We start from the raw sequence: 67,755 nt of genomic DNA, 5'->3' as shown, positions 1-67,755 counted from the left end.
ACACACACACTGATGCAATCACACACACACTGATCCCAGGAGACACACACACACACACTGATCCCAGGAGACACACACACACACACACACACACACACTGATCCCAGGAGACACACACACACACACACTGATCCCAGGAGACACACACACACACACACTGATTCCAGGAGACACACACATACACACTGATCCCATGAGACACACACACACACACACACACACACAAACACACTGATCCCAGGAGACACACACATACACTGATCCCAGGAGACACACACACACACACAGTCATCCCAGGAGACACACATACACACACACACACACACTGATCCCAGGAGACACATACACTGATCCCAGGAGAGACACACACACACATCCCAGGAGACACACACACACACACTGATCCCAGGAGACACACACATACACTGATCCCAGGAGACAGACACACACACACACACACACACACACACACTGATCCCAGGAGACAGACACACACACACACACACACACACACACACACACTGATCCCAGGAGACAGACACACACACACACACACACACTGATCCCAGGAGACAGACACACACACACACTGATCCCAGGAGACAGACAGACACACACATACAGATCCCAGGAGACAGACACACACACAAACATACACACAGATCCCAGGAGACAGACAGACACACACACTCATCCCAGGAGACACACACACACACACACACTGATCCCAGGAGGCAGACAGACACACACACACACACTGATCCCAGGAGACATACACATACACTGATCCCAGGAGACACACACACACACACACACACACACACACACTGATCCCATGAGACAGACACACACACACACACTGATCCTAGGAGACACACACACACTGATTCCAGGAGACACAAACACACTGATTCCAGGAGACACACACACACACACACACACACACTGATCCCAGGAGACAGACAGACACACACACACATACACTGATCCCAGGAGATACACACACACACACACACACACACACACTGATCCCAGGAGACAGACAGACACACACACACACACACACACACACACTGATCCCATGAGACACACACACATACACTCATCCTAGGAGACACACACACACACTGATCCCATAAGGCACAAACACACTGATCACAAGAGACACACACACACTGATCCCGGGAGACACACACACACTGATCCCAGGAGACACACACACATACATTGATCCCAGGAGACACACCACACACACACACACACACACACACACACTGATCCCAGGAGACACACACACACACACACACTGATCCCAGGAGACACACACACACACACACACACACACTGATTCCAGGAGACACACACATACACACTGATCCCATGAGACACACACACACACACACAAACACACTGATCCCAGGAGACACACACACACACAGTCATCCCAGGAGACACACATACACACACACACACACACACACTGATCCCAGGAGACACATACACTGATCCCAGGAGAGACACACACACACATCCCAGGAGACACACACACACACTGATCCCAGGAAACACACACATACACTGATCCCAGGAGACAGACACACACACACACACACACACACACACACACACACTGATCCCAGGAGACAGACACACACACACACACACACACAACACACACACACTGATCCCAGGAGACACACACACACACTGATCCCAGGAGACACACACACACACACACACACACTGATCCCAGGAGACACACACACACACTGATCCCAGGAGACACACACACACACACACACACACACTGATCCCAGGAGACACACACACACACACACACACTGATCCCAGGAGACACACACACACAGATCCCAGGAGACACACACACACTGATCCCAGCAGATACACACACACACTGATCCCAGGAGACACACACACACACACTGATCCCAGGAGACACACACACACACACTGATCCCAGGAGACACACACACACACACTGATCCCAGGAGACACACACACACACACTGATCCCAGGAGATACACACATACACACACTGATCCCAGGAGACACACACACACACACACACACACACACACTGATCCCAGGAGATACACACACACACACACTGATCCCAGGAGACACACACACACACACTGATCCCAGGAGATACACACATACACACACTGATCCCAGGAGACACACACACACACACACACACACACACACACACTGATCCCAGGAGATACACACACACACACACACACACTGATCCCAGGAGATACACACACACACACTGATCCCAGGAGACAGACGCACATACACTGATCCCAGGAGACACACACACACACTGATCCCAGGAGACACACACATACACACACTGATCCCAGGAGACAGACGCACATACACTGATCCCAGGAGACACACACACACAGATCCCAGGAGACACACACACACACACTGATCCCAGGAGACACACACACACACACTGATCTTAGGAGACACACACACACACACACACACTGATCCCAGCAGACACACACACACACACACACACAGATCCCAGGAGACACACACACACACACTGATCCCAGGAGACACACACACACACACACACTGATCCCAGGAGACACACACACATACACTGATCCCAGGAGACACATCCATTGATCACAGTAGACACCCCCAGATGGATCCTATAACACACACACTGATCCCAGGAGACACACACATACACACTGATCCCAGCAGATACACACATACACTGATCACACTGGAGGCTACCCAGCTGATCTGGATCTACGTGTTTTCTTTCGGCCTCACTATATGTTACTCAGATCTCGGCTGCTCCTTACCTGGGTGCCATTAGAGCTGTGACCGGTGACTACAGATTAGCAGGGATTGTAGGTAGTCTGGGCCACACCTCCTGCCTCATCATTGGTTTAGGCTCCTGCTTCTCCTCTCATTGGCTGCTATGTATAAATACAATCCTGACACAGACACAATCAGGTGATCAGTATACAGACAGCGATCCAGCTCTGAGAGGATGGAGGCCCAATGACTTCTTTACCTGTGCTAAGGAGGCGGGGGGCAGACTGGGAGCGGTGGCAGTGCCAGGATGGATGTACGGGGTCTTGTCTACTCACTCAATGTGCTGATGATGGGACTGCTAATCCGCCATTGTGTGCGATAAGAGCCGTGCAGCCACCTCCAGAAGGTCTGGGCACTGGCAGGTGAATGGTTAACCCTGCCGCTAAGCCACAAGCCAACCTTTGACCTGTGATACGACATCTTGTCTTCCGGATTCCTCTTGTCCGTACGGGAGGTTCAGATGTGCTCATGACATTATATCTGGGCGCCATTTGCTCCGTTTGTTATATTTCCAGCTCCTGGTGGCATTTACGCCTCGGTCACTAGTTTTACTTCCTGAGCGATGTCGGTGGTGGGGGACGGGCACAACATTCGGAAACCGCACACTACCCACTGGACAGGCTGCCAAAAACTAATAAAGTGGAGCAAGTGATGAACGTCCTCCATTTTATATACAGCAACGTGGTAGGAGTTGGCGCACTGCAAATAATATCAGGTTACCATGGATACGTCCACAAGGCCTTACATCCTCTATAACAAGGCCACCAGGGCCCAGGCTAAACCAATAGGAGCCATTACAATTAACCTCATGACAGATACACAGGAGGAAGAGGAGACAAATACAGAGAAGGAAGAGGAGGCAAAAATTATTGGAGAAGGAGGAAGATACATAGGAGAAGAAAGATACATGGGAGGAGGAGGAGGAGACAAAAATAATCGGAGGAGGAGGAAGATACATGGGAGGGAAAGGAGGAAGAGGAGACAGATACATAGAAGGAGGAGACAAAAATAATTAAAGGAGGAGGAAGATACATAGGAGAAGAAAGATACATGGAAGGAGGAGGAGGAGACAAAAATAATTGGAGAAGGAGGAAGATACATAGGAGAAGAAAGATACATGGGAGGAGGAGACAAAAATAATCGGAGGAGGAGGAAGAGGAGACAGATACATAGAAGGAGGAGACAAAAATAATTGGAGAAGGAGGAAGATACATAGGAGAAGAAAGATACATGGGAGGAGGAGGAGGAGACAAAAATAATCGGAGGAGGAGGAAGATACATGGGAGGGAAAGGAGGAAGAGGAGACAGATACATAGAAGGAGGAGACAAAAATAATTGGAGGAGGAGGAGGAAGATACATGGGAGGGAAAGGAGGAAGAGGAGACAGATACATAGAAGGAGGAGACAAAAATAATTGGAGGAGGAGGAGGAAGATACATGGGAGGGAAAGGAGGAAGAGGAGACAGATACATAGAAGGAGGAGACAAAAATAATTAAAGGAGGGGAAAGATACATAGGAGAAGAAAGATACATGGGAGGAGGAGGAGGAGACAAAAATAATTGGAGGAGGAGGAAGATACGTGGGAGGGAAAGGAGGAAGAGGAGACAGATACATAGAAAGGAGACAAAAATAATTGGAGGAGGAGGAAGATACATAGGAGAAGAAAGATACATGGGAGGAGGAGGAGGATACAGGTACATAGAAGGAGGAGGCAAAAATAATTGGAGAAGGAGGAAGATACATAGGAGAAGAAAGATACATGGGAGGAGGAGACAAAAATAATCGGAGGAGAAGGAAGATACATGGGAGGAAGAGGAGACAGATACATAGAAGGAGGAGACAAAAATAATTGGAGGAGGAGGAAGATACATAGGAGAAGAAAGATACATAGGAGGAGGAGGAGGAGACAGATACATAGAAGGAGGAGACAAAAATAATTGGAGGAGGAGGAGGAAGATACATAGGAGAAGAAAGATACATAGGAGGAGGAGACAGATACATAGAAGGAGGAGGCAAAAATAATTGGAGAAGGAGGAAGATACATAGGAGAAGAAAGATACATAGGAGGAGGAGGAGACAGATACATAGAAGGAGGAGACAAAACTAATTGGAGGAGGAGGAAGATACATAGGAGAAGAAAGATACATAGGAGGAGGAGGAGGAAGAGGAGACAGATACATAGAAGGAGGAGGAAACAGATAAATAGAAGGAGGAGGCAAAAATAATTGGAGAAGGAGGAAGATACATAGGAGAAGAAAGATACATGGGAGGAGGAGGCAAAAATAATTGGAGGAGGAGGAAGATACATAGGAGAAGAAAGATACATGGGAGGAGGAGGAGACAAAAATAATTGGAGGAGGAGGAAGATACATAGGAGAAGAAAGATACATGGGAGGAGGAGGCAAAAATAATTGGAGGAGGAGGAAGATACATAGGAGAAGAAAGATACATGGGAGGAGGAGGAGACAGATACATAGAAGGAGGAGACAAAAATAATTGGAGGAGGAGGAAGATACATAGGAGAAGAAAGATACATGGGAGGAGGAGGAGGAGGAGACAGATACATAGAAGGAGGAGACAAAAATAATTGGAGGAGGAGGAAGATACATAGGAGAAGAAAGATACATGGGAGGAGGAGGAGAAAGCTACATACACAGGAGGAGGAGAAAGCTACATACACAGGAGGAGGAGGAGGAGAAAGCTACATACACAGGAGGAGGAGGAGAAATCTACATACACAGGAGGAGGAGGAGAAATCTACATACACAGGAGGAGGAGGAGAAAGCTACATACACAGGAGGAGGAGGAGAAAGCTACATACACAGGAGGAGGAGGAGAAGAAATCTACATACACAGGAGGAGGAGGAGAAAGCTACATACACAGGAGGAGGAGGAGAAATCTACATACACAGGAGGAGGAGGAGAAATCTACATACACAGGAGGAGGAGGAGAAATCTACATACACAGGAGGAGGAGGAGAAGAAATCTACATACACAGGAGGAGGAGGAGAAAGCTACATACACAGGAGGAGGAGGAGAACTCTACATACACAGGAGGAGGAGGAGAAATCTACATACACAGGAGGAAGAGGAGAAAGCTACATACACAGGAGGAGGAGGAGAAAGCTACATACACAGGAGGAGGAGGAGAAAGCTACATACACAGGAGGAGGAGGAGGAGAAAGCTACATACACAGGAGGAGGAGGAGAAATCTATATACACAGGAGGAGGAGGAGAAAGCTACATACACAGGAGGAGGAGGAGAAAGCTACATACACAGGAGGAGGAGGAGAAAGCTACATACACAGGAGGAGGAGGAGAAATCTACATACACAGGAGGAGGAGGAGAAAGCTACATACACTAGAGGAGGAGGAGAAAGCTACATACACAGGAGGAGGAGGAGAAAGCTACATACACAGGAGGAGGAGGAGAAATCTACATACACAGGAGGAGGAGGAGAAATCTACATACACAGGAGGAGGAGGAGAAAGCTACATACACAGGAGGAGGAGGAGAAAGCTACATACACAGGAGGAGGAGGAGAAAGCTACATACACAGGAGGAGGAGGAGGAGGAGGAGAAAGCTACATACACAGGAGGAGGAGGAGAAAGCTACATACACAGGAGGAGGAGGAGAAAGCTACATACACAGGAGGAGGAGGAGAAAGCTACATACACAGGAGGAGGAGGAGAAAGCTACATACACAGGAGGAGGAGGAGAAAGCTACATACACAGGAGGAGGAGGAGAAAGCTACATACACAGGAGGAGGAGAAGAAAGTTACATACACAGGAGGAGGAGAAGAAAGTTACATACACAGGAGGAGGAGAAGAAAGTTACATACACAGGAGGAGGAGAAGAAAGTTACATACACAGGAGGAGGAGAAGAAAGCTACATACACAGGAGGAGGAGAAGAAAGCTACATACACAGGAGGAGGAGGAGAAAGCTACATACACAGGAGGAGGAGGAGAAAGTTACATACACAGGAGGAGGAGGAGAAAGCTACATACACAGGAGGAGGAGGAGAAAGCTACATACACAGGAGGAGGAGGAGGAGAAAGCTACATACACAGGAGGAGGAGGAGAAAGCTACATACACAGGAGGAGGAGGAGGAGAAAGCTACATACACAGGAGGAGGAGGAGGAGAAAGCTACATACACAGGAGGAGGAGGAGAAATCTACATACACAGGAGGAGGAGGAGAAATCTACATACACAGGAGGAGGAGGAGAAGAAATCTACATACACAGGAGGAGGAGGAGAAAGCTACATACACAGGAGAAGGAGGAGAAATCTACATACACAGGAGGAGGAGGAGAAATCTACATACACAGGAGGAGGAGGAGAAATCTACATACACAGGAGGAGGAGGAGAACTCTACATACACAGGAGGAGGAGGAGAAATCTACATACACAGGAGGAAGAGGAGAAAGCTACATACACAGGAGGAGGAGGAGAAAGCTACATACACAGGAGGAGGAGGAGAAAGCTACATACACAGGAGGAGGAGGAGGAGAAAGCTACATACACAGGAGGAGGAGGAGAAATCTATATACACAGGAGGAGGAGGAGAAAGCTACATACACAGGAGGAGGAGGAGAAAGCTACATACAAAGGAGGAGGAGGAGAAATCTACATACACAGGAGGAGGAGGAGAAAGCTACATACACTAGAGGAGGAGGAGAAAGCTACATACACAGGAGGAGGAGGAGAAAGCTACATACACAGGAGGAGGAGGAGGAGAAATCTACATACACAGGAGGAGGAGGAGAAATCTACATACACAGGAGGAGGAGGAGAAAGCTACATACACAGGAGGAGGAGAAAGCTACATACACAGGAGGAGGAGGAGGAGAAAGCTACATACACAGGAGGAGGAGGAGAAAGCTACATACACAGGAGGAGGAGGAGGAGAAAGCTACATACACAGGAGGAGGAGGAGAAAGCTACATACACAGGAGGAGGAGGAGAAAGCTACATACACAGGAGGAGGAGACGGATACATAGGACCCCTCTATTGCCAGAACTGATCCCAAAGCGTCTTAGCCATGAGCGGGCCCCCAGCCTGGCCTTCATAGTCTGGTCTTACACCTCCAATCACCTGGACTACAGGCAGAGCCTAAACATGAGCGGCCATCATGGAGTAGCCAGTAACCGTAGTATCCAACCACTACACACACAGACACGCCCACTAAGGATAGGTGGGGCCGGCTAGCTGACTCCACCCTACTGCAAACCCCGATAATGAAGGGAGAATACAGCAAGAAGTGCTCCATGATGGGGTATTCCTGGCCTCCTCCCGGGGAACCCCCTATGGTCAGAGCGCCCTGGAAGCAGAGGGACAATGCCCTAATACACTGCATTAATAAAGTTCTATTACTTTGTATGTATAATATAATAAGTGTGTCATGTCCTAGAGATACACACTGAGCAGCAGGGGTGGGATGGGCCTCTCTGCTGCCATCACTGTTCATGTGGGGAACTGCAGGGCTGTCCAAGCCGAGGTGCCCGCTCTGATCCTGTGCTGCTGCACACAGAGCACTGTACACACCAGCCCCTCCCCCCCCCCATGTGGCGGAATATAGTTATAACAATACACGGGGGGAGGCTGCCTGTCACTATCGATGTATGCAGTGATAACAGCCGACACCTTGCCGACCCGAGGCAAAGACACCCGAAGCCTAACCGACCCGAGGCAAAGACACCCGAAGCACAGACACCCGACGCCTAACCGACCCGAGGCAAAGACACCCGACGCCTAACCGACCCGAGGCAAAGACACCCGAAGCCTAACCGACCCGAGGCAAAGACACCCGACGCCTAACCGACCCGACGCCTAACCGACCCGAGGCAAAGACACCCGACGTCTAACCGACCCGAGGCAAAGACACCCGAAGCACAGACACCCGACGCCTAACCGACCCGAGGCAAAGACACCCGACGCCTAACCGACCCGAGGCAAAGACACCCGAAGCCTAACCGACCCGAGGCAAAGACACCCGACGCCTAACCGACCCGACGCCTAACCGACCCGAGGCAAAGACACCCGACGTCTAACCGACCCGAGGCAAAGACACCCGACACCTTGCCGACCCGACGCCTAACCGACCCGACGCCTAACCGACCCGACGCCTAACCGACCCGAGGCAAAGACACCCGACGTCTAACCGACCCGAGGCAAAGACACCCGAAGCCTAACCGACCCGACGCCTAACCGACCCGAGGCAAAGACACCCGACGGCTAACCGACCCGAGGCAAAGACACCCGACGTCTAACCGACCCGAGGCAAAGACACCCGACGTCTAACCGACCCGAGGCAAAGACACCCGACGTCTAACCGACCCGAGGCAAAGACACCCGACGCCTAACCGACCCGACGCCTAACCGACCCGAGGCAAAGACACCCGACGCCTAACCGATCCGAGGCAAAGACACCCGACGCCTAACCGATCCGAGGCAAAGACACCCGACGCCTAACCGACCCGAGGCAAAGACACCCGACGCCTAACCGACCCGAGGCAAAGACACCCGACGCCTAACCGACCCGAGGCAAAGACACCCGACGCCTAACCGACCCGAGGCAAAGACACCCGAAGCCTAACCGACCCGAGGCAAAGACACCCGACGCCTAACCGACCCGAGGCAAAGACACCCGACGCCTAACCGACCCGACGTCTAACCGACCCGAGGCAAAGACACCCGACGCCTAACCGACCCGAGGCAAAGACACCCGAAGCCTAACCGACCCGAGGCAAAGACACCCGAAGCCTAACCGACCCGAGGCAAAGACACCCGACGTCTAACCGACCCGAGGCAAAGACACCCGACGTCTAACCGACCCGAGGCAAAGACACCCGACGTCTAACCGACCCGAGGCAAAGACACCCGACGCCTAACCGACCCGACGCCTAACCGACCCGAGGCAAAGACACCCGAAGCCTAACCGACCCGAGGCAAAGACACCCGACGCCTAACCGACCCGAGGCAAAGACACCCGACGCCTAACCGACCCGACGTCTAACCGACCCGAGGCAAAGACAACCCGACGCCTAACCGACCCGAGGCAAAGACAACCCGAAGCCTAACCGACCCGAGGCAAAGACACCCGAAGCCTAACCGACCCGAGGCAAAGACACCCGAACGTCTAACCGACCCGAGGCAAAGACACCCGACGTCTAACCGACCCGAGGCAAAGACACCCGACGTCTAACCGACCCGAGGCAAAGACACCCGACGCCTAACCGACCCGACGCCTAACCGACCCGAGGCAAAGACACCCGACGCCTAACCGATCCGAGGCAAAGACACCCGACGCCTAACCGATCCGAGGCAAAGACACCCGACGCCTAACCGACCCGAGGCAAAGACACCCGACGTCTAACCGACCCGAGGCAAAGACACCCGACCCTAACCGACCCGAGGCAAAGACACCCGAACGCCTAACCGACCCGAGGCAAAGACACCCGAAGCCTAACCGACCCGAGGCAAAGACACCCGACGCCTAACCGACCCGAGGCAAAGACACCCGACGCCTAACCGACCCGACGTCTAACCGACCCGAGGCAAAGACACCCGACGCCTAACCGACCCGAGGCAAAGACACCCGAAGCCTAACCGACCCGAGGCAAAGACACCCGAAGCCTAACCGACCCGACGCCTAACCGACCCGAGGCAAAGACACCCGACGCCTAACCGACCCGAGGCAAAGACACCCGACGCCTAACCGACCCGACGTCTAACCGACCCGAGGCAAAGACACCCGACGCCTAACCGACCCGACGCCTAACCGACCCGAGGCAAAGACACCCGACGCCTAACCGACCCGAGGCAAAGACACCCGACGCCTAACCGACCCGAGGCAAAGACACCCGACGCCTAACCGACCCGAGGCAAAGACACCCGACGCCTAACCGAGCCCGAGGCAAGACACCCGAAGCCTAACCGACCCGAGGCAAAGACACCCGACGCCTAACCGAACCCGAGGCAAAGACACCCGACGCCTAACCGACCCGACGTCCTAACCGACCCGAGGCAAAGACAAACCCGACGCCTAACCGACCCGAGGCAAAGACACCCGAAGCCTACCGACCCGAGGCAAAGACACCCGAAGCCTAACCGACCCGAACGCCTAACCGACCCGAGGCAAAGACAACCCGACGCCTAACCGATCCGAGGCAAAGAACACCCGAACGCCTAACCGATCCGAGGCAAAGACACCCGACGCCTAACCGACCCGAGGCAAAGACACCCGACGTCTAACCGACCCGAGGCAAAGACAACCCGACGCCTAACCGACCCGAGGCAAAAGACACCCGACGCCTAACCGACCCGAGGCAAAGACACCCGAAGCCTAACCGACCCGAGGCAAAGACACCCGACGCCTAACCGACCCGAGGCAAAGACACCCGACGCCTAACCGACCCGACGTCTAACCGACCCGAGGCAAAGACACCCGACGCCTAACCGACCCGAGGCAAAGACACCCGAAGCCTAACCGACCCGAGGCAAAGACATCCGAAGCCTAACCGACCCGAGGCAAAGACACCCGACGTCTAACCGAACCCGAGGCAAAAGACACCCGACGTCTAACCGACCCGAGGCAAAAGACACCCGACGTCTAAAACCGACCCGAGGGCAAAGACACCCGACGCCTAACCGACCCGACGCCTAACCGACCCGAGGCAAAGACAACCCGACGCCTAACCGATCCGAGGCAAAGACACCCGAACGCCTAACCGATCCGAGGCAAAGACACACCGAACGCCTAACCGACCCGAGGCAAAGACACCCGACGTCTAACCGACCCGAGGCAAAGACACCCGACGCCTAACCGACCCGAGGCAAAGACACCCGACGCCTAACCGACCCGAGGCAAAGACACCCGAAGCCTAACCGACCCGAGGCAAAGACACCCGACGCCTAACCGACCCGAGGCAAAGACACCCGACGCCTAACCGACCCGACGTCTAACCGACCCGAGGCAAAGACACCCGACGCCTAACCGACCCGAGGCAAAGACACCCGAAGCCTAACCGACCCGAGGCAAAGACACCCGAAGCCTAACCGACCCGACGCCTAACCGACCCGAGGCAAAGACACCCGACGCCTAACCGACCCGAGGCAAAGACACCCGACGCCTAACCGACCCGACGCCTAACCGACCCGAGGCAAAGACACCCGACGCCTAACCGACCCGACGCCTAACCGACCCGAGGCAAAGACACCCGAAGCCTAACCGACCCAAGGCGTAACCGACCCGACGCCTAACCGACCCGAGGCAAAGACACCCGAAGCCTAACCGACCCGACGCCTAACCGACCCGAGGCAAAGACACCCGACGCCTAACCGACCCGACGCCTAACCGACCCGAGGCAAAGACACCCGAAGCCTAACCGACCCGACGCCTAACCGACACGAGGCAAAGACACCCGCCTCTTCCTCCCTGCAGACTCTCTCGCCCCCTTCTCCAAATTCTCTCTCCAGACTCTCTCACCTCTTCCTCCATACTCTCCCCGCAGACTCTCTCGCCTCTTCCTCCATACTCTCCCTGCAGACTCTCTCACCTCTTCCTCCATACTCTCCCCGCAGACTCTCTCACCTCTTCCTCCATACTCCCTGCAGACTCTCTCACCTCTTCCTCCATAGTCTCCCTGCAGACTCTCTCACCTCTTCCTCCATAGTCTCCCTGCAGACTCTCACCTCTTCCTCCATAGTCTCCCTGCAGACTCTCACCTCTTCCTCCATAGTCTCCCTGCAGACTCTCTCGCCTCTTCCTCCATAGTCTCCCTGCAGACTCTCTCACCTCTTCCTCCATAGTCTCCCTGCAGACTCTCTCACCTCTTCCTCCATACTCTCTGCAGACTCTCTCACCTCTTCCTCCATACTCTCTGCAGACTCTCTCACCTCTTCCTCCATACTCCCTGCAGACTCTCTCACCTCTTCCTCCATAGTCTCCCTGCAGACTCTCTCACCTCTTCCTCCATAGTCTCCCTGCAGACTCTCACCTCTTCCTCCATAGTCTCCCTGCAGACTCTCTCACCTCTTCCTCCATAGTCCCCCTGCAGACTCTCTCACCTCTTCCTCCATACACTCTACAGACTCTCTCGCCTCTTCCTCCATGCTGTCCCTGCAGACTCTCTCACCTCTTCCTCCATACTCTCTGCAGACTCTCTCGCCTCTTCCTCCATACTCCCTGCAGACTCTCTCACCTCTTCCTCCATAGTCTCCCTGCAGACTCTCTCACCTCTTCCTCCATAGTCTCCCTGCAGACTCTCTCACCTCTTCCTCCATAGTCTCCCTGCAGACTCTCTCACCTCTTCCTCCATACTCCCTGCAGACTCTCTCACCTCTTCCTCCATACTCTCTGCAGACTCTCTCACCTCTTCCTCCATACTCCCTGCAGACTCTCTCACCTCTTCCTCCATAGTCTCCCTGCAGACTCTCTCACCTCTTCCTCCATACTCCCTGCAGACTCTCTCACCTCTTCCTCCATACTCCCTGCAGACTCTCTCACCTCTTCCTCCATAGTCTCCCTGCAGACTCTCACCTCTTCCTCCATAGTCTCCCTGCAGACTCTCTCACCTCTTCCTCCATACACTGCAGACTCTCTCACCTCTTCCTCCATACTCCCTGCAGACTCTCTCACCTCTTCCTCCATAGTCTCCCTGCAGACTCTCTCACCTCTTCCTCCATAGTCTCCCTGCAGACTCTCTCACCTCTTCCTCCATACACTGCAGACTCTCTCACCTCTTCCTCCACAGTCTCCCTGCAGACTCTCTCACCTCTTCCTCCATAGTCTCCCTGCAGACTCTCTCACCTCTTCCTCCATAGTCTCCCTGCAGACTCTCTCACCTCTTCCTCCATGCTGTCCCTGCAGACGGTCGCACACGGTACCGGCTCCTCAGCTACTTCCCGGTAACATTAATATTCATGAGCTCGCGGCTGTTACTGACCAATGCGGAGATGTCTCTAGGTGACAAGGGAAAGGTGGGCGGGAAGATGTGTACGTAATAGCGGCTGGTCACGCCCACTGTCACCTCTGACCAATCAGCAGCCGCGCAGGGCGGTCTCCCGCGACTGATATTTCCAGTTTGCGTTCCAGCTGTCCCGGAAATGTTTTCAGTCTTTGGTTTTGTGGGCGGAGCAGCCGCGGTGCATGATGGGAGCTGGGGAATTCCCAACACGAGGAGGACGGAGGAACGCGCCACGGTGACCGAGAACCGGTGAGTCCCCCGTCCTGTATACCGGAACCGAGAGTCCCCCGTCCTGTATACCGGATCCTAGAGTCCTCCCCCCCCCCGTATACCGGAACCGAGAGTCCCCCGTCCTGTATACCGGATCCTAGAGTCCCCCGTCCTGTGTACCGGAACCGAGAGTCCCCCGTCCTGTGTACCGGAACCGAGAGTCCTCCCCCCTGTGTACCGGAACCGAGAGTCCCCCGTCCTGTATACCGGATCCTAGAGTCCCCCGTCCTGTGTACCGGAACCGAGAGTCCCCCGTCCTGTGTACCGGAACCGAGAGTCCCCCGTCCTGTATACCGGATCCTAGAGTCCTCCCCCCCCCCGTATACCGCAACCGAGAGTCCTCCCCCCCCCCCCCCGTATACCGGAACCGAGAGTCCTCTCCCCCGTATACCGGAACCGAGAGTTTGCCCCCCCCCCTGCCACCCCCCGTATACCGGAACAGAGAGTCCTCGCCGCTCCCCCCCCCCCTTATACCGTAACCGAGAGGCCTCGAAACACCCCCCCCCCCCCCCCCCCGTATACCGGAACCAAGAGTCCTCCTCCCCCCCCCTTTACCGGAACCGAGAGTCCTCCCACCCCCACCCCCCCCGTATACCGCAACCGAGAGTCCTCAAGCCCCGCCCCCCCCCCCCCCCCGTATACCGCAACCGAGAGTCCTCCCCCCGCCCCCCCCCGTATACCGCAACCGAGAGTCCTCCCCCCCGTATACCGCAACCGAGAGTCCTCCCCCCCGTATACCGGAACCGAGAGTCCTCCCCCCCCCCCCCCCCGTATACCGCAACCGAGAGTCCTCCCCCCGCCCCCCCCCCCCCCCCCCCGTATACCGGAACCGAGAGTCCTCCCCCCCCCCCCCCCCCCCCCCCCCCGTATACCGCAACCGAGAGTCCTCCCCCCCGTATACCGGAACCGAGAGTCCTCCCCCCCGTATACCGGAAACCGAGAGTCCTCCCCCCCCGTATACCGGAACCGAGAGTCCTCCCCCCCCGTATACCGGAACCGAGAGTTCCCCCCCCCCCCCTGCCACCCCCCGTATACCGGAACCGAGAGTCCTCCCCCCCCCCCCCCCCCCCCCCCCGTATACCGCAACCGAGAGTCCTCCCCCCGCCCCCCCCCCCCCCGTATACCGGAACCGAGAGTCCTCCCCCCCCCCCCCCCCCCCCCCCCGTATACCGCAACCGAGAGTCCTCCCCCCCCGTATACCGGAACCGAGAGTCCTCCCCCCCGTATACCGGAACCGAGAGTCCTCCCCCCCGTATACCGGAACCGAGAATCCTCCCCCCCCCCCCCCCCCGACACCCCCATACCCCCCCACCGTATACCGGAACCGAGAGTCCCCCCCCCCCAGTCCTGTATACCGTTCTCTTCTCCCTCTCCCCCCACCTCCCGTCCTCTGCTGCGCGCTCTCTCTTCTCCCTCTCCCCCCCGTCTCCCGTCCTCTGCTGCGCTCTCTCTTCTCCCTCTCTCCCCCCACCTCCCGTCCTCTGCTGCGCTCTCTCTTCCCCTCTCCCCCCACCACCCGTCCTCTGCTGCGCGCTCTCTCTTCTCCCTCTCCCTCCACCTCCCGTCCTCTGCTGCGCGCTCTCTCTTCTCCCTCTCCCCCCGTCTCCCGTCCTCTGCTGCGCGCTCTCTCTTCTCCCTCTCCCCCCCGCCTCCCGTCCTCTGCTGCGCGCTCTCTCTTCTCCCTCTCCCCCCCGCCTCCCGTCCTCTGCTGCGCGCTCTCTCTTCTCCCTCTCCCCCCACCTCCCGTCCTCTGCTGCGCGCTCTCTTCTTCCTCTCCCCCCACCTCCCGTCCTCTGCTGCGCGCTCTCTTCTTCCTCTCCCCCCACCTCCCGTCCTCTGCTGCGCGCTCTCTTCTCCCTCTCCCCCCACCTCCCGTCCTCTGCTGCGCGCTCTCTTCTCCCTCTCCCCCCCGTCTCCCGTCCTCTGCTGCGCTCTCTTCTCCCTTTCCCCCCCGTATCCCGTCCTCTGCTGCGCGCTCTCTTCTCCCTCTCCCCCCCCCCCCCCGTCTCCCGTCCTCTGCTGCGCGCTCTCTTCTCCCTCTCCCCCCCCCCCCCGCCCGTCCTCTGCTGCGCTCTCTTCTCCCTCTCCCTTCTCCCTCTCCCCCCCCCCCGTCTCCCGTCCTCTGCTGCGCGCTCTCTCTTCTCCCTCTCCCCCCACCTCCCGTCCTCTGCTGCGCTCTCTCTTCTCCCTCTCCCCCCACCTCCCGTCCTCTGCTGCGCGCTCTCTCTTCTCCCTCTCCCCCCACCTCCCGTCCTCTGCTGCGCGCTCTCTTCTCCCTCTCCCCCCACCTCCCGTCCTCTGCTGCGCGCTCTCTCTTCTCCCTCTCCCCCCACCTCCCGTCCTCTGCTGCGCGCTCTCTCTTCTCCCTCTCCCCCCCACCTCCCGTCCTCTGCTGCGCGCTCTCTCTTCTCCCTCTCCCCCCGTCTCCCGTCCTCTGCTGCGTGCTCTCTCTTCTCCCTCTCCCCCCGTCTCCCGTCCTCTGCTGCGCGCTCTCTCTTCTCCCTCTCCCCCCGTCTCCCGTCCTCTGCTGCGCGCTCTCTCTTCTCCCTCTCCCCCCGTCTCCCGTCCTCTGCTGCGCGCTCTCTTCTCCCTCTCCCCCCCCCCACCTCCAGTCCTCTGCTGCGCGCTCTCTCTTCTCCCTCTCCCCCCACCTCCAGTCCTCTGCTGCGCGCTCTCTCTTCTCCCTCTCCCCCCACCTCCCGTCCTCTGCTGCGCGCTCTCTCTTCTCCCTCTCCCCCCGTCTCCCGTCCTCTGCTGCGCGCTCTCTTCTCCCTCTCCCCCCCCCACCTCCAGTCCTCTGCTGCGCGCTCTCTTCTCCCTCTCCCCCCCCCCCCCACCTCCCGTCCTCTGCTGCGCGCTCTCTTCTCCCTCTCCCCCCGTCTCCAGTCCTCTGCTGCGCGCTCTCTTCTCCCTCTCCCCCCCCCCCCCACCTCCAGTCCTCTGCTGCGCGCTCTTCTCCCTCTCCCCCCCCCCCCCCCCCGTCTCCAGTCCTCTGCTGCGCTCTCTCTTCTCCCTCTCCCCCCACCTCCCGTCCTCTGCTGCGCTCTCTTCTCCCTCTCCCCCCACCTCCCGTCCTCTGCTGCGCGCTCTCTTCTCCCTCTCCCCCCCCCGTCTCCCGTCCTCTGCTGCGCTCTCTTCTCCCTCTTCTCCCTCTCCCCCCCCCCGTCTCCCGTCCTCTGCTGCGCTCTCTCTTCTCCCTCTCCCCCGTCTCCCGTCCGTTTGAGTGAGTCTCCTCAGGGGTCAGGATGGGGCCTGGGTTGCCTGCATGGTGGGCTTCTATACCTCTGCTGCTGCTGCATGCAACCACTGTCATTGTTTGGGGTCACATGGTGCGGCTGCCATCATCGTTCTCCTTGTCACCCACACATGCAGGATGGCCACTAGGTATTTGACATCTTTTCTCTCTTCTGCAGTATCCCGGGCGCCATGAATCCACCCAGTGAGGGCGCCATGGATCCCCCGCTAAGCCAGGAGACCTTCGAGGACCTCTGGAGTCTGTGAGTATTGCTGCTGATCGCCCCCACTCCCTTAGGATTCCTGCCCACCAGCGCCCCCTGTCCCAAGGTGATGAGTGTTATTACTAGGGAGGTCACCATACCAGAATTTTGAGTTTAATACCAGGTTTTTTTTGTTGTTAAATTCGATACTCGATGCCAATTCGATACTTAATAAAGTTTGGGGAAAAAACACGCTAAAAATACAAATGTAATGCCCCCCGCCCAGCCTGCGGATATGATGCTGGGAGTTGTTGTGCAGCAGACCCCCGACCCTTCCCCTCCCAGTCCTGGACTGGACCTACTGCCACTGTACCGGGGGGACATGGCAATGGCTCCTGGTGGGGAGGGGGCTAGATGGAGTGCTGCACACTGGCGGGTCCCAGGCACACCACAGCAGCCCCCGGTGTATAGAGGACTGCTGATCCCACACCACGGCAGCCCCCGGTGTATAGAGGACTGCTGATCCCACACCACGGCAGCCCCCGGTGTATAGAGGACTGCTGATCCCACACCACGGCAGCCCCCGGTGTATAGAGGACTGCTGATCCCACACCACGGCAGCCCCCGGTGTATAGAGGACTGCTGATCCCACACCACGGCAGCCCCCGGTGTATAGAGGACTGCTGATCCCACACCACGGCAGCCCCCGGTGTGTAGGGGACTGCTGATCCCACACCACGGCAGCCCCCTGTGTGTAGAGGACTGCTGATCCCACACCATGGCAGCCCCCGGTGTATAGAGGACTGCTGATCCCACACCATGGCAGCCCCCGGTGTATAGAGGACTGCTGATCCCACACCACGGCAGCCCCCCCCCCCGGTGTGTAGAGGACTGCTGATCCCACACCATGGCAGCCCCTGTGTGTATAGAGGACTGCTGATCCCACACCATGGCAGCCCCCGGTGTATAGAGGACTGCTGATCCCACACCATGGCAGCCCCCGGTGTATAGAGAACTGCTGATCCCACACCACGGCAGCCCCCGGTGTATAGAGGACTGCTGATCCCACACCATGGCAGCCCCCCCCCCCCCGGTGTGTAGAGGACTGCTGATCCCACACCATGGCAGCCCCTGTGTGTATAGAGGACTGCTGATCCCACACCACAGCAGCCCCTGTGTGTATAGAGGACTGCTGATCCCACACCATGGCAGCCCCCCCCCCGGTGTATAGAGGACTGCTGATCCCACACCATGGCAGCCCCCCCCCCCCCCGGTGTATAGAGGACTGCTGATCCCACACCACGGCAGCCCCCGGTGTATAGAGGACTGCTGATCCCACACCACGGCAGCCCCCGGTGTATAGAGGACTGCTGATCCCACACCACGGCAGCCCCCGGTGTATAGAGGACTGCTGATCCCACACCACGGCAGCCCCCGGTGTATAGAGAACTGCTGATCCCACACCATGGCAGCCCCCGGTGTGTAGAGGACTGCTGATCCCACACCACGGCAGCCCCCGGTGTATAGAGGACTGCTGATCCCACACCACGGCAGCCCCTGGTGTATAGAGGACTGCTGATCCCACACCACGGCAGCCCCCGGTGTATAGAGGACTGCTGATCCCGCACCATGGCAGCCCCCGGTGTATAGAGGACTGCTGATCCCACACCACGGCAGCCCCCGGTGTATAGAGGACTGCTGATCCCACACCATGGCAGCCCCCGGTGTGTAGGGGGCTCCAATAGGGCCTGAGGCACAGCTGTGCGCCTGTCACTGTTATGATGCTGCGGTGCAGCAGGCACAGGGGCAGGAGCTATGGGGAGAGTATACGCCCGCCATGGGGTATCTCAGTCTTTCAATATCGCAGAGGGCAGGTCATTCCAGGCCCCCCCCTGCAGCATGCGGTACCGCAGACATGCCTGTGTGGTGCGTACAGCTGCAGCCCTTTTCCTCTCCTCAGTGCTGGTGTCTAAGTGTTCTGTACCAGCGGCTTTCACCTGCCGTTGTTCCCGGGAGGACCGCGTCTCCTGCAGCGCTTCCTGTGTGTCTGCCCTCCTCCGTGCATCTGCTGTCTTTCCCGCCATTTGTCTGTGCCTCCTCCTCAGTCCCAGTTCCCCCTCTCTGCATGCTTCTCGCTCGGCTTTTCTCACCCCTGGAGCTGCTCAGGAGGGGTCAAGGGTCGCTGCTAGTTGTGAGAGCGGCATGTACACAGTAAAATGGCCGGCATAAGTGATCACTTTGTGCCAACTGTTTGAAGTTGGCGCCGATGTAAGAGGTTGCGCGGGTGAGGAGGGGGCGGCGCACAGAGAATATGGCCGGCGCTTAACTAGCAGTCCGCCGTGTTATGTTATAGCTGCACTATTAGGCAGCTTAAAGGGGTAGTGCGGCAGTAAAAAATTATTCACAAAATAACACACATTACAAAGTTATACAACTTTGTAATGTATGTTATGTCTGTGAATGGCCCCCTTCCCCGTGTCCCACCACCCCCACCCGTGTACCCGGAAGTGTAGTGCTTTATACATACCTGATCCGTGCCGACACGCGTCCGCCATCTAGTGCCAAACGTCATCTTTTTGTTCGGGCCGGCCGGAGATGACGTTTGGCACAAGATGGCGGACGCGTGTCGGCACGGATCAGGTATGTATAAAGCACTACACTTCCGGGTACATGGGTGGGGGTGGTGGGACACGGGGAAGGGGGCCATTCACAGACATAACATACATTACAAAGTTGTATAACTTTGTAATGTGTGTTATTGTGTGAATACATTTTTACCGCCGCACTACCCCTTTAACATAAAGTATGGAATACCTGGAAATCCTGGTACCGTACAGTTTTTTTGCCCGGAATATAGACAGAATTATTGGTATTTCGGTGCATCACTAGTTATTACAGTGCCATCCTCTCCATGTGTGCAGTACCAAACATGGGAGTGTAGTTGGCATTACCTTCCTACTTGCCACCCATTAAAGAAGCAGTTCACTTTTTATTTTTTTCGCCCCCCCGGGTTGCCGCTGTCAAGTATACTTACAGAAGATGATCGGTGTCCCGTTCCCGTCGGTCAGTTCCGTCCCGCGGTGCCGTTCACATCGGGCGCGTGCTCACTTCCGCCGGCGCTGTGACTCCTCTTCTCTCCCTTGTCATTTGAACGCCGGAAGTCACGCGCTTCCATAGAGAATGCATGGAAGCGAGTGACTTCCGGCGTATAATCACTGGGCAGAGAAGAGGACTCGCAGCAGCCGGCGGAAGTGAGCGCGCCCCCGATGTGAACGGCACCACGGGACGGAACTGACCGACGGGAACGGGACACCGATCATCTTCTGTAAGTATACTTGACAGCGGCAACCCGGGGGGGCGAAAAAAATAAAAAGTGAATTGCTTCTTTAATAAAGACACAAGACGACTTGTGGATAGAAAGGTCACGAGTTTAAGGGTTAACCTCTTAAGGACATATGACGTACCCGTACGTCATATGTCCTCATTAGCACTTCAAAGCGGGGGCCGCGCGGTGACCCCGTTTTGAAGCGCCGCGGTCCCGGGTGCCGCGTGTAGCCCAGGACCGCTGCTATTAGCGGGCACGGTCTGATCGCCGTGCCCGCTAATTAGCTAATCGGAGGCAGCTGTCAAAGTTGACAGCTGCCTCCGATTACCGGAGGCAACCTTTCCCTGGGGTCTAGTGGGGGAGATCGCTCCTCCGGGACCTTGTCCCGGAGGAGCGATCTCCCTGTCTGAAGCCAGCCGGGGATTTGTCCAAGATGGCGCCGTCCCCGTCTCGGCCCTCGTTTGTATTCGGCTGAAGTCCCCAGGGGGAATAACCCTAACCCCTAGGGGGGGGGGGGAATAACCCTAACCCCTAGGGGGGGGGGGGAAATAACCCTAACCCCTAGGGGGGGGGGGGGGGAAATAACCCTAACCCCTAGGGGGGGGGGAAATAACCCTAATCCCTAGGGGGCTTCTAGTATATGTGTAAAAAAAAAAAAAGAAAAAAAAAAAAGTGTTTATAGTAAAAATCCCCTCCCCTAATAAGTCTGAATCACCCCACTTTTCCCAGGTTTTAAATAAAAGTAAACAAAGAAATAAATAAACATATTTAGTATCGCCGCGTGCGTAATCGCCTGAACTAATAATTAATCACATTCCTGATCTCGCACGGTAAACGGCGTCAGCGCAAAAAAATCCCAAGATGCAAAATTGCGCATTTTTGGTCGCATCAAATCCAGAAAAAATGAAAAAGTGGTATATGCGCAATCAAGGTACCGATAGAAAGATCACATCATGGCGCAAAAAATGACACCTGACACAGCCCCATAGACCAAAGGATAAAAGCGCTATAATGGAGCCATTGTAAGGAACGTATATTTGGTAACAATGGTGTGAATTTTTTACAGGCCATCAGATACAATATAAGTTATACATGTTATATATCGTTTTAATCGTAACGACTTGAGGAACATATATAACGAGTCAGTTTTACCCCAGGGCGAATGGCGTAAAAACACAGTTCCCCCAAATAAAAGAAATGCGTTTGTTTTTGTTTTTTTCAATTTCACCACACATTAAATTTTTTTCTGGTTTCGTAGTGTACCAAATGCAAAAATTCAGCCGTCATTGCCGTCAATTAGTGACTCAAAAAATAAGGGCTCATGTGGGTCTGTAGGTGTAAAAATGCAAGTGCTATGGCCTTTTAAACACAAGGAGGAAAAAACGAAAACGCAAAAACGAAAATGGGCCCCGTCCTTAAGGGGTTAAAGTGTCACTGTCATAAAAAATTTTTTTTGCAGAAATCAATAGTCCAGGTGATTTTATGAAACTTTGTAATTGGGTTTATTAGCCGAAGAATAAATTTTTATCATGAAAAAGCAGTTTGAAGCTCCCCCCTGTCGGCATTGTTCTCCTATAGGGAGAGGGAAATAAAACACCACAACAGGACAAGAGAGAGGAGATAGCCGGATGATGTTGCTGTAGATTCTGACAGTCAGCTCTGACCTCTGAATACAGCTTCACCCAGCTCCGTGTTTGTGTAATCCTGTGTTCTCTGCTCTCTGCTAACGACTAACTCCCTCCTCCCCCCTCCCCTCTCTATAGAACAGACAGGGTTGTGTCTGATGCAACAAGTCACAATTTCCTGATTTTTTTGCAGTGGATGGAAAAGAGGAGGGGGGGGACCTGGGAAAAGTCTTTTTAAATGCAGATAATGGCAGATTTGCCTAATAAACCCAATTACAAAGTTTCTTAAAATCACCTGGACTATTGATTTCTATAAAAATAAAAAAAATACAACCGTGACTCTTTAACCCTTAGGGGACACAGCCAGTTTCCATTTTTGCGTTTTCGTTTTTCCCTCCTCGTGTATATAAGGCCATAGCGCCTGCATTTTTCCACCTAGAGACCCAAATGAGCCCTTATTTTTTGCGCAACTAATTGTACTTTGCTATGGCAGATGTAATTTTTGCCTAAAATGTGCCGGGAAACCAGAAAAAATTATGTGTGGTGAAATTGAAAAAAAAAATGTTTTTTTTTTTATTTGGGGGGGGGGGGGGTTGTTTTTACTCCGTTCGCCCTGGGGTAAAACTGACTTGTTATATATGTTCCTTAAGTTGTTACGATTACAACGATATGTAACATGTATAACTTTTATTTGATTTGATGGCCGGTAAAAAATTAGAACCTTTTAAAGAAAATATATGTTCCTTAAATTCGCTCCATTCCCCGGCTTATAGCGCTTTTATCCTTTGGTCTATGGGGCTGTGCGAGGTGTCATTTTTTGCGCCATGATGTGTTCTTTCTATCGGTACCTTGATTGCCCATATACGACTTTTTGATCGCTTTTTATTACAATTATTCTGGATTTGATGCGACCAAAAATGTGCAATTTTGCATTTTGGGTTTTTTTTTTGCGCTGACGCCGTTTACCGTACGAGATCAGGAATGTGATTAATTAATAGTTCGGGCGATTACGCACGCGGCGATACCAAACATGTTTGTTTATTAATTTATTTATTTTTATTTATAAAATGGGGAAAGGGGGGTGATTTAGACTTTTATTAGGGGAGGGGGCTTTTTACTATTAACAACACTTTTTTTTTTTTTTTGTATTTTTTTTTTACACATATACTAGAAGCCCCCCTGGGGTTAGGGTTATTCCCCCCCTGGGGGACTTCTAGTATATACACTTGGATCTCTCATTGAGATCTCTGCAGCATAGATATGCTGCAGAGATCCATGAGATCGGCACTCGTTTACTTCCGGCTGCTGCAGCCGAAAACGAACGAGTGCCGAGCCGGGGACGGCGCCATCTTGGACGCGTCCCCGGCCGGCATCAGTAACGGAGATCGCTCCTCCGGGACAAGGTCCCGGAGGAGCGATCTCCCCCACTAGACCCCAGGGAAACGTTGCCTCCGGTAATTGGAGGCAGCTGTCAACTTTGACAGCTGCCTCCGATTAGCTAATAAGCGGGCACGGCGATCAGACCGTGCCCGCTAATAGCAGCGGTCCGGGGCTACTCGCGGCACCCGGGATCGCGGCACTTCAAAGCGGGGCCGCCGCGCGGCCCCGCTTTGAAGTGCAAGTGAGGACATATGACGTACGCATACGTCCTATGTCCTTAACCCTTTAAGGACATGGCCCATTTTCGTTTTTACGTTTTCGGTTTTTCCTCCTTGTGTTTAAAAGGCCATAGCACTTGCATTTTTCCACCTAGAAACCCCCATGACCCCTTATTTTTTGCGTCACTAATTGTACTTTGCAATGACGGCTGAATTTTTGCATAAAGTACACTGCGAAACCAGAAAAAAATTCAAAGTGTGGTGAAATTGAAAAAAAAAAACGCATTTCTTTTATTTGGGGGAAATGTGTTTTTACGCCATTCGCCCTGGGGTAAAACTGACTTGTTATGCATGTTCCTCAAGTCGTTACGATTAAAACGATATATAACATGTATAACTTATATTGTATCTGATGGCCTGTAAAAAATTCAAACCGTTGTTAACCAATATACGTTCCTTAAAATCGCTCCATTCCCAGGCTTATAGCGCTTTTATCCTTTGGTCTATGGGGCTGTGTCAAGTGTCATTTTTTGCGCCATGATGTGATCTTTCTATCGGTACCTTGATTGCCCATATACGTCTTTTTGATCGCTTTTTATTACATTTTTTCTGGATTTGATGCGACCAAAAATGCGCAATTTTGCACTTTGGGATTTTTTTGCGCTGACGCCGTTTACCGTACGAGATCAGGAATGTGATTAATTAATAGTTCGGGCGATAACGCACGCGGCGATAGCAAACATGTTTATTTATTTATTTGTTTACTTTTATTTAAAACCTGGGAAAAGGGGGGTGATTCAGACTTTTATTAGGGGAGGGGGATTTTTACTATTAACAACACTTTTTTTTTTTTTTTTTTTTTTACACATATACTAGAAGCCCCCCTGGGGTTAGGGTTATTCCCCCCTCTGGGGTTAGGGTTATTCCCCCCCTGGGGTTAGAGTGATTCCCCCCCTGGAGTTAGGGTTATTCCCCCCCTGGGGTTAGGGTTATGCCCCCATGGGGTTAGGGTTATTCCCCCTGGGGTTAGGGTTATTCCCCCTGGGGGACTTCTAGTATATACACTGTGATCTCTCATTGAGATCTCTGCAGCATAGATATGCTGCAGAGATCCATGAGATCGGCACTCGTTTGCTTTCGGCTGCTGCAGCCGGAAGTAAACGAGTGCCGAGCCGAGGACGGCGCCATCTTGGACGCGTCCCCGGCCGGCATCAGTAACGGAGATCGCTCCTCCGGGACAAGGTCCCGGAGGAGCGATCTCCCCCACTAGACACCAGGGAAATGTTGCCTCCGGTAATCGGAGGCAGCTGTCAACTTTGACAGCTGCCTCCGATTAGCTAATTAGCGGGCACGGCGATCAGACCGTGCCCGCTAATAGCGGCGGTCCCGGGCTACACGCGGCACCCGGGATCGCGGCACTTCAAAGCGGGGCCGCCGCGCGGCCCCGCTTTGGAGTGCAAGTGAGGACATAGGACGTACCGGTACGTCCTATGTCCTTAAGAGGTTAAGAGGTTAAAGTGTAACTGTCATGTTTTTTTTATATTGCAGAAATCAGTAGTATAAGCGATTTTAAGAAACTCTGTAATAGGTTTCATCAGCCAAAAAAGCCTCCTTCTGTCCTCAAGAAGCAATCTCCCAGCCTCCCCCCCTGACTTCTTATCTGTGCATTATCAGGCAAACACGTCTTCATTACAGAGAAGCCAGTGAAGACTGCTCTGCTCTCTCCATTGTAAGCCTATGAAGGGGGGAGGGGCTGAGGGAGATGAGGGAGCAGGAAGAGGTGACATGAAGGTCAGCTGTTTGTAGACTCTCTGGGCACCTAAACCGCAGGATTCTGGTGTCAGAAAGGTCAGTGCTTATCTATGAACTTACTGAGAGAAGATTGCAGGGTGTTGTGCTGTGCAGGACTGCTCCGTGCTCACTCACTCCTCACAGCCCCTCCCCTCTCCATAGCCACATAATGGAGACAGAAATCCTGCTGCTTCTGCAGTGAGGGGGGAGGCTGGGAGATTGCTTTTTCAGTACAGAAGGAAACTCTTTTAGTACATAAAACCTATTACAGAATATTTACTTCTAATAAATACAATAAGCTAACTGTAACGAAATGGACTTTAATGCACATCAACATGTCCACCCCTAAGGAGGGGGGGTGGACATACCCAAATATGCTGGCTAGCCTGAGCATACCCACCAGAAGCTGTGGCCAGTTCCACTATCAAGTGGCCTATGTCCAGAAGGTGGACACCATCTGTCTGATAAAGGCCCTGCTCAAAACTTTCCCGGTCAGTATGGCGGTAAGATAGTCCACCCACTGAGCTAAGAAATCTCAGCATTCCCCTCTTCTATTTGCGTCTAATGTCTGAGAAGCCGTGATGAGACCAGATCAACCTGTGAACAACTTCAGAGACGTAGAATATACATTGTGTAAATAAGCTTATACCATGCAGTACAGAGACGCAGAGAAACAAGCTCATGCCATGCCATGCAGAGACCAAGAGAAACAAGCTCATACCATGCCATGCAGAGACCAAGAGAAACAAGCTCATGCCATGCCATACAGAGACCAAGAGAAACAAGCTCATGCCATGCCATACAGAGACCAAGAGAAACAAGCTCATGCCATACAGAGACCAAGAGAAACAAGCTCATACCATACAGAGACCAAGAGAAACAAGCTCATGCCATGCAGAGACCAAGAGAAACAAGCTCATGCCATGCAGAGACCAAGAGAAACAAGCTCATGCCATGCAGAGACCAAGAGAAACAAGCTCATGCCATGCAGAGACCAAGAGAAACAAGCTCATGCCATACAGAGACCAAGAGAAACAAGCTCATGCCATACAGAGACCAAGAGAAACAAGCTCATACCATGCCATACAGAGACCAAGAGAAACAAGCTCATACCATACAGAGACCAAGAGAAACAAGCTCATACCATGCCATACAGAGACCAAGAGAAACAAGCTCATGCCATACAGAGACCAAGAGAAACAAGCTCATGCCATACAGAGACCAAGAGAAACAAGCTCATGCCATGCCATACAGAGACCAAGAGAAACAAGCTCATGCCATACAGAGACGCAGAGAAACAAGCTCATGCCATGCAGAGACGCAGAGAAACAAGCTCATACCATACAGAGACGCAGAGAAACAAGCTCATACCATACAGAGACCAAGAGAAACAAGCTCATGCCATGCAGAGACGCAGAGAAACAAGCTCATGCCATGCAGAGACGCAGAGAAACAAGCTCATGCCATGCAGAGACGCAGAGAAACAAGCTCATGCCATACAGAGACCAAGAGAAACAAGCTCATGCCATACAGAGACCAAGAGAAACAAGCTCATACCATACAGAGACCAAGAGAAACAAGCTCATGCCATGCAGAGACCAAGAGAAACAAGCTCATGCCATGCAGAGACCAAGAGAAACAAGCTCATGCCATGCAGAGACCAAGAGAAACAAGCTCATGCCATGCAGAGACCAAGAGAAACAAGCTCATGCCATACAGAGACCAAGAGAAACAAGCTCATGCCATACAGAGACCAAGAGAAACAAGCTCATACCATGCCATACAGAGACCAAGAGAAACAAGCTCATACCATACAGAGACCAAGAGAAACAAGCTCATACCATGCCATACAGAGACCAAGAGAAACAAGCTCATGCCATGCAGAGACCAAGAGAAACAAGCTCATGCCATACAGAGACCAAGAGAAACAAGCTCATGCCATGCCATACAGAGACCAAGAGAAACAAGCTCATGCCATGCCATACAGAGACGCAGAGAAACAAGCTCATGCCATGCAGAGACGCAGAGAAACAAGCTCATGCCATACAGAGACGCAGAGAAACAAGCTCATGCCATACAGAGACCAAGAGAAACAAGCTCATGCCATGCAGAGACGCAGAGAAACAAGCTCATGCCATGCAAGAGACGCAGAGAAAACAAGCTCATGCCATGCAGAGACGCAGAGAAACAAGCTCATGCCATGCAGAGACGCAGAGAAACAAGCTCATGCCATGCAGAGACGCAGAGAAACAAGCTCATGCCATGCAGAGACGCAGAGAAACAAAGCTCATGCCATGCAGAGACGCAGAGAAACAAGCTCATGCCATGCAGAGACGCAGAGAAACAAGCTCATGCCATGCAGAGACGCAGAGAAACAAGCCTCATGCCATGCAGAGACGCAGAGAAACAAGCTCATGCCATGCAGAGACGCAGAGAAACAAGCTCATGCCATGCAGAGACGCAGAGAAACAAGCTCATGCCATGCAGAGACGCAGAGAAACAAGCTCATGCCATGCAGAGACGCAGAGAAACAAGCTCATGCCATGCAGAGACGCAGAGAAACAAGCTCATGCCATGCAGAGTACGCAGAGAAACAAGCTCATGCCATGCAGAGACGCAGAGAAACAAGCTCATGCCATGCAGAGACGCAGAGAAACAAGCTCATGCCATGCAGAGACGCAGAGAAACAAGCTCTGCCATGCAGAGACGCAGAGAAACAAGCTCATGCCATGCAGAGACGCAGAGAAACAAGCTCATGCCATGCAGAGACGCAGAGAAACAAGCTCATTGCCATGCAGAGACGCAGAGAGAACAAGCTCATGCCATGCAGAGACGCAGAGAAACAAGCTCATGCCATGCAGAGACGCAGAGAACAAGCTCATGCCATGCAGAGACGCAGAGAAACAAGCTCATGCCATGCAGAGACGCAGAGAAACAAGCTCATGCCATGCAGAGACGCAGAGAAACAAGCTCATGCCATGCAGAGACGCAGAGAAACAAGCTCATGCCATGCAGAGACGCAGAGAAACAAGCTCATGCCATGCAGAGACGCAGAGAAACAAGCTCATGCCATGCAGAGACCAAGAGAAACAAGCTCATGCCATGCAGAGACGCAGAGAAACAAGCTCATGCCATGCAGAGACGCAGAGAAACAAGCTCATGCCATGCAGAGACGCAGAGAAACAAGCTCGTGCCATGCAGAGACGCAGAGAAACAAGCTCGTGCCATGCAGAGACGCAGAGAAACAAGCTCGTGCCATGCAGAGACGCAGAGAAACAAGCTCGTGCCATGCAGAGACGCAGAGAAACAAGCTCGTGCCATGCAGAGACGCAGAGAAACAAGCTCGTGCCATACAGAGACCAAGAGAAACAAGCTCGTGCCATGGCCATACAGAGGACGCAGAGAAACAAGCTCATAGCCATGCAGGAGCGCAGAGAAACAAGCTCATGGCCATGCAGAGACCAAGAGAAACAAGCTCATGCCATACAGAGACCAAGAGAAACAAGCTCATTGCCATACAGAGACCAAGAGAAACAAGCTCATGCCATGCAGAGACGCAGAGAGAAACAAGCTCATGCCATGCAGAGACGCAGAGAAACAAGCTCATTGCCATGCAGAGACGCAGAGAAACAAGTTCATGCCATGCAGAGGACGCTAGAGGAAACCAAAAGCTCATGCCATAACAGAGACCAAGAGAAAACAGCCTCATGCCATGCCATAAACAGAGACCAAGAGAAACAAGGCTCATGCCATGCCATACAGAGAACGCAGAGAAACAAGCTCATGCCATGCAGAGACGCAGAGAAACAAGCTCATGCCATGCAGAGACGCAGAGAAACAAGCTCATGCCATGCAGAGACGCAGAGAAACAAGCTCATGCCATGCAGAGACGCAGAGAAACAAGCTCATGCCATGCAGAGACGCAGAGAAACAAGCTCATGCCATGCAGAGACGCAGAGAAACAAGCTCATGCCATGCAGAGACGCAGAGAAACAAGCTCATGCCATGCAGAGACGCAGAGAAACAAGCTCATGCCATGCAGAGACGCAGAGAAACAAGCTCATGCCATGCAGAGACGCAGAGAAACAAGCTCATGCCATGCAGAGACGCAGAGAAACAAGCTCATGCCATGCAGAGACGCAGAGAAACAAGCTCATGCCATGCAGAGACGCAGAGAAACAAGCTCATGCCATGCAGAGACGCAGAGAAACAAGCTCATGCCATGCAGAGACGCAGAGAAACAAGCTCATGCCATGCAGAGACGCAGAGAAACAAGCTCATGCCATGCAGAGACGCAGAGAAACAAGCTCATGCCATGCAGAGACGCAGAGAAACAAGCTCATGCCATGCAGAGACGCAGAGAAACAAGCTCATGCCATGCAGAGACGCAGAGAAACAAGCTCATGCCATGCAGAGACGCAGAGAAACAAGCTCATGCCATGCAGAGACGCAGAGAAAACAAGCTCATGCCATGCAGAGACGCAGAGAAACAAGCTCATGCCATGCAGAGACGCAGAGAAACAAGCTCATGCCATGCAGAGACGCAGAGAAACAAGCTCATGCCATGCAGAGACGCAGAGAAACAAGCTCATGCCATGCAGAGACGCAGAGAAACAAGCTCATGCCATGCAGAGACGCAGAGAAACAAGCTCATGCCATGCAGAGACGCAGAGAAACAAGCTCATGCCATGCAGAGACGCAGAGAAACAAGCTCATGCCATGCAGAGACGCAGAGAAACAAGCTCATGCCATGCAGAGACGCAGAGAAACAAGCTCATGCCATGCAGAGACGCAGAGAAACAAGCTCATGCCATGCAGAGACGCAGAGAAACAAGCTCATGCCATGCGAGACGCAGAGAAAACAAGCTCATGCCATGCAGAGACGCAGAGAAACAAGCTCATGCCATGCAGAGACGCAGAGAAACAAGCTCATGCCATGCAGAGACGCAGAGAAACAAGCTCATGCCCATGCAGAGACGCAGAGAAACAAGCTCATGCCATGCAGAGAACTGCAGAGAAACAAGCTCATGCCATGCAGAGACGCAGAGAACAAGCTCATGCCATGCAGAGACGCAGAGAAACAAGCTCATGCCATGCAGAGACGCAGAGAAACAAGCTCATGCCATGCAGAGACGCAGAGAAAACAAGCTCATGCCATGCAGAGAACGCAGAGAAAACAGCTCATGCCATGCAGAGACGCAGAGAAACAAGCTCGATGCCAATGCAGAGACGCAGAGAAACAAGCTCATGCCAGGCAGAGACGCAGAGAAACAAGCTCTGCCATGCAGAGACGCAGAGAAACAAGCTCAGGCCATGCAGAGACGCAGAGAAACAAGCTCATGCCATGCAGAGACGCAGAGAAACAAGCTCATGCCATGCAGAGACGCAGAGAAACAAGCTCATGCCATGCAGAGACGCAGAGAACAGCTCATGCATTGGCAAGACCAGAGAAACAAGCTCATGCCATGCAGAGACGCAGAGAAACAAGCTCATGCATGCAGAGACGCAGAGAAACAAGCTCATGCCATGCAGAGACGCAGAGAAACAAGCTCATGCCATGCAGAGACGCAGAGAAACAAGCTCATGCCATGCAGAGACGCAGAGAAACAAGCTCATGCCATGCAGAGACGCAGAGAAACAAGCTCATGCCATGCAGAGACGCAGAGAAACAAGCTCAGTGCCATGCAGAGACGGCAGAGAAACAAGCTCATGCCATGCAGAGACGCAGAGAAACAAGCTCATGCCATGCAGAGACGCAGAGAAACAAGCTCATGCCATGCAGAGACGCAGAGAAACAAGCTCATGCCATGCAGGAGACGCAGAGAAACAAGCTCATGCCATGCAGAGACGCAGAGAAACAAGCTCATGCCATGCAGAGACGCAGAGAAACAAGCTCATGCCATGCAGAGACGCAGAGAAACAAGCTCATGCCATGCAGAGACGCAGAGAAACAAGCTCATGCCATGCAGAGACGCAGAGAAACAAGCTCATGCCATGCAGAGACGCAGAGAAACAAGCTCATGCCATGCAGAGACGCAGAGAAACAAGCTCATGCCATACAGAGACCAAGAGAAACAAGCTCATGCCATGCCATACAGAGACGCAGAGAAACAAGCTCATGCCATGCAGAGACGCAGAGAAACAAGCTCATGCCATGCAGAGACCAAGAGAAACAAGCTCATGCCATACAGAGACCAAGAGAAACAAGCTCATGCCATGCAGAGACCAAGAGAAACAAGCTCATGCCATGCAGAGACGCAGAGAAACAAGCTCATGCCATGCAGAGACGCAGAGAAACAAGCTCATGCCATGCAGAGACGCAGAGAAACAAGCTCATGCCATGCAGAGACGCAGAGAAACAAGCTCATGCCATGCAGAGACGCAGAGAAACAAGCTCATGCCATGCAGAGACCAAGAGAATCAAGCTCATGCCATGCCATGCAGAGACGCAGAGAAACAAGCTCATGCCATGCAGAGACGCAGAGAAACAAGCTCATGCCATGCAGAGACGCAGAGAAACAAGCTCATGCCATGCAGAGACGCAGAGAAACAAGCTCATGCCATGCAGAGACGCAGAGAAACAAGCTCATGCCATGCAGAGACGCAGAGAAACAAGCTCATGCCATGCAGAGACGCAGAGAAACAAGCTCATGCCATGCAGAGACCAAGAGAAACAAGCTCATGCCATGCAGAGACCAAGAGAAACAAGCTCATGCCATGCAGAGACCAAGAGAAACAAGCTCATGCCATGCAGAGACGCAGAGAAACAAGCTCATGCCATGCAGAGACGCAGAGAAACAAGCTCATGCCAGACAGAGACCAAGACCAATTTGTTTGTGTGTTAGTCAGTGAAGATTTGCAGCCTCAGTAGCTGCAGAAAGAATGAGCCAAAAACTCTCGACTAGCAATTTGCAACGCCTTCAAGGAACGTTTAAAAACTGCTGTAAATTGAAATGACAATGAGGATCCATCCTCGCGTATCAAGAAAGATCACCCCAAATCTGGTCCAGCTACAACCAATACATCTCTTACCAACCATCAATTCAATGCAAACCTCACATATCTGTCTGGAAGAACTAGGGTAAAATACAATGAAGCAGGGAGGCGTTCTAGTCACCCAATCTTCTGTACCACATTATCTAACCACCACGGTTGGGCCCAGGACCGGCACACCGGTGCCCCTTCCAAAAGGCCCCAAAACCCGCGGGCACTGGCTGCATCACGGTGCTGTGGCATCAATGACTGGCGCTCTGCCATTAGAGCTGATAAGTCCAACCACAGAGATGGCTCTTGCTTAAACCCCTCTGCCAATCCAATGTGTGGCATCAAGGGGGTTAAAATCCCCTAAAGCAAATAAAGGCGCCTAGAAAATATTTTCCCCATAGCGATGACATGAATAGCAAAAACCAAATTTCCCAGCAAACCCTGCACTTTAACCCTTTGAGGACCAGGCCCAAAATGACCCAGTGGACCGCACAAATTTTGATCTTAGTGTTTCCGTTTTTCCCTCCTCCCCTTCTAAGAGCTCCAGCACTCTCAGTTTTCTATGTACAGGCCATGTAAGTGCTTGTTTGTTACAGGAATAGTTGTACTGTGTAATGGCGTCTCTTACCATAACATGTATGATGGAACCCCAAATATATTATGTATGATGGAACCCCAAATATATTATGTATGATGGAACCCCAAGTATATTATGTATGATGGAACCCCAAGTATATTATGTATGATGGAACCCCAAATATATTATGTATGATGGAACCCCAAATATATTATGTATGATGGAACCCCAAATATATTATGTATGATGGAACCCCAACTATATTATGTATGATGGAACCCCAACTATATTATGTATGATGGAACCCCAACTATATTATGTATGATGGAACCCCAAATATATTATGTATGATGGAATCCCAACTATATTATGTATGACGGAACCCCAAATATATTATGTATGATGGAACCCCAAATATATTATGTATGACGGAATCCCAACTATATTATGTATGACGGAACCCCAACTATATTATGTATGACGGAACCCCAACTATATTATGTATGATGGAACCCCAACTATATTATGTATGATGGAACCCCAACTATATTATGTATGATGATATAAATAGGGGAAATCGAAAAAAAGACTGCAATATGGTAACGTTTGGGGGGGTTCCTGTGTCTACGTAATGCACTATATGGTAACAGCGACATGATACCTTTATTCTATAAGTCAGTCTGAACACAACCATATACAGTATACGGTACAGGTGACATGATACCATTACTCTATAGGTCTGAACACAACCAGATGCAGGTTACACAGATTCTCTAATGTTATATATATATTTTTTTTTTTTTTTATGAAATCCCTTTTTTTTGGCAATTATAAATAAAATGGGACTATTGTGACGCTTATAACGGTTTTAGTTTTTCACCTATGGGGCTGTATGGGGTGTCATTTTTTCCCGCCATGATCTCTAGTTTTTATTAATACCATATTTGTGAAGATCGGACGTTTTGATCACTTTTTATTTTATTTATTTTTTTTTTTTCTATATAATGTAACATAAAATCGGTAATCTGCGCACTTTTTTCCCTCTTTTCGTGTACGCCTTTCACCGTTCGCAATGACGCTTGTTATATTAATAGATCGGACAATTACGCACGCTACGGTATATTATATGTTTATCTATTTATTTTTATGTTTTATTTATATAATGGGATACGGGGGTGATTTCAACTTTTATTGGGGGAGGGGTTTTGGGGTAGTGTAATAGTGTTTCTTGAACTTTTTTTTTTTACACACATTTGAAGTCCCTTTGGGGGACTTTTACATACACTAGTTTGATTTGTACACTGATCATTGCTATGCCATAGGCCTAGCATTGATCAGTGTTATCGGCGATCTGCTCATTGAGCCTGCCTGCAGGCTCAGTGTAGCAGATCGCCGATCGGACCGCACGGAGGAAGGTGAAAGACCTCCGGCAGTCCGTTTCAACGATCGGGACCCCCGCAGTCACACTCCGCTCCGGAGCACGCTTCATAGCCGGAGAAACACCCAGGGCGTACAGTTACGCCCTAGGTCGTCTGGGGACAGACTTCCATGACGTAACCCTACGTCCAGGGTCGTCTAGGGGTTAAGGTAATGTATGTAGCAGGTAAATTCTAGGCCCATTTTTAGTATTTTTTTTTTTTTTCTCCCCTCTGATCATCTGAATGATGGATCCATGAATGTACATCCCACTCCAACCTCAACACCTGCTCCCAAAAGTAGTTAAATTGAAGCCAATGGGCAAGGCCTTGTCCGAGGAAAGCTTATTATCCAACGTAAACCCTAAATAACGGTGACCGCCAGCACAATCGGGTAATAACCCAAGCGCAGCCTTTGGCCTGATTCCCACGGAACACAGATGTGAAAAGGCCTGTAATGGCCCTAGCGCAGCGCATATCCATACAGTTTCCCCGCTCCCAGCAGCATATCAGAGATGCTGCTTGTGCGGGGGAGGGGGTTACAGGGCTTCCACAGAACTTGGGACTAAGGCCTAGCTTGACATGTACCGTATTGGTGCGGATCTGCAGCAGATTTGATCTAAATAACTGAACACCGCATCAAATCTGCTGCGGATCCTATATGTGTGAATGCACCCTCCACAAACCAGCATCTTGGAGCAATTATGTCAGGAGCTCCGATACAATTTAAAAGTTCAGGTCAGTGCTCGCTGCTGACACGTGTAATAGCGTTAGTGGGGGAGGGGCCTGCCCGGGTGATCGCTGGATCGTCAAGGCAGCCCATACAAGATAGCGGTGGTCTGTTGCCACCTCTTCTGTTACACAGAGCAACGGCAGCATATCACTGCTATCCTGATCATTAGCGTCTCAGCCTGTTCAGCCGACGTCGTGCATGTTGGCTGATCGTTGTTTTCTTCTATTACACTAAACTATTATCGGCCGTAACAGTCGGTATCTGCTAAATGCAGCCGATAGTCGCTTTGTGTAATAGGGCCTTCAGTCACAGGCTTGTGCTTGACCACGATATCTGACTGAAAAATCCTCTTATCGCTATGGACCAGACCTGATCAGTCCCTCTCCACCAATCAGGAATGGCGCCACCAGCCTACACACTCCTATGTCCTCCCTACACTATACAGTTCCTGACAGAAGTTCTGTCGCTTCTCCATCTTGTGGAAACCAAAGCTTATAACCGGACTTAAAATTCACCCATTGGTTTTGGAAATGACTCCTATGAGAGCTGAAACCTCCCAAATAAATTGCTGAAATATTGATCATTTAATGAACACGGAAAGGTCAGATTTATGCAAGACCAAGGTTTTGTCGCCCACAGAAAGTAATGTGAAAAACAAAAGACAATTCACTTCAAATACAAAGCTATGTTTCCTAACATTGGTGAATGAAGTTGTGCGGCTATTAGAGCCATTTTTAAGATTTTCAGTGACTTCCATGAGCTTGAAGGACGGCGTCCATGTCGTGTTTCTACAATGATTCATACAATTTATTGATGAAGTCATCAGGAAAAGCAGAGAACGCAGTCTTCCATGCCTCTCAGAGGTCATCAAGATTCTTTGTTTTCCAAGCTTCCTCTTTCATCCTACCCCAAACCTGCTCAATGATGTCCATGTCTGGTGACTGGTCTGGCCAGTCCTGGAGCACAATGATCATGTCTGGTGACTGACTGGTCTGGCCAGTCCTGGAGCTCAATGATGTCCATGTCTGGTGACTGACTGGTCTGGCCAGTCCTGGAGCTCAATGATGTCCATGTCTGGTCACTGACTGGTCTGGCCAGTCCTGGAGCTCAATGATGTCCATGTCTGGTCACTGACTGGTCTGGCCAGTCCTGGAGCTCAATGATGTCCATGTCTGGTGACTGGTCTGGCCCGTCCTGGAGCTCAATGTTGTCCATGTCTGGTGACTGGGTTGGCCCGTCCTGGAGCTCAATGATGTCCATGTCTGGTGACTGGTCTGGCCCGTCCTGGAGGTCAATGATGTCCATGTCTGGTGACTGGTCTGGCCCGTCCTGGAGCTCAATGATCATGTCTGGTCACTGACTGGTCTGGCCAGTCCTGGAGCTCAATGATGTCCGTGACTGGTCTGGCCCGTCCTGGAGCTCAATGATGTCCATGTCTGGTGACTGGTCTGGCCCGTCCTGGAGGTCAATGATGTCCATGTCTGGTGACTGGGCTGGCCCGTCCTGGAGGTCAATGATGTCCATGTCTGGTGACTGGTCTGGCCCATCCTGGAGCTCAATGATGTCCATGTCTGGTGACAGCTGTGGTGTAATTCAACTGAAGATTCATCTGAGAAATCCACCTTCTGCCACTTTTCCAGCATTGGTCCATTTAGCAGACTGTGGGCCTTGACCAATACCACACTTTTTTTTTTTTTTTTTTTTTTTTTACTTTCCTTTTGTTTAGTGCTTCTGGGCACTGATCCCACCATGGAGGCCATTTCCAGACCGAATCCTCCAAACTTTTCTAGGTGACATAGGGACTTGAGGTGACCGGGCCTGTTTTCGCTCGGCTGCAGTGGAAGAGAAACCAAGAAACGTTTCTCCTGAGCTGTTGTCGTCCGGGGTCTGCCGGACCTGGGCTTGTCAAAAACCTCTCCAGTCTCTTCTAAGCCTTTTTAACTCTTTGTACTTGACGCTGAGACATAAAGACGCGGTCACCTCTGCAGTGGATCTGGTCTTCAGCCTCTTGATAATTAAGGCTGTGGTCGCAGGGGGGATGTCTGGCATGGTGTCAGAGGGCGCGGGGGGGGGGATGTCTGGCATGGTGTCAGAGGGCGCGGGGGGATGTCTGGCATGGTGTCAGAGGGCGCGGGGGGATGTCTGGTATGGTGTCAGAGGGCGCGGGGGGGATGTCTGGCATGGTGTCAGAGGGCGCGGGGGGATGTTTGGCATAGTGTCAGGGCGCGGGGGGATGTTTGGCATGGTGTCAGGGCGCGGGGGGATGTTTGGCATGGTGTCAGAGGGTGCGGGGGGATGTCTGGCATGGTGTCAGAGGGCGCGGGGGGATGTCTGGCATGGTGTCAGAGGGTGCGGGGGGGTGTCTGGCATGGTGTCAGAGGGCGCGGGGGGATGTCTGGCATGGTGTCAGGGTGCGGGGGGATGTCTGGCATGGTGGCAGAGGGCGCGGGGGGATGTTTGGCATGGTGTCAGAGGGTGCGGGGGGATGTCTGGCATGGTGTCAGAGGGTGCGGGGGGATGTCTGGCATGGTGTCAGAGGGCGCGGGGGGGATGTTTGGCATGGTGTCAGAGGGCGCGGGGGGATGTCTGGCATGGTGTCAGAGGTCAAGTCGCAGTTTAAGTGAAATTCTGGGGTGCTGTAGCTCTTTCTATAACATTTCTTTGTATTTGAAGTGAATTATTTGATTTTCACAACTTTCTGCGGGCGACACAACTGTTGTCTTGCCAATATCTGACCTTTCTGTGTTCATTAATCGATTAATATTTCAGCAGTGACGCAAATTTATTTTCTTTACAAAAAACTCATTTGGGAGTTTTCAGCTTTTTTTATCAGTCATTTCCAAAACCAATGGATGAATTTTAGGTCGGCTTATAAGCTCTGGTTTCCACAAGATGGAGAAGCGACAAATTCTGTCAGGGACTGTAGGCTCCGGGGGTCGTTCAATACCTGCGCCCAGTTGTGGTGCCATCTCCCCTAGGTACAGAGCTCTGTCACCCTGGAGGGGGAGGGGGGCGTGCTCTGTGTCACCCTGGAGGGGGGGGGGCGTGCTCTGTGTCACCCTGGAGGGGGGGCGTGCTCTGTGTCACCCATGTTTTGCAGCTGCTGATTTCTCTTCATTTTTCAGGTTACCAGTTGCCAATCTGCACGGTGATGAGGACAACATGATAGTAGGTGCCCCCCCCCCCATGTGTATCCGGGGAGGGGAAGGGGGGTGTCCCCACATACGTGTGTATCCGGGGAGGGGGAGGGGGATGTCCCCACATACGTGTGTATCCGGGGAGGGGGAGGGGGATGTCCCCACATACGTGTGTATCCGGGGAGGGGGAGGGGGGTGTCCCCCATACGTGTGTATCCGGCGAGGGGGAGGGGGGTGTCCCCCATACGTGTGTATCCGGGGAGGGGGTGTCCCCCATACGTGTGTGTCCGGGGAGGGGGTGTCCCCCATACGTGTGTGTCCGGGGAGGGGGTGTCCCCCATACGTGTGTGTCCGGGGAGGGGGTGTCCCCCATACGTGTGTGTCCGGGGAGGGGGTGTCCCCCATACGTGTGTGTCCGGGGAGGGGGTGTCCCCCATACGTGTGTGTCCGGGGAGGGGGGTGTCCCCCATACGTGTGTGTCCGGGGAGGGGGGTGTCCCCCATACGTGTGTGTCCGGGGAGGGGGGTGTCCCCCATACGTGTGTGTCCGGGGAGGGGGGTGTCCCCCATACGTGTGTGTCCGGGGAGGGGGGTGTCCCCCATACGTGTGTGTCCGGGGAGGGGGGTGTCCCCCATACGTGTGTGTCCGGGGAGGGGGGTGTCCCCCATACGTGTGTGTCCGGGGAGGGGGGTGTCCCCCATACGTGTGTGTCCGGGGAGGGGGGTGTCCCCCATACGTGTGTGTCCGGGGAGGGGGGTGTCCCCCATACGTGTGTGTCCGGGGAGGGGGGTGTCCCCCATACGTGTGTGTCCGGGGAGGGGGGTGTCCCCCATACGTGTGTGTCCGGGGAGGGGGGTGTCCCCCATACGTGTGTGTCCGGGGAGGGGGGTGTCCCCCATACGTGTGTGTCCGGGGAGGGGGGTGTCCCCCATACGTGTGTGTCCGGGGAGGGGGGTGTCCCCCATACGTGTGTGTCCGGGGAGGGGGGTGTCCCCCATACGTGTGTGTCCGGGGAGGGGGAGGGGGGTGTCCCCCATACGTGTGTGTCCGGGGAGGGGGGTGTCCCCCATACGTGTGTGTCCGGGGAGGGGGAGGGGGGTGTCCCCCATACGTGTGTGTCCCCCATACGTGGGTGTCCCCCATACGTGTGTGTCCCCCATACGTGGGTGTCCCCCATACGTGGGTGTCCCCCATACGTGTGTGTCCCCCATACGTGTGTGTCCCCCATACGTGGGTGTCCCCCATACGTGGGTGTCCCCCATACGTGTGTGTCCCCCATACGTGGGTGTCCCCCATACGTGTGTGTCCCCCATACGTGGGTGTGTCCCATACGTGTGTGTCCGGGGAGGGGGTGTCCCCCATACGTGTGTGTCCGGGGAGGGGGTGTCCCCCATACGTGTGTGTCCGGCGAGGCGGTGGGGGTGTCCCCCGTCCGGCGAGGGGGAGGGGGGTGTCCCCCACACGTGTGTGTCCGGGGAGGGGCTGACGGCATTGTCTTTCCTCGCCCTCATCTGGTCGCCTTCTCTCCTCAGGACTTCCATTACCCGCCGGTCACCATGTCGGTCTTGCAGGAGGAGGGGGTGAGCAGCACCTTTGCCCCCACCCCCACCTCGGCGGTCCCCTCCACAGAGGACTATCCGGGCCAGCACGGCTTACAGCTGGAGTTCCAGCAGAACGGGACGGCCAAGTCGGTGACCTGCACAGTGAGTATGGGGACATGTCTGGGCTAGTACGCCCCATGCTGCCCGCCTCTCACCCTCCTCGCCCTCCTGTCCTTTCAGTATTCTCCAGACCTCAACAAGCTCTTCTGCCAGTCAGCCAAGACCTGTCCGGTGCTGATCCGAGTGCAGCGCCCTCCCCCCCCTGGGGCCGTACTGCGGGCTGTGGCCGTGTACAAGAAGTCAGAACATGTGGCCGAGGTGGTAAAGAGATGTCCGCACCATGAGAGGAGCCTGGAGCCCGGGGACGGTGAGTACAGGGGTCCTGTGTGTGCCGGGGGACGGTGAGTACAGGGGTCCTGTGTGTGCTGGGGGACGGTGGGTACAGGGGTCCTGTGTGTGTCGGGGGACGGTGGGTACAGGGGTCCTGTGTATGCTGGGGACAGTGGGTACAGGGGTCCTGTGTGTGCCGGGGACGGTGAGTACAGGGGTCCTGTGTGTATCGGGGGACGGTGAGTACAGGGGTCCTGTGTGTGTCGGGGGACAGTGGGTACAGGGGTCCTGTGTGTGTCGGGGGACGGTGAGTACAGGGGTCCTGTGTGTGTCGGGGGACGGTGAGTACAGGGGTCCTGTGTATGCTGGGGACGGTGAGTACAGGGGTCCTGTGTATGCTGGGGACGGTGAGTACAGGGGTCCTGTGTGTGCCGGGGGACGGTGGGTAAGGGGGTCCTGTGTATGCTGGGGATGGTGGGTACAGGGGTCCTGTGTGTGCCCGGGGGACGGTGAGTACAGGGGTCCTGTGTATGCCGGGGGACGGTGAGTACAGGGGTCCTGTGTGTGCCGGGGGGCGGTGGGTAAGGGGGTATTGTGTATGCTGGGGACGGTGGGTACAGGGGTCCTGTGTGTGCCGGGGGACGGTGGGTACAGGGGTCCTGTGTGTGGCGGGGGACGGTGGGTACAGGGGTCCTGTGTGTGGCGGGGGACGGTGGGTACAGGGGTCCTGTGTGTGGCGGGGGACGGTGGGTACAGGGGTCCTGTGTGTGTCGGGGGACGGTGAGTACAGGGGTCCTGTGTGTGTCGGGGGACGGTGAGTACAGGGGTCCTGTGTGTGTCGGGGGACGGTAAGTACAGGGGTCCTGTGTGTGCCGGGGGACGGTGGGTACAGGGGTCCTGTGTTTGCCGTATGTTTGGTGTCTGGCTCTGCCCCCTTTGTCCCTCTTATTTGTCCTCCCATTACCACAGACTCTGCTCCTCGAAGTCACTTGATTCGTGTGGAAGGCAATTCTCAGGCGTATTACTCTGAGGACGCTAATGGTCGGCACAGCGCAGTCGTCCCGTATGAGGAGCCCCAGGTAAGAGCTGCCCTGTGATGCCCCAGGGCAGTATAGCGTCTCTCCCCCCCCCCCCCACCCCCACCAGGGCAGTATAGTGTCTCTCCCCCCCACCAGGGCAGTATAGTGTCCCCCCCCCCCCCCCCACCAGGGCAGTATAGTGTGTCCCGTCCCCACCAGGGCAGTATAGTGTCCTCTCCCCCCCCCCCCCCCCCCCCCACCAGGGCAAGTATAGTGTCTCTCCCCCCCCCCCCCCCACCAGGGCAGTATAGTGTCCCCCCCCCCCCCCCCACCAGGGCAGTATAGTGTCCCCCCCCCCCCCCCCACCAGGGCAGTATAGTGTCTCTCCCCCCACCAGGGCAGTATAGTGTCTCTCCCCCCCCACCAGGGCAGTATAGTGTCTCTCCCCCCCCACCAGGGCAGTATAGTGTCTCCCCCCCCCCCCCCACCACCAGGGCAGTATAGTGTCTCTCCCCCCACCAGGGCAGTATAGTGTCTCTCCCCCCACCAGGGCAGTATAGTGTCTCCCCCCCCCCCCCCCACCAGGGCAGTATAGTGTCTCTCCCCCCCCCCCCCCCCCCCCACCAGGGCAGTATAGTGTCTCTCCCCCCCCCACCAGGGCAGTATAGTGTCTCTCCCCCCACCAGGGCAGTATAGTGTCTCTCCCCCCACCAGGGCAGTATAGTGTCTCTCCCCCCCCCCCCCCCCACCAGGGCAGTATAGTGTCTCTCCCCCCCCCCCCCCCCACCAGGGCAGTATAGTGTCTCTCCCCCCACCAGGGCAGTATAGTGTCTCTCCCCCCACCAGGGCAGTATAGTGTCTCTCCCCCCCCCCCCCCCCCCCCCCCCGGGCAGTATAGTGTCTCCCCCCCCCCCAGGGCAGTATAGTGTCTCTCCCCCCCCCCCCCACCAGGGCAGTATAGTGTCTCTCCCCCCCCCCACCAGGGCAGTATAGTGTCCCCCCCCCACCAGGGCAGTATAGTGTCTCCCCCCACCAGGGCAGTATAGTGTCTCTCCCCCCCCCCCCCCCCCACCAGGGCAGTATAGTGTCTCTCCCCCCCCACCAGGGCAGTATAGTGTCTCTCCCCCCCCCACCAGGGCAGTATAGTGTCCTCTCCCCCCCCCCCCCCACCAGGGCAGTATAGTGTCTCCCCCCCCACCAGGGCAGTATAGTGTCTCCCCCCCCACCAGGGCAGTATAGTGTCTCTCCCCCCACCAGGGCAGTATAGTGTCTCTCCCCCCACCAGGGCAGTATAGTGTCTCTCCCCCCACCAGGGCAGTATAGTGTCTCCCCCCCCCCCCCCCCCACCAGGGCAGTATAGTGTCTCCCCCCCCCCCCACCAGGGCAGTATAGTGTCTCTCTCCCCCCACCAGGGCAGTATAGTGTCTCTCCCCCCACCAGGGCAGTATAGTGTCTCTTCCCCCCCCCCCCCCCCCCCCACCAGGGCAGTATAGTGTCCCCCCCCACCACCGGGGCAGTATAGTGTCTCTCCCCCCCCCCCCCACCAGGGCAGTATAGTGTCTCTCCCCCCCCCCCCCACCAGGGCAGTATAGTGTCTCCCCCCCCACCACCACCAGGGCAGTATAGTGTCTCCCCCCCCCACCAGGGCAGTATAGTGTCTCCCCCCCCCACCAGGGCAGTATAGTGTCTCCCCCCTCCCCCGGGCAGTATAGTGTCTCTCCCCCCCCCCCCCCCCCCCCCCACCAGGGCAGTATAGTGTCTCTCTCCCCCCCCCCCCCTCCCCCCCACCAGGGCAGTATAGTGTCTCTCCCCCCCCCCCCCTCACCAGGGCAGTATAGTGTCTCTCCCCCCACCAGGGCAGTATTGTGTCTCTCCCCCCCCCCTCCCCCCCACCAGGGCAGTATAGTGTCTCTCCCCCCCCCCTCCCCCCCACCAGGGCAGTATAGTGTCTCTCCCCCCCCCCCCCCCCCTCACCAGGGCAGTATAGTGTCTCTCCCCCCACCAGGGCAGTATAGTGTCTCTCCCCCCCCCCCCCCCCAGGGCAATATAGTGTCTCCCCCCCCCCCCCAGGGCAGTATATTGTGTCTCTCCCCCCCCCCACCAGGGCAGTATAGTGTCTCACCCCCCCCCCCCCACCAGGGCAGTATAGTGTCTCTCCCCCAACCCCCCCCCCCTCACTAGGGCAGTATAGTGTCTTCCCCCCCCCCCCCCCCCCCCCCCACCAGGGCAGTATAGTGTCTCTCCCCCCCACCAGGGCAGTATAGTGTCTCTCCCCCCCACCAGGGCAGTATAGTGTCTCTCCCCCCCCCCCCACCAGGGCAGTATAGTGTCTCTCCCCCCCCACCAGGGCAGTATAGTGTCTCTCCCCCCCCACCAGGGCAGTATAGTGTGTCTCCCCCCCCCCCTCCCCCCCACCAGGGCAGTATAGTGTCTCTCCCCCCCCCTCCCCCCCACCAGGGCAGTATAGTGTCTCTCCCCCCCCCTCCCCCCCACCAGGGCAGTATAGTGTCTCTCCCCCCCCCCCTCACCAGGGCAGTATAGTGTCTCTCCCCCCACCAGGGCAGTATAGTGTCTCTCCCCCCCCCCCCCCCCCCCCCAGGGCAATATAGTGTCTCCCCCCCCCCCCCCCCCAGGGCAGTATATTGTGTCTCTCCCCCCCCCCACCAGGGCAGTATAGTGTCTCACAGTCCCCCCCCCCCCCCCCCCACCAGGGCAGTATAGTGTCTCTCCCCCAACCCCCCCCCCCCCCCCACTAGGGCAGTATAGTGTCTCACCCCCCCCCCCCCCACCACCACCACCAGGGCAGTATAGTGTCTCTCTCCCCCCACCAGGGCAGTATAGTGTCCCCCCCCCCCCCACCAGGGCAGTATAGTGTCTCCCCCCCCCCAACCAGGGCAGTATAGTGTCTCTCTCCCCCCACCAGGGCAGTATAGTGCCTCTTCCCCCCCCCCCCCCCCCCAACCAGGGCAGTATAGTGTCTCTCCCCCCCCACCACCACCAGGGCAGTATAGTGTCTCTCCCCCCACCACCACCACCAGGGCAGTATAGTGTCTCTCCCCCCACCAGGGCAGTATAGTGTCTCTCCCCCCCACCAGGGCAGTATAGTGTCTCTCCCCCCCCCACCACCACCAGGGCAGTATAGTGTCTCTCTCCCCCCACCAGGGCAGTATAGTGTCTCTCCCCCCCCCCCCACCACCACCAGGGCAGTATAGTGTCTCTCTCCCCCCACCAGGGCAGTATAGTGTCTCTCCCCCCCCCCCCCCCCCAACCAGGGCAGTATAGTGTCTCTCCCCCCACCAGGGCAGTATAGTGTCTCTCCCCCCCCACCACCACCAGGGCAGTATAGTGTCTCTCCCCCCCCCACCACCACCAGGGCAGTATAGTGTCTCTCTCCCCCCACCAGGGCAGTATAGTGTCTCTCCCCCCCCCCCCCCCAACCAGGGCAGTATAGTGTCTCTCCCCCCCCACCAGGGCAGTATAGTGTCTCTCTCCCCCCACCAGGGCAGTATAGTGTCTCTCCCCCCCCCCCCCCCCAACCAGGGCGGTATAGTGTCTCTCCCCCCACCATGGCAGTATAGTGGTGTCCCCCCCCCCCCAGGGCAGTATAGTGTCCCCCCCCAGGGCAGTATAGTGTCTCCCCCCCCCCCCACCAGGGCAGTATAGTGTCTCCCCCCCCCCCCCCACCAGGGCAGTATAGTGTCTCCCCCCCCCACCAGGGCAGTATAGTGTCTCTCCCCCCCACCAGGGCAGTATAGTGTCTCCCCCCCCCCCCCCCCCCACCAGGGCAGTATAGTGTCTCCCCCCCCACCAGGGCAGTATAGTGTCTCCCCCCCCCCCCCAGGGCAGTATAGTGTCTCCCCCCCCCCCCCCCCCAGGGCAGTATAGTGTCTCCCCCCCCCCCCCCCCCCCAGGGCAGTATAGTGTCTCCCCCCCCCCCTAACCCTAACCCCCCACCCCCCCCCACCAGGGCAGTATAGTGTCTTCCCCCCCCCCCCCCCCCACCCACCAGGGCAGTATAGTGTCTTCCCCCCCCCCCCCCCCCCCCCCCCACCCCACCAGGGCAGTATAGTGTCTTCCCCCCCCCCCCCCCCCACCAGGGCTGTATAGTGTCTCCCCCCCCCCCCCCCCCACCAGGGCAGTATAGTGTCTCTCCCCCCCCTCCCACCAGGGCAGTATAGTGTCTCTCCCCCCCCTCCCACCAGGGGCAGTATAGTGTCTCCCCCCCCCCCCCCCCCCAGGCCAGTATAGTGTCTCTCCCCCCCACCAGGGCAGTATAGTGTCTCCCCCCCCCCCCACCACCACCAGGGCAGTATAGTGTCTCTCCCCCCCACCAGGGCAGTATAGTGTCTCTCCCCCCCCCCCCCCCCCCCACCAGGGCAGTATAGTGTCTCTCCCCCCCCCCCCCCACCAGGGCAGTATAGTGTCTCTCCCCCCCCCCTCCCCCCACCAGGGCAGTATAGTGTCTCTCCCCCCACCAGGGCAGTATAGTGTCTCTCCCCCCACTAGGGCAGTATAGTGTCTCTTCCCCCCCCCCCCCCCCCCCCCAGGGCAGTATAGTTTCTCTCCCCCCCACCAGGGCAGTATAGTGTCTCTTCCCCCCCCACCAGGGCAGTATAGTGTCTCTTCCCCCCCCCCTCCAGGGCAGTATAGTGTCTCTTCCCCCCCCCACCAGGCAGTATAGTGTCTCTTCCCCCCCCCACCAGGGCAGTATAGTGTCTCTTCCCCCACCAGGGCAGTATAGTGTCTCCCCCCCCCCCCCCCCCCCACCAGGGCAGTATAGTGTCTCTTCCCCCCCCCACCAGGGCAGTATAGTGTCTCTTCCCCCACCAGGGCAGTATAGTGTCTCTCCCCCCACCAGGGCAGTATAGTGTCTCTCCCCCCCCCCCCCCCCCCCCCACCAGGGCAGTATAGTGTCTCTCCCCCCACCACCACCACCAGGGCAGTATAGTGTCTCTCCCCCCACCAGGGCAGTATAGTGTCTCTCCCCCCACCACCACCACCAGGGCAGTATAGTGTCTCTCCCCCCACCAGGGCAGTATAGTGTCTCTCCCCCCACCAGGGCAGTATAGTGTCTCTTCCCCCACCAGGGCAGTATAGTTTCTCTCCCCCCCACCACCACCAGGGCAGTATAGTGTCTCTTCCCCCACCAGGGCAGTATAGTGTCTCTCCCCCCCCCCCCCCCAGGGCAGTACAGTTTCTCTCCCCCCCACCAGGGCAGTATAGTGTCTCTTCCCCCCCCACCCCCACCCCCACCAGGGCAGTATAGTGTCTCTCCCCCCCCCCCCACCCCACCAGGGCAGTATAGTGTCTCTCCCCCCCCCCCCCACCCCACCAGGGCAGTATAGTGTCTCTCCCCCCCCCCACCCCCACCAGGGCAGTATAGTGTCTCTCTCCCCCCACCAGGGCAGTATAGCGTCTCTCCCCCCCACCAGGGCAGTATAGTGTCTCCCCCCCCCCCCCCACCAGGGCAGTATAGTGTCTCTCCCCCCACCAGGGCAGTATAGTGTCTAAACCCCCCCCCCCCCCCACACCAGGGCAGTATAGTGTGGTCCCCCCCCCCCCCCCCCCGGGCAGTATAGTGTCCCCCCCCAGGGCAGTATAGTGTCTCCCCCCCCCCAGGGCAGTATAGTGTCTCCCCCCCCCCCCCCCCCCCCCCACCAGGGCAGTATAGTGTCTCCCCCCCCCCCCCCCCCACCAGGGCAGTATAGTGTCTCTCCCCCCCACCAGAGCAGTATAGTGTCTCTCCCCCCCACCAGGGCAGTATAGTGTCTCTCCCCCCCACCAGGGCAGTATAGTGTCTCTTCCCCCACCAGGGCAGTATAGTGTCTCTCCCCCCCACCAGGGCAGTATAGTGTCTCTCCCCCCACCAGGGCAGTATAGTGTCTCCCCCCCCCCCCCCCCCCCCCACCCGGGCAGTATAGTGTCTCCCCCCCCCCCCCCCACCAGGGCAGTATAGTGTCTCTCCCCCCACCAGGGCAGTATAGTTTCTCTCCCCCCACCAGGGCAGTATAGTGTCTCTCCCCCCACCAGGGCAGTATAGTGTCTCCCCCCCCCCCCCCCCCCACCAGGGCAGTATAGTGTCTCCCCCCCCCCCCCCACCAGGGCAGTATAGTGTCTCTCCCCCCACCAGGGCAGTATAGTTTCTCTCCCCCCACCAGGGCAGTATAGTTTCTCTCCCCCCCACCACCACCAGGGCAGTATAGTGTCTCTCACCCCCCCCCCCCCCCCCCCCCCAGGGCAGTATAGTGTCTCCCCCCACCAGGGCAGTATAGTGTCTCTCCCCCCCACCACCACCAGGGCAGTATAGTGTCTCTCCCCCCCACCACCACCAGGGCAGTATAGTGTCTCTCCCCCCCCCCCCCCCCCCCCCCCCCCCAGGGCAGTATAGTGTCTCCCCCCCCACCCACCACCACCAGGGCAGTATAGTTTCTCTCCCCCCCACCACCACCAGGGCAGTATAGTGTCTCTCCCCCCCCAGGGCAGTATAGTGTCTCCCCCCCCCCCCCCCACCAGGGCAGTATAGTGTCTCTCCCCCCCACCAGGGCAGTATAGTGTCTCTCCCCCCACCAGGGCAGTATAGTGTCTAAACCCCCCCCCCCCCCACACCAGGGCAGTATAGTGTGTCCCCCCCCCCCCCCCCGGGCAGTATAGTGTCCCCCCCCAGGGCAGTATAGTGTCTCCCCCCCCCCCAGGGCAGTATAGTGTCTCCCCCCCCCCCCCCCACCAGGGCAGTATAGTGTCTCCCCCCCCCCCCACCAGGGCAGTATAGTGTCTCTCCCCCCCACCAGAGCAGTATAGTGTCTCTCCCCCCCACCAGGGCAGTATAGTGTCTCTCCCCCCCACCAGGGCAGTATAGTGTCTCTCCCCCCCCACCAGGGCAGTATAGTGTCTCTCCCCCCACCAGGGCAGTATAGTGTCTCCCCCCCCCCCCCCCCCCCCCACCAGGGCATTATAGTGTCTCCCCCCCCCCCCCCCCCCCCCCCCACCAGGGCAGTATAGTGTCTCTCCCCCCACCAGGGCAGTATAGTTTCTCTCCCCCCACCAGGGCAGTATAGTTTCTCCCCCCCCCACCACCACCAGGGCAGTATAGTGTCTCTCACCCCCCCCCCCCCCCCCCAGGGCAGTATAGTGTCTCTCCCCCCACCAGGGCAGTATAGTTTCTCTCCCCCCCACCACCACCAGGGCAGTATAGTGTCTCTCACCCCCCCCCCCCCCCCCCCCCAGGGCAGTATAGTGTCTCCCCCCCCCCCACCACCACCAGGGCAGTATAGTTTCTCTCCCCCCCACCACCACCAGGGCAGTATAGTGTCTCTCCCCCCCCCCCCCCCCCCCCAGGGCAGTATAGTGTCTCCCCCCCCCCTCCCCAGGGCAGTATAGTGTCTCTCCCCCCACCAGGGCAGTATAGTGTCTCTCCCCCCCCCCCACCAGGGCAGTATAGTGTCTCTCCCCCCCACCAGGGCAGTATAGTGTCTCTCTCCTTACTGATCGCTTCTTCTTCTTCAGGTGGGCTCCGAGTGCACCGTCCTCCTCCTCAACTACATGTGCAACAGCTCCTGTATGGGCGGGATGAACCGCCGACCAATCATGACCATCCTAACATTGGAGTCTAAAGAGTAAGGAATGTGTGAGATGTGATTTATAGCTGACACTTCTCTCTCCCTGTAGGGACTCTTGTTCCCCATCCGGGCGCTTCTCTTCTGTGCCTGTAGGGGCTCTTCATTCCCTTCCCCTCCTTTTCCTTTTCCTCCTTTCTCGCCTCGCCCTCCTCCCTCCCTCCCTCGCCTCGCCCTCCTCCCTCCCTCCCTCCCTCGCCTCTCCCTCCCTCCCTCGCCTCGCCCTCCTCCCTCCCTCCCTCGCCTCGCCCTCCTCCCTCCCTCCCTCCCTCGCCTCGCCCTCCTCCCTCCCTCCCTCCCTCGCCTCGCCCTCCTCCCTCTCTCTCTCGCGTCGCCCTCCTCCCTCCCTCCCTCGCGTCGCCCTCCTCCCTCTCTCTCTCGCGTCGCCCTCCTCCCTCTCTCTCTCGCGTCGCCCTCCTCCCTCTCTCTCTCGCGTCGCCCTCCTCCCTCTCTCGCGTCGCCCTCCTCCCTCCCTCTCTCGCGTCGCCCTCCTCCCTCCCTCTCTCGCGTCGCCCTCCTCCCTCCCTCTCTCGCGTCGCCCTCCTCCCTCTCTCGCGTCGCCCTCCTCCCTCTCTCTCTCGCGTCGCCCTCCTCCCTCTCTCTCTCGCGTCGCCCTCCTCCCTCTCTCTCTCGCCTCGCCCTCCTCCCTCTCTCTCTCTCGCCTCGCCCTCCTCCCTCTCTCCCTCTCTCGCCTCGCCCTCCTCCCTCTCTCCCTCTCTCGCCTCGCCCTCCTCCCTCCCTCCCTCGCGTCGCCCTCCTCCCTCTCTCTCTCGCGTCGCCCTCCTCCCTCTCTCTCTCGCGTCGCCCTCCTCCCTCTCTCTCTCGCGTCGCCCTCCTCCCTCTCTCTCTCGCGTCGCCCTCCTCCCTCCCTCCCTCGCCTCGCCCTCCTCCCTCCCTCCCTCCCTCGCCTCTCCCTCCCTCCCTCCCTCCCTCCCTCGCCTCGCCCTCCTCCCTCCCTCCCTCGCCTCGCCCTCCTCCCTCCCTCCCTCCCTCGCCTCGCCCTCCTCCCTCCCTCCCTCCCTCGCCTCGCCCTCCTCCCTCTCTCTCTCGCCTCGCCCTCCTCCCTCCCTCCCTCGCGTCGCCCTCCTCCCTCTCTCTCTCGCGTCGCCCTCCTCCCTCTCTCTCTCGCGTCGCCCTCCTCCCTCTCTCTCTCGCGTCGCCCTCCTCCCTCTCTCTCTCGCGTCGCCCTCCTCCCTCTCTCTCTCGCGTCGCCCTCCTCCCTCTCTCTCTCGCGTCGCCCTCCTCCCTCTCTCTCTCGCCTCGCCCTCCTCCCTCTCTCTCTCGCGTCGCCCTCCTCCCTCTCTCTCTCGCGTCGCCCTCCTCCCTCTCTCTCTCTCGCGTCGCCCTCCTCCCTCTCTCTCTCGCGTCGCCCTCCTCCCTCTCTCTCTCGCGTCGCCCTCCTCCCTCTCTCTCTCGCGTCGCCCTCCTCCCTCTCTCTCTCGCGTCGCCCTCCTCCCTCTCTCTCTCGCGTCGCCCTCCTCCCTCTCTCTCTCGCGTCGCCCTCCTCCCTCTCTCTCTCGCGTCGCCCTCCTCCCTCTCTCTCTCGCGTCGCCCTCCTCCCTCTCTCTCTCGCGTCGCCCTCCTCCCTCTCTCTCTCGCGTCGCCCTCCTCCCTCTCTCTCTCGCGTCGCCCTCCTCCCTCTCTCTCTCGCGTCGCCCTCCTCCCTCTCTCTCTCGCGTCGCCCTCCTCCCTCTCTCTCTCGCGTCGCCCTCCGCCCTCTCTCTCTCGCGTCGCCCTCCTCCCTCTCTCTCTCGCGTCGCCCTCCGCCCTCTCTCTCTCGCGTCGCCCTCCGCCCTCTCTCGCGTCGCCCTCCTCCCTCCCTCTCGCGTCGCCCTCCGCCCTCTCTCGTCGCCCTTCTCCCTCCCTCCCTCGCGTCGCCCTCCTCCCTCCCTCCCTCGCGTCGCCCTCCTCCCTCCCTCCCTCGCGTCGCCCTCCTCCCTCCCTCCCTCCCTCGCGTCGCCCTCCTCCCTCCCTCTCTCGCGTCGCCCTCCTCCCTCCCTCTCTCGCGTCGCCCTCCTCCCTCTCTCTCTCGCGTCGCCCTCCTCCCTCCCTCTCTCGCGTCGCCCTCCTCCCTCTCTCTCTCGCGTCGCCCTCCTCCCTCTCTCTCTCGCGTCGCCCTCCTCCCTCTCTCTCTCGCGTCGCCCTCCTCCCTCTCTCTCTCGCCTCGCCCTCCTCCCTCTCTCTCTCGCCTCGCCCTCCTCCCTCTCTCCCTCTCTCGCCTCGCCCTCCTCCCTCCCTCGCCTCGCCCTCCTGCCTCCCTCCCTCCCTCTCCCTCCTCCCTCTCTCTCTCGCGTCGCCCTCTCTCGCGTCGCCCTCCTCCCTCTCTCGCGTCGCCCTCCTCCCTCTCTCGCGTCGCCCTCCTCCCTCTCTCGCGTCGCCCTCCTCCCTCTCTCGCGTCGCCCTCCTCCCTCTCTCGCGTCGCCCTCCTCCCTCTCTCTCTCGCGTCGCCCTCCTCCCTCTCTCTCTCGCGTCGCCCTCCTCCCTCTCTCTCTCGCGTCGCCCTCCTCCCTCTCTCTCTCGCGTCGCCCTCCTCCCTCTCTCTCTCGCGTCGCCCTCCTCCCTCTCTCTCTCGCGTCGCCCTCCTCCCTCTCTCTCTCGCGTCGCCCTCCTCCCTCTCTCTCTCGCGTCGCCCTCCTCCCTCTCTCTCTCGCGTCGCCCTCCTCCCTCTCTCTCTCGCGTCGCCCTCCTCCCTCTCGTTGCCCTCCTCCCTGACTCTTTTCCTTGTTTTAGGGGCTTCCTTCTTGGACGCCGCTGCTTTGAGGTTCGGATCTGCGCTTGTCCTGGAAGGGATCGCAGGACGGAGGAGGATAACTACCAGAAGAAAAGAGAGCTGAAAACTGGTGGAAAGAGAGGTGGGCGAGGGTCTGTGCATGTGCAGGGGGCCAGTCTGGGGGAGGGCACGTGCTGGGGGCCACAAGGGGGGTCAGTCTGGGGGAGGGCACGTGCTGGGGGCCACAAGGGGAGTCAGTCTGGGGGAGGGCATATGTGGGGGGGGCACAAGGGTCTGGTGCCAGGCTTTGGGGAGACACAGGGGCCCTCCCCAAACACACTGACTCCTTACTGATTTACTGATTACAGTTCTGCCAAGTTCGGCCATCTTGGATTCTGCTCTTCCCAAGAAGAAGTGTCCTAGTGATGAGGAGATCTTCACCATCCAGGTAGTGTCAGGTCCACGGGTCTGTCCCCATGTGTCGGCCATGTCACCTGCCCCGCTTCTGTCTGTATAGGTGAAAGGTCGGGAACGCTATGAGATGCTGAAGAAGGTCAATGAGGCCCTGGAGCTGCAGGACAAGGTGGACCAGCAGAAACTGTGAGTGCACGCTCACACTCGGACTGATATGGCATGGGGGGGGAGGGCACATCCACATGAGATCACATCCAGCATATGGGGGGCACATCCACATGAGATCACATTCAGCATTGGGGGGGGGACACACACATCCACATGAGATCACATTCAGCATTGGGGGGGGGGGGACACACATCCACATGAGATCACATTCAGCATTGGGGGGGGGGGGGGAACATCCACATGAGATCACATCCAGCATATGGGGGGCACATCCACATGAGATCACATCCAGCATTGGGGGAGGGGGGCACATCCACATGAGATCACATCCAGCATTGGGGGAGGGGGGCACATCCACAGGAGATCACATCCAGCATTGGGGGAGGGGGGCACATCCACAGGAGATCACATTAAGCATTGGGAGATCACATCCAGCATTGGGGGGTGGGGGCACATCCACAGGAGATCACATCCACAGGAGATCACATCCACAGGAGATCACATCCAGCATTGGGGGGGGAGGGGGGCACATTCACAGGAGATCACATCCAGCATGGGGGGGGTACACACATCCACAGGAGATCACATCCAGCATGGGGGGGGGGGTACACACATCCACAGGAGATCACATCCACAGGAGATCACATCCAGCATGGGGGGGGGTACACACATCCACAGGAGATCACATCCAGCATTGGGGGGGGGGGAGGGGCACACACATCCACAGGAGATCACATCCACAGGAGATCACATCCACAGGAGATCACATCCACAGGAGATCACATCCACAGGAGATCACATCCACAGGAGATCACATCCACAGGAGATCACATCCACAGGAGATCACATCCAGCATGGGGGGGGGGGGACACACACATCCACAGGAGATCACATCCAGCATTGGGGGGGGGGGCACATCCACAGGAGATCACATCCAGCATGGGGGGGGGGGGGGGGGGGTACACACATCCACAGGAGATCACATCCAGCATTGGGGGGGGGGGGGCACATCCACAGGAGATCACATCCAGCATTGGGGGGGGGGGGGGGGGGACATCCACAGGAGATCACATTCAGCATTGGGGGGGGGGGGGACACATCCACAGGAGATCACATTCAGCATTGGGGGGAAGTGGGACACATCCACAGGGGGGGGATCCGATGTGCTGGTGAGCGGGAGACCTTATAATAATGTCCGGGGGGGGGGGGGGATCCGATGTGCTGGTGAGCGGGAGACCTTATTATAATGTACGGGGGGGGGGATCCGATGTGCTGGTGAGCGGGAGACCTTATTATAATGTACGGGGGGGGGGGATCCGATGTGCTGGTGAGCGGGAGACCTTATAATAATGTCCGGGGGGGGGGGGGGGATCCGATGTGCTGGTGAGCGGGAGACCTTATTATAATGTACGGGGGGGGAATCCGATGTGCTGGTGAGCGGGAGACCTTATTATAATGTACGGGGGGGGATCCGATGTGCTGGTGAGCTGGAGACCTTATTATAATGTACGGGGGGGGGGATCCGATGTGCTGGTGAGCGGGAGACCTTATAATGTACGGGGGGGATCCGATGTGCTGGTGAGCTGGAGACCTTATTATAATGTTATAATGTATGGGGGGGGGGATCCGATGTGCTGGTGAGCGGGAGACCTTATTATAATGTATGGGGGGGGGATCCGATGTGCTGGTGAGCGGGAGACCTTATTATAATGTATGGGGGGGGGATCCGATGTGCTGGTGTGCGGGAGACCTTATTATAATGTATGGGGGGGGGGGGGATCCGATGTGCTGGTGAGCGGGAGACCTTATTATAATGTATGGGGGGGGGGATCCGATGTGCTGGTGTGCGGGAGACCTTATTATAATGTATGGGGGGGGGATCCGATGTGCTGGTGTGCGGGAGACCTTATTATAATGTATGGGGGGGGGGATCCGATGTGCTGGTGAGCGGGAGACCTTATTATAATGTATGGGGGGGGGGATCCGATGTGCTGGTGAGCGGGAGACCTTATTATAATGTACGGGGGGGGGGGATCCGATGTGCTGGTGTGCGGGAGACCTTATTATAATGTACGGGGGGGGGATCCGATGTGCTGGTGAGCGGGAGACCTTATTATAATGTTATAATGTATGGGGGGGGATCCGATGTGCTGGTGTGCGGGAGACCTTTATTATAATGTATGGGGGGGGGATCCGATGTGCTGGTGAGCGGGAGACCTTATTATAATGTACGGGGGGGGGATCCGATGTGCTGGTGAGCGGGAGACCTTATTATAATGTACGGGGGGGGGATCCGATGTGCTGGTGAGCGGGAGACCTTATTATAATGTACGGGGGGGGGATCCGATGTGCTGGTGTGCGGGAGACCTTATTATAATGTACGGGGGGGGGATCCGATGTGCTGGTGAGCTGGAGACCTTATTATAATGTATGGGGGGGATCCGATGTGCTGGTGTGCGGGAGACCTTATTATAATGTAGGGGGGGGGGGGATCCGATGTGCTGGTGAGCGGGAGACCTTATTATAATGTATGGGGGGGGGATCCGATGTGCTGGTGAGCGGGAGACCTTATTATAATGTACTGGGGGGATCCGATGTGCTGGTGAGCGGGAGACCTTATTATAATGTACGGGGGGGGGATCCGATGTGCTGGTGAGCTGGAGACCTTATTATAATGTACGGGGGGGATCCGATGTGCTGGTGAGCTGGAGACCTTATTATAATGTTATAATGTATGGGGGGGGGGATCCGATGTGCTGGTGAGCGGGAGACCTTATTATAATGTCCGGGGGGGGGGATCCGATGTGCTGGTGAGCTGGAGACCTTATTATAATGTTCCGGGGGGATCCGATGTGCTGGTGAGCGGGAGACCTTATTATAATGTTCCGGGGGGATCCGATGTGCTGGTGAGCGGGAGACCTTATTATAATGTACGGGGGGGATCCGATGTGCTGGTGAGCGGGAGACCTTATTATAATGTACGGGGGGGATCCGATGTGCTGGTGAGCGGGAGACCTTATTATAATGTATGGGGGGGGATCCGATGTGCTGGTGAGCGGGAGACCTTATTATAATGTACAGGGGGGGGATCCGATGTGCTGGTGAGCGGGAGACCTTATTATAATGTATGGGGGGGGATCCGATGTGCTGGTGAGCGGGAGACCTTATTATAATGTACTGGGGGGATCCGATGTGCTGGTGAGCGGGAGACCTTATTATAATGTATGGGGGGGGGGGATCCGATGTGCTGGTGAGCGGGAGACCTTATTATAATGTACGGGGGGGATCCGATGTGCTGGTGAGCGGGAGACCTTATTATAATGTATGGGGGGGGGGGATCCGATGTGCTGGTGAGCGGGAGACCTTATAATGTACGGGGGGGGATCCGATGTGCTGGTGAGCGGGAGACCTTATTATAATGTACAGGGGGGGGATCCGATGTGCTGGTGAGCGGGAGACCTTATTATAATGTATGGGGGGGGATCCGATGTGCTGGTGAGCTGGAGACCTTATTATAATGTTATAATGTGCGGGGGGGGGGGATCCGATGTGCTGGTGTGCGGGAGACCTTATTATAATGTATGGGGGGGGGGATCCGATGTGCTGGTGAGCGGGAGACCTTATTATAATGTACGGGGGGGGGGATCCGATGTGCTGGTGAGCGGGAGACCTTATTATAATGTACGGGGGGGGATCCGATGTGCTGGTGTGCGGGAGACCTTATTATAATGTATGGGGGGGGGATCCGATGTGCTGGTGAGCGGGAGACCTTATTATAATGTACGGGGGGGGATCCGATGTGCTGGTGAGCGGGAGACCTTATTATAATATACGGGGGGGGGATCCGATGTGCTGGTGAGCGGGAGACCTTATTATAATGTACGGGGGGGGATCCGATGTGCTGGTGAGCGGGAGACCTTATTATAATGTACGGGGGGGGGGATCCGATGTGCTGGTGAGCGGGAGACCTTACTATTGTCTTCTCTACAGGAACCTTAAATGCAGGAAATGTCGCGATGACATCAAACCTAAGAAAGGGAAGAAGCTGCTGGTAAAGGACGAGCAGGACTCCGAGTGACCGGGACCCCCGACCTCTTCTCCCCCCGTTCCCCTCTAATCTCCGCACCGTTGCTTTTCTAACAATCACTGCCAATTGTATTCAGGTCTTTTTTTAAGAAAATAAAATGTTCCTTTTAATGGATTTGAAAAGAAATCTCAATCTTTCTTTTATGACCTGTTCCCTGTTTATAGTCTCTTCCTGGCTTTGGCTTCAAAAATCTGTCAGATAAATCTCTGTGTAAACGCCCTATAAGCCTTAATGAGGGGGATTTGTCATAGGTCGCCCCCCGGAGGCTGTTTCCTATTGGACAGGTGTCTGTCGGGTCTGACGTTTGTGCTGCCGCCATTTGCTTACTGCCCGACAGCTGCTGATTTGTTAGTCAAAGTGACCAAAGCGAAGAGAACGCAGGGATGTGAGTGTACACAACCCTCTGGAGATGTCACTGAGCAGAGCTGTCTGTGTCTGCTGGCTGAGTGAGTACATGTGCCTGTTGGTGCTAACCTGCCCCCTAATACTGATTCTCCCACCCCCGTCCGTTATACTGATCTCGCTTAATGCATCTACCCCCGTTATACTGACACACACACACACACACACACACACATTATGGCTCCTCCCCTCTCCCTCCTGTACTCTAGCTGTGATGTTATAGCTCCTCCCCTCCCTCCTGTACTCTAGCTGTGATGCTATAGCTCCTCCCCTCTCCCTCCTGTACTCTAGCTGTGATGTTATAGCTCCTCCCCTCTCTCCTGTACTCTAGCTGTGATATAGCTCCTCCCCTCTCCCTCCTGTACTCTAGCTGTGATATAGCTCCTCCCCTCTCCTGTACCCTAGTTGTGATGTTATAGCTCCTCCCCTCTCTCCTGTACTCTAGCTGTGATGATATAGCTCCTCCCTCTCCCTCCTGTACCCTAGCTGTGATGTTATAGCTCCTCCCCTCTCCCGATCCTCTAGCTGTGATGTTATAGCTCCTCCCCTCTCTCCTGTACTCTAGCTGTGATGATATAGCTCCTCCCTCTCCCTCCTGTACCCTAGCTGTGATGTTATAGCTCCTCCCCTCTCCCGATCCTCTAGCTGTGATGTTATAGCTCCTCCCCTCTCTCCTGTACCCTAGCTGTGATGATATAGCTCCTCCCTCTCCCTCCTGTACTCTAGCTGTGATATAGCTCCTCCCCTCTCTCCTGTACTCTAGCTGTGATGTTATAGCTCCTCCCCTCTCCTGTACTCTAGTTGTGATGTTATAGCTCCTCCCCTCTCTCCTGTACTCTAGCTGTGATATAGCTCCTCCCTCTCCCTCCTGTACTCTAGCTGTGATATAGCTCCTCCCTCTCCCTCCTGTACTCTAGCTGTGATATAGCTCCTCCCCTCTCTCCTGTACGCTAGCTGTGATGTTATAGCTCCTCCCTCTCCCTCCTGTACTCTAGCTGTGATATAGCTCCTCCCCTCTTTCCTGTACTCTAGCTGTGATATAGCTCCTCCCCTCTCTCTCCTGTACTCTAGCTGTGATGTTATAGTTCCTCCCCTCTCCCTCCTGTACTCTAGCTGTGATGTTATAGCTCCTCCCCTCTCCCTCCTGTACTCTAGCTGTGATGTTATAGCTCCTCCCCTCTCCTGTACTCTAGCTGTGATGTTATAGCTCCTCCCCTCTCCTGTACCCTAGCTGTGATGTTATAGCTCCTCCCCTCTCCCTCCTGTACCCTAGCTGTGATGTTATAGCTCCTCCCTCTCCCTCCTGTACTCTAGCTGTGATGTTATAGCTCCTCCCCTCTCCCTCCTGTACCCTAGCTGTGATGTTATAGCTCCTCCCCTCTAACTCCTGTACTCTAGCTGTGATATAGCTCCTCCCCTCTCCCTCCTGTACTCTAGCTGTGATATAGCTCCTCCCCTCTTTCCTGTACTCTAGCTGTGATATGGCCCCTCTCCCTCCTGTACTCTAGCTGTGATATAGCTCCTCCCCTCTCCCTCCTGTACTCTAGCTGTGATATAGCTCCTCCCCTCTCCCTCCTGTACTCTAGCTGTGATGTTATAGCTCCTCCCCTCTCTCTCCTGTACTCTAGCTGTGATGTTATAGCTCCTCCCCTTTTCTGTACTCTAGCTGTGATGTTATAGTTCCTCCCCTCTCCCTCCTGTACCCTAGCTGTGATGTTATAGCTCCTCCCCTCTCCCTCCTGTACCCTAGCTGCTCCTCCCCTCTCCACAGCTAGAGTACAGGAGAGAGGGGAGGAGCTATAACATTACAGCAAGGGTACAGGAGGGAGAGGGGAGGAGCTATAACATCACAGCTAGAGTACAGGAGAGAGAGGGGAGGAGCTATAACATCACAGCTAGAGTACAGGAGGGAGAGGGAGGAGCTATAACATCACAGCTAGAGTACAGGAGGGAGAGGGGAGGAGCTATAACATCACAGCTAGGGTACAGGAGGGAGAGGGGAGGAGCTATAACATCACAGCTAGGGTACAGGAGGGAGAGGGAGGAGCTATAGCATCATAGCTACAGTACAGGAGAGGGGAGGAGCTATAACATCACAGCTAGAGAGAGGGGAGGAGCTATAACATCACAGCTAGGGTACAGGAGGGAGAGGGGAGGGGCTATAACATCACAGATTGAGTACAGGAATGTTATAGCTCCTCCCTCTCCCTCCTGTACTCTAGCTGTGATGTTATAGCTCCTCCCCTCTCCTGTACTGTAGCTGTGATGCTATAGCTCCTCCCTCTCCCTTCTGTACCCTAGCTGTGATGTTATAGCTCCTCCCCTCTCTCCTTTACTCTAGCTGTGATGTTATAGCTCCTCCCCTCTCCCTCCTGTACTCTAGCTGTGATATAGCTCCTCCCCTCTAGCTGTGATATAGCTCCTCCCCTCTAGCTGTGATGTTATAGCTCCTCCCCTCTCCCCTCTAGCTGTGATGTTATAGCTCCTCCCCTCTAGCTGTGATATAGCTCCTCCCCTCTCCCTCCTGTACTCTGGCTGTGATGATATAGCTCCTCCCTTCCCTCCTCTGTACTCTAGCTGTGATGTTATAGCTCCTCCCTCTCCCTCCTGTACTCTAGCTGTGATGTTATAGCTCCTCCCTCTCCCTCCTGTACTCTAGCTGTGATCCTTTTAAGGGCGACCTGGGTCCTTTTTAAGAGCGAAATATGTCCCTTGAGGTCACTGGTAATGGGGCGCTCTGGGAGGTCACTGGTAATGGGGCGCTCTGGGAGGTCACTGGTAATGGGGCGCTCTGGGAGGTCACTGGTAATGGGGCGCTCTGGGAGGTCACTGGTAATGGGGCGCTCTGGGAGGTCACTGGTAATGGGGCGCTCTGGGAGGTCACTGGTAATGGGGCGCTCTGGGAGGTCACTGGTAATGGGGCGCTCTGGAGGTCACTGGTAAAGGGGCGCTCTGGAGGTCACTGGTAATGGGGCGCTCTGGGAGGTCACTGGTAATGGGGCGCTCTGGGAGGTCACTGGTAATGGGGCGCTCTGGGAGGTCACTGGTAATGGGGCGCTCTGGGAGGTCACTGGTAATGGGGCGCTCTGGGAGGTCACTGGTAATGGGGCGCTCTGGGAGGTCACTGGTAATGGGGCGCTCTGGAGGTCACTGGTAAAGGGGCGCTCTGGAGGTCACTGGTAATGGGGCGCTCTGGAGGTCACTGGTAATGGGGCGCTCTGGAGGTCACTGGTAAAGGGGCGCTCTGGGTGGTCACTGGTAAAGGGGCGCTCTGGAGGTCACTGGTAATGGGGCGCTCTGGAAGTCACTGGTAATGGGGCGCTCTGGGAGGTCACTGGTAATGGGGCGCTCTGGAGGTCACCATAGACACCTCATCAGGAGCATGCCCGGGTCTTGTAGGGAGGTCATACAGACACCTCATCAGGAGCATGCCCGGGCCTTATAGGGAGATCATACACCTCATCAGGAGCATGCCCGGGCCTTGTAGGGAGGTCATACGGCCACCTCATCAGGAGCATGCCCGGGCCTTGTAGGGAGGTCATACAGACACCTCATCAGGAGCATGCCCGGGCCTTGTAGGGAGGTCATACACCTCATCAGGAGCATGCCCGGGCCTTGTAGGGAGGTCATACAGACACCTCATCAGGAGCATGCCTGGGCCTTGTAGGGAGGTAATACAGACACCTCATCAGGAGCATGCCCGGGCCTTGTAGGGAGGTCATACAGACACCTCATCAGGAGCATGCCCGGGCCTTGTAGGAAGGTCATACACCTCATCAGGAGCATGCCCGGGCCTTGTAGGGAGGTCATACAGACACCTTATCAGGAGCATGCCTGGGCCTTGTAGGGAGGTCATACAGCCACCTCATCAGGAGTATGCCCGGGCCTTGTAGGGAGGTCATACAGACACCTCATCAGGAGCATGCCCGGGCCTAGTAGGGAGGTCATACACCTCATCAGGAGCATGCCCGGGCCTTGTAGGGAGGTCATACACCTCATCAGGAGCATGCCCGGGCCTTGTAGGGAGGTCATACAGCCACCTCATCAGGAGCATGTCCGGGCCTTGTAGGGAGGTCATACGCCTCATCAGGAGCATGCCCGGGCCTAGTAGGGAGGTCATACACCTCATCAGGAGCATGCCCGGGCCTAGTAGGGAGGTCATACACCTCATCAGGAGCATGCCCGGGCCTTGTAGGGAGGTCATATACCTCATCAGGAGCATGCCCGGGCCTAGTAGGGAGGTCATACAGGCACGTGGAGGCCACACACATATTATATATATACACAGTGTGTGTGTGTATATATATATATATATATATATGGACATTACAGCAGAGTTGGATCTGCCTGGAGGGGGTTACCACTGTAATTCTGTGTGTGACGCCACCTCCAGGCCACCATTGGGTAATACATGGGATTCCCAGGGATGATGTGTGTGGGGATGTTGGTGTCAGCACATTCAGCTTTAGGCTGGGTTCACACTACGTATATTTCAGTCAGTATTGTGGTCCTCATATTGCAACTGATTTTGAGATTGTTTTCTCGTGACATATTGTACTTTATATTTCTAGTAAAATTGGAGTCGATACTTACAGACGATCTTTATGAAAACCCCCAAAATAACGTGAAAAATTGCTTTTTTCTAGCTTTGAAATGTTGTGCTTGTAAGGACAATGGTTATGACACATAAATTAGATATGAAATAGCATTAGCAATATGTCTACTTTATGTTGGCAGAATTTATTAAACTTGCCTTCAATTGTTTAAGACAACAGAAAGCTTCAAAGTTTAGCAGCATTTTTTCCAAATTTTCACAAGAATTTCAAAATCTGATTTTTCAAGGGACCAGTTAACGTTTGAAGTGTATTTAAGGGGGCTGTATATTATGAAGCCCCACAAAGCACCCCATTTCAGAAACTGCACCCCCCACACTGTTCAAAATCAATTCCAGAAAGTTTTTTAACCCTTTAGGTGAGTCACAGAAATAAAAGCCAAGTGTGTTAGAAAATTGAAATTTTCAATTTTCTTTGCAGAAATTATATTGTAATCAAATATCTCTCTTAATATAAAACCTATTTCCAGAGAAATGCACCCCAATTTTTATCGCCCCATGTCTGCAGTTTATAGAAGTATACGATATGTGGCCCTATTGCGCTATTTGGCGTAACCACAAGCCTCAGATACAAAGGAGCGCTTGGTGAATTTTGAAGCCTTGTTACAATTGCCCAATTTAGTACCACTTCTGGTTGACAGAGGCTCTGGGGTGCCAAAACCTAACAAACACCCCTAAAGGGACACCATTAAGGAAACTAGACCCCTCAAGGAATGTAACAAGGGGTATAGTGAGCACATGGACCCCATTGGTGACAGACACAATGTGCCGGGAAATTGAAAATTTTTATTTTTTTACACTAAAACTTGGTCTAGCTTTAAATATTTCAGGTTGACAAGGGGTTAAAAGGAAAAAAAAATTAAAGCTTGTAGAGCCGGCGCACGGAAAGCCTCCAAAAGGAAGCAGCGCAATTTGGATTTTAGAAGCTCTATTTGGCCAGAATGGAGGACGAAGGCCATGTCTGGTTCGCAGACCCTCCGTGCTGCCAAAACAGAGGGAATCCCCCCCCAAGTGACCCCAACGAACTCAGGAATCTGTGGTTCGTACAGGGCAGGGTCACTTGAGGGGCTTGTGGGGCTTCCTGGGTCGGCGCCTTGGGGGCTCGTCATCACTAAATGATGATGATGAGGAAGAAGAGGAAGGCAGAAGGAACGAGGTCTCTTCCTCTTCTCCCTCACTGGTTGTCTCAACATCAGAGACAATCCAGGTGTATGTGGGCTTTTTTTTGTTGTTTTTTTCTTTAGGATGCCTTTACACACACCGGATCCGCTGTGGATTTCACGCTGTGGATTCGCAGCGAAATCCGCTGTGCATCCAGTGTCGGTGCATCCCTATGAGAATACATCCAGCTGCGTGTATGTAAGTTAACCCCCTGGCGGCCAGCCAGAGCATACATCACCTCCTCCCCGCTCTGGCTTGCTTCGGGAATCCCGGCATCTGCTCATCCCGCACAGCCAATCAGTGTGCTGCCCCGCTGCAGCCACTGATTGGCTGAGCCGGAAGTCCTGCCGAGAACCCCCAAAGCAAGCCGGGAGGAGATGATGTATGCTCCGGCCGCCGGGGGGGTTAACTTACATACACGCAGCGGGATGTCAATCCCGCTGTGTGTATGTATTCTCATAGGGATGCACTCCGCTGCGGATCGGGTGTGTGCGAAGGCACCCTTACAGGGGGGGTGTAAGTGTAAGTGTTAGTGTGTGTGTTTTATGTACTGTTTTTACATTTTGTGTGTGTTTTTGACTGGCAGGAGAGGGTAAGAGGAGAGGAGAGAGGGTAATAGGAGAGGGTGGGTGGCAACAGGGAGGATAGACGGTGGCAGGAGAGAGGGTGGGTGGCAGCAGGGAGGGAGGTTGGCAGCATTGGCAATCAGGGGAGGGAGGGTGGCAGCATGGAGGGAGGGAGGGTGTCAGCAAGGAGGGAGGGAGCAGAGGGTGGCAGCACCTTAGGGACGGCGGCGGCAGCACATGGGGAGGAGGCAGAGGCACCGGCCAAGAGGAGGAGGAGGTATCCCGGAGCGGGGGGGGGGCGATGGGGGCCTGGGGGAGGAGGAGACAACACAGTGAGGTCAGCGAGCAGCAGAGAACCGCTCGCTGATCTCCCTGTAACGGAGGCAGCACGGGGGGAAGCGGGAGGAGGAGGTAGCATGGGGGAGAAGGGGGAGGAGGAGGCAGCACGGAGGGAAGGGGGAGGACGAGGCAGCATGGGGGAGGAGGAGGCAGCATGGGGGAGAAGGCACCCGGCGCCTGGAATACCACAGGACCGCGCCGGGCTCACCACATGCTGCTCCCATCATCTCCTCAGCTAGCTGATTCCGGCTAGCAGAGAAGGAGATGATGGGAGTAGTAGTAAAGATCGCCTGTGATTGGCCGGCTCGTGGTTACCGGCCAATCACGGGCGATCTGGGGGCCGGATCCACGGGCAGGTGATGCCCGGACACTGCTGTGATTGGTGCTGTCTCTGAAAATTGCTGTGATTGGCCGATGAGGAGTCATCGGCCAATTACAGCGATCGTTGTCACGGGGGGCAGGGAAACCGACCCCTACGTGACAAAGGAAGATGTCTGCTGTAATGATCAGCAGCCATGTTTACCAGAGCACCGCGCGATTTCGCGCAGCGCCCGTTTAAAGGGGCGGCGTACCGGTACGTCATGGGTCCTTAAGAGGTTAAAAACACAGAAAGGCTCTGTTCACACAATGTTGTAATTGAGTGGATGGCCGACATATAATGGCAAATATGTGCTGTTATTTTAAAACAACGGCTGTTATATTGAAATAATGGCCGTTATTTACTGTTATATGACGGCCATCCACTCAGTTACACCATTGTGTGATCAGATCCTTTCTGTGTTTTTAATCCACTCCTGGTTTTGGTTGCAATATGAGGACCACAATACTGACTGAAATATATACGTAGTGAGAACCCAGCCTTATACAGAACAGAGTATAACTGACAAGATGTCATTCCCTCACACCTAGGAGGGGGGTGTGTATATATAATATATATATATATATATATATGATGTTTATTTCTATTCATCCTATGGCAGCACAGGAAAACAATTGGGCTAACATGAGTTTCATCCTACCGGGCAGAGGAAACAATTAGAGCATGAACAGGTGACGTACCTTGCCTGCGTACCATGCTATAAGAGCTCCCCAGGAAGTACACTACACAAGTTTTTTCTTTCTTTTGCAGAAGTAATTTTGTTATGTCCCTATTGTTTTCTTTCCAATTGTTTTTATCTTTCTCTTCTTTTAGGTTCAGTTTGTTTTGGGCTCTGTTCATGCTTGCATGTTCAATTCATATATATATATAAATATATAATTTATTTATTTTTGCAAGGTGTATACTAGTGGAAGCTCCTCGTTGGGTGAAATAGGGCAGTATAGCTGTGACCTTCCTATTCTAGCTGGCTATCTTTATATACGATCAGGTAGCTCTGTATACGGTCTCCGTTTATATTCCCCTGCATTAGTTCCCTGACGCTGACTCCCGCCTTATTCCCAGAACGGACGAAGGGGTCACTTGTCTACCTTCCTATCTGCCGTTCATGAAGAACAGCCGCAGCAACCACAGCTAAGAGCGGAGAAGGAGCCGGAGACATCCCGATGTGGTGAATACCGGCAGCGGGCTAAGCGTTTCCCTGCCTGTTAAGGCCCTATTATTCCACGGAACTTTTTCGAACGATTATCATTCATAAAATCATTCAAACGACCGCTCGTTAACGATATTCGTTCTGTGGAATAGCTGTAAACGAGCGAACGACAACAGCGAAATTGTCGTTGAGTCGTTCACTATTTTTATGTCGAAAAAAAATCGTTGGTCTTTCAACAAAAATTTGCTAATCTTTTCGTTGAATAAAAAATCTTTCAGTCGTTCTTGAAATGTCTACCTACATTTCCCCACCTACACACTCAGCCCGGCGAACGTTTTAAACGACCATGTAACGACCGCAAAAAAAATCGTTACACTACAGATATCGTTCACGTTCCCACACATATTATGTGTTATCGTTCGGTTAAAAAAATCGTTAAGTGCTCATTAACGGGCAGTCGTTGGAGCGAATCTATGAACGATGATCGTTCCGTGAAATAGGGCTATTAGCAGTGTCCCGTCTGTGAGCCGGTATGGTCTCTGATCCAGAGTATGCCGTGCGTCTCCAGAGGGAACTTCCTTGTTTGTTTAGTCCCTCCCCTATTGGTCTGACGTTGGCTTGTGGTTGCGGTGCATGCGCTCTGCTGAGTTCTATCCCGCACACAGGAGGTCAGGCAGCACTTCCGGTGATCACAGAAGGTACAAGAGGTCTTATGGCTCTCATTTCTTTTATCTGTGCAATTCTCATGATGCTTTCTAGATGGCTGAAGAGAATAGATCCAGAAAGCGCACAAGGAAGGAGAGACCTAGACTGTGCTCCAAGTGTATACAACCTCGGCCTGATGACTGCGAGGGCGACATGTTCACGTATTGCTCCCCTCAAAGGAGTACGTCCAGTACGTTCAAGAGGAGGCCAAAGAATTTTTTGGCTGGGTTAAAGGTCAATTGTCATTTGCCTTTGCTGGAGTGACCTCTCAATTACAAGCAGATAAGAAATCCCAAAAGGACTCTATTAACTTGGTCTCTTCTGATGAACCATCTTCTGCCTCTGATGTCTCAGACAATGAGTCGGACTATTATTCTGGCAAGTCCTTATGGAGCTTTTTCAGAGAAACTTTACCATTTTAAGTAAAGATTTCATTGACCGAGTTAAAGACACAGTTGAAATGGAGGCAGCCTCCTGTAACCTACCCAAAGAGGAGGCGCTATTCTGTTTTCCCAAAACTGATAATGCGGTTCTACCTTGTCAACCTCTGCTAATGGACTTTGCATGCAGGTTGATTAGAGAAAACCTGATAAAAGATAGACCCAGTCTTGCATTTCAGGGCTATGTATAGACTGGAGCCTAAGGTGTCCTGTGCTAGATCATCCTGTTGCCCGTCTCTCCAAGAAATCTGTCTACCCTGCAGAGGAGTCTTCTCTTCTCTCCGATGCTATGGATAGGAAAGCTGACTCAGCGTTAAGAAGAGTATACGCCATAGCTGCTACGTTTTGTAAAGCTTCCATTGCTACTGTGCCGATGGCTAGAGCTCTTCGTCTCTGGTTAAGCCAACAGTCCAAAGAACTGTCTCAGGGTGTTCCTAGAGAAGACATTTTACACTCTCTGCCGGACATGAAAAGAGCAGCTGATTTCTTGTCAGATTTTCCTATTGTTTCTATCAGATTTAATTCCAAGATCATGGCTACTTCTCCAATAGCCAGAAGGGCTTTGTGGTTTAAATAGTGGGGTGGAGATTTTCCAGCCAAAAGCCACTTCTGCTCTCTTCCCTTCCAACCTGCAAGTCTCTTTGGGCCTTAGCTGGAAAAGATTCTACAGTCTCTTAGTTCCTCTAAAGGTGCCTTTCCTCATCCTCTAAAAAAGAAGAATTTGCAGCAGTTTCAGAGACAGCAGAGAAGATCTCCACAGTATAGGAGATATCACCAGCAGGGAAGACAGTCCAAGTACGGTAGCAGAGGTAACAATCATCCAACCTCATAAAAGAAAAAGCCATTCCAGAACAAGGAAAAGGATCAATGACGCCAGAGAAGATGGCCCTGTAGGAGCAAGGCTGCTTCATTTTGCTTCTGCATGGATGACAACAACTTCCGATGCATGGGTCAGATCAGTAGTCTTAAGGGGCTACTCCGTAGACTTTGCAAGTCATCCTCCAAATCACTACTGCACAAACCAAGGAAAACCTCTACTCCTGCAACTCGTACAGGAGTTTGTTCAAAAGGGAGCCCTAAAGAGAGTTCCTTTCCATTAGCAGCCTTATGGTGTGTATTCAAAGTTTTTTGCAGTGCCCAAAAAGGAAGGAACTTTGCGTCTTGTGATAGACCTGTCCTTTGTGAACAGATACCTAGTCACAAAGCACTTCAAGGTGGAGACAATCAAATCTCTAACAGCCTTTTTACAGGAGAACTATTGGGCTGCAACCTTGGATCTCAAGGACTCATATTTGCACATACCAATCCTGAAGG

General features: G+C 55.1%; 2 protein-coding genes across 2 annotated transcripts in view; one reads left to right on the top strand and one right to left on the bottom strand.

Annotated features, from left to right (window-relative positions):
- LOC138770982 (monocarboxylate transporter 13-like) overlaps positions 1-3,619 on the bottom strand; it is a 74,542-nt gene extending 70,923 nt beyond the window's left edge. The window contains exon 1 of the mRNA XM_069950364.1: positions 3,148-3,619. Coding sequence (XP_069806465.1) covers positions 3,148-3,292 — 145 coding nt within the window. The 5' untranslated portion in view covers positions 3,293-3,619. The remainder of the gene's footprint in view (positions 1-3,147) is intronic.
- A 10,358-nt stretch (positions 3,620-13,977) lies between these two features.
- Positions 13,978-56,813, top strand: LOC138770999 (cellular tumor antigen p53-like). Its single transcript, XM_069950388.1, has 11 exons — positions 13,978-14,102; positions 17,537-17,620; positions 38,734-38,776; positions 40,278-40,448; positions 40,527-40,713; positions 41,646-41,755; positions 49,199-49,308; positions 52,039-52,160; positions 52,387-52,466; positions 52,536-52,618; positions 56,591-56,813. The coding sequence occupies exons 1-11, from the start codon at positions 13,993-13,995 to the stop codon at positions 56,676-56,678; spliced, it is 1,188 nt and encodes a 395-aa protein (XP_069806489.1). The 5' UTR covers positions 13,978-13,992; the 3' UTR covers positions 56,679-56,813.
- The last annotated feature ends 10,942 nt before the right edge of the window (positions 56,814-67,755 follow it).

The sequence above is a fragment of the Dendropsophus ebraccatus genome, chromosome 1, assembly GCF_027789765.1.
Source record: "Dendropsophus ebraccatus isolate aDenEbr1 chromosome 1, aDenEbr1.pat, whole genome shotgun sequence".
Taxonomy (NCBI): Eukaryota; Metazoa; Chordata; class Amphibia; order Anura; family Hylidae; genus Dendropsophus; species Dendropsophus ebraccatus.
This window is presented reverse-complemented; position numbering and strand designations above follow the sequence as displayed.

What these genes read in the sequence shown, in the direction of transcription:
- LOC138770999 (XM_069950388.1), top strand. Translation starts at nt 13,993, where the DNA reads ATGTTTTCAGTCTTTGGTTTTGTGGGCGGAGCAGCCGCGGTGCATGAT. An exon ending in TTCGAGGACCTCTGGAGTCT is followed by an intron (nt 17,621 to 38,733) that starts GTGAGTATTGCT and finishes TTCATTTTTCAG; the next exon opens with GTTACCAGTTGCCAATCTGC. An exon ending in AAGGTGGACCAGCAGAAACT is followed by an intron (nt 52,619 to 56,590) that starts GTGAGTGCACGC and finishes TCTTCTCTACAG; the next exon opens with GAACCTTAAATGCAGGAAAT.